General features: G+C 37.3%; 3 protein-coding genes across 4 annotated transcripts; 2 read left to right on the top strand and 1 right to left on the bottom strand.

The window, feature by feature from the left end:
- The first annotated feature begins 10,852 nt into the window (after window positions 1-10,852).
- On the top strand, window positions 10,853-11,395 carry LOC139871142 (uncharacterized). The gene is made up of 2 exons (XM_071858878.1): window positions 10,853-11,117; window positions 11,223-11,395. Exons 1-2 carry the CDS (start codon window positions 10,853-10,855, stop codon window positions 11,393-11,395), a joined length of 438 nt encoding a protein of 145 aa, XP_071714979.1.
- Window positions 11,396-39,194: 27,799 nt separating this feature from the next.
- Window positions 39,195-41,282, top strand: LOC139873033 (ergosterol biosynthetic protein 28). Of its 2 annotated transcripts, XM_071860966.1 has the most exons (4): window positions 39,195-39,496; window positions 40,007-40,213; window positions 40,703-40,788; window positions 41,224-41,282. In XM_071860966.1, exons 1-3 carry the CDS (start codon window positions 39,382-39,384, stop codon window positions 40,771-40,773), a joined length of 393 nt encoding a protein of 130 aa, XP_071717067.1. In that variant the 5' UTR covers window positions 39,195-39,381; the 3' UTR covers window positions 40,774-40,788; window positions 41,224-41,282. The 2 variants fall into 2 exon arrangements, with proteins under 2 accessions (XP_071717067.1, XP_071717066.1); XM_071860965.1 differs by lacking the exon at window positions 41,224-41,282 and having other exon boundaries at window positions 40,703-40,913.
- LOC139873032 (pathogenesis-related protein 1B-like) lies at window positions 41,258-48,901 on the bottom strand. The gene is made up of 2 exons (XM_071860964.1): window positions 48,624-48,901; window positions 41,258-41,480 (listed from the first exon to the last, which is right to left on the bottom strand). The coding sequence occupies exons 1-2, from the start codon at window positions 48,899-48,901 to the stop codon at window positions 41,258-41,260; spliced, it is 501 nt and encodes a 166-aa protein (XP_071717065.1).
- Between the last annotated feature and the right edge of the window lie 23,188 nt (window positions 48,902-72,089).

Here is a 72,089-nt window from a genome sequence, read left to right as displayed (position 1 = left end):
TATTGAGTATCTGGTTTTATGAGCTTCTCTAAGTACCATTTCTCTCATATCTCCAAATTTTGGTACCCAAATCCTTTCAGCCCTATACCGGGTTCCGTCTTCCCGAATATTAAGATGTTTCTCCGATCCTTTGGGTATTTCATCCTTTAAATTTCCCTCTTTTAAAACTCCTTGTTGCGCCTCCTTTATTTGAGTAGTAATGTTATTATGAATCATTATATTCATAGATTTTACTCGAATGGGTTCTCTATCCTTCCTGCTCAAGGCATCGGCTACCACATTTGCCTTCCCCGGGTGGTAACGAATCTCAAAATCGTAATCATTCAATAATTCAATCCACCTACGCTGCCTCATATTCAGTTGTTTCTGATTAAATATGTGTTGAAGACTTTTGTGGTCGGTATATATAATACTTTTGACCCCATATAAGTAGTGCCTCCAAGTCTTTAATGCAAAAACAACCGCGCCTAATTCCAAATCATGCGTCGTATAATTTTGTTCGTGAATCTTCAATTGTCTAGACGCATAAGCAATCACCTTCGTTCGTTGCATTAATACACAACCGAGACCTTGCTTTGATGCGTCACAATAAATCACAAAATCATCATTCCCTTCAGGCAATGACAATATAGGTGCCGTAGTTAGCTTTTTCTTCAATAACTGAAACGCTTTCTCTTGTTCATCATTCCATTCAAATTTCTTCCCTTTATGCGTTAATGCAGTCAAGGGTTTTGCTATTCTGGAAAAGTCTTGGATGAACCTTCTGTAGTAACCAGCTAGTCCTAAAAACTGGCGTATGTGTTTCGGAGTTTTCGGGGTTTCCCACTTTTCAACAGTTTCTATCTTTGCCGGATCCACCTTAATACCTTCTTTGTTCACTATGTGACCGAGGAATTGAACTTCTTCCAACCAAAATGCACACTTTGAAAACTTAGCGTACAATTCTTCCTTCCTCAATACTTCTAACACTTTTCTCAAATGTTCACCGTGTTCTTGGTCATTCTTTGAGTAAATAAGTATGTCATCAATGAAAACAATGACAAACTTGTCAAGGTATGGTCCACACACTCGGTTCATAAGGTCCATGAACACAGCTGGTGCATTAGTTAAACCAAACGGCATGACCATAAACTCGTAATGACCGTAACGTGTTCTGAAAGCAGTCTTTGGAATATCATCTTCTTTCACCCGCATTTGATGATACCCGGAACGTAAGTCAATCTTTGAATAAACAGACGAGCCTTGTAGTTGATCAAATAAGTCGTCGATTCTCGGTAGTGGGTAGCGGTTCTTGATGGTAAGTTTGTTCAACTCTCGGTAGTCGATACACAACCTGAATGTACCATCTTTCTTCTTGACAAACAAAACAGGAGCTCCCCACGGTGATGTGCTTGGTCGAATGAAACCACGCTCTAAAAGTTCTTGTAATTGGCTTTGCAGTTCTTTCATCTCGCTGGGTGCGAGTCTGTAAGGAGCACGAGCTATTGGTGCAGCTCCTGGTACAAGATCTATTTGAAATTCAACGGATTGGTGTGGGGGTAATCCCGGTAATTCTTTCGGAAATACATCGGGAAATTCTTTTGCAATGGGAACATCATTGATGCTCTTTTCTTCAGTTTGTACTTTCTCGACGTGTGCTAGAACAGCATAGCAACCTTTTCTTATTAGTTTTTGTGCCTTCAAATTACTAATAAGATGTAGCTTCGTGTTGCCCTTTTCTCCGTACACCATTAAGGGTTTTCCTTTTTCTCGTATAATGCGAATTGCATTTTTGTAACAAACGATCTCCGCTTTCACTTCTTTCAACCAGTCCATACCGATTATCACATCAAAACTCCCTAACTCTACTGGTATCAAATCAATCTTAAATGTTTCGCTAACCAGTTTAATTTCTCGATTCCGACATATATTATCTGCTGAAATTAATTTACCATTTGCTAATTCGAGTAAAAATTTACTATCCAAAGGCGTCAATGGACAACTTAATTTAGCACAAAAATCTCTACTCATATAGCTTCTATCCGCACCCGAATCAAATAAAACGTAAGCAGATTTATTGTCAATAAGAAACGTACCCGTAACAAGCTCCGGGTCTTCCTGTGCCTCTACCGCATTAATATTGAAAACTCTTCCACGGCCTTGTCCATTCGTGTTCTCCTGGTTCGGGCAATTTCTAATAATGTGGCCTGGTTTTCCACATTTATAACAAACTACATTGGCATAACTTGCTCCGACACTACTTGCTCCGCCATTACTCGTTCCGACACCATTTGTTCCTTTCGTTCTATTAACCCCTGGTCCGTAGACCTCACACTTCGCCGCGCTATGACCATTTCTTTTACACTTGTTGCAAAATTTGGTGCAGAACCCCGAGTGATTCTTTTCACACCTTTGGCATAGTTGCTTCTGATTGTTGTTGTTGTTGTTGTTGTTGTTGGGCCGTTTGTTGTAGTTGCGATTGATGTTGCGATTGTTGGGATAATTGTTGCGATTATTGTTGTAATTGCTGTTGTTGTTGTATTGGTGATTCTTATCACCGTTTTCCTCCCACTTTCTTTTGACTTGCTTCACATTGGCCTCTTCAGCAGTCTGTTCTTTAATTCTTTCTTCAATCTGGTTCACTAGTTTGTGAGACATTCTACATGCCTGTTGTATGGAGGCGGGCTCGTGTGAACTTATATCTTCTTGGATTCTTTCCGGTAATCCTTTCACAAACGCGTCGATCTTCTCTTCCTCATCTTCGAATGCTCCCGGACACAATAGGCACAATTCTGTGAATCGTCTTTCGTACGTGGTAATATCAAATCCTTGGGTTCGTAACCCTCTAAGTTCTGTCTTGAGCTTATTGACCTCGGTTCTGGGACGGTACTTCTCGTTCATCAAGTGCTTGAATGCTGACCACGGTAGTGCGTACGCATCGTCTTGTCCCACTTGCTCTAGATAGGTATTCCACCATGTTAACGCAGAACCTGTGAAGGTATGCGTAGCGTACTTCACTTTGTCCTCTTCAGTACACTTACTTATGGCAAACACCGATTCAACCTTCTCGGTCCACCGTTTCAATCCGATCGGTCCTTCGGTTCCATCAAATTCCAAAGGTTTGCAGGCAGTGAATTCTTTGTAGGTGCATCCTACACGATTTCCTGTACTGCTAGATCCAAGGTTATTGTTGGTATGTAGCGCAGCCTGTACTGCGGCTATGTTTGAAGCTAGAAAAGTACGGAATTCCTCTTCATTCATATTCACGGTGTGTCGAGTAGTCGGTGCCATTTCCTTCAAAATAGTTAAATGGAACAAGTTAATCATACAGAATATTAAGAGTAGTTAATAGTATTTCGTAGCATAATATGAACTCATTTATAAAAGCTTTTTCTTCATATTAGCGTTTTATAAGTTTAAATTCGGGTAGTACCTACCCGTTAAGTTCATACTTAGTAGCTAATATACAATTCAACTACTACAATTCTATATGAAAAAACTGATTATAATAATATTTCGCGTTCAAACTTTTATACAATATTTTACAAACTTACAATACCGCTTATTTTACATAAAGCATGAAATATAACACACAATAACTTTGATACAAGATAGTTGTGAAGACAATTCTAGCTAGTACACAAGTCGTTCAGCAAAGGCAATAAAGACACGTAATTCATACGTCCAGAAACAAGTCATGCATTCTGGTTTTACTAGGACTACTTCCCATCCTTGGTCTTGTGCAACATAACCGTTATGGCCGTTGATAAGACAGCGTGTTGTAACGTCATCAAAGGGACGAGGGTTACGTAATGTCCAACAGTCCCGTAATAATCTAAAAACCTCATTTCTTACCCCAATTACCGACTCCGTCACTTGTGGAAACGTTTTGTTTAATAGTTGTAGCCCGATGTTCTTGTTCTCACTTTGGTGAGAAGCGAACATTACTAATCCGTAAGCATAACATGCTTCTTTATGTTGCATGTTAGCCGCTTTTTCTAAATCACGAAGTCCAATATTCGGATATATTGAGTCAAAATAATTTCTTAACCCGTTGCGTAAAATAGCATTTGGGTTCCCCGCAATATATGCGTCAAAGTAAACACATCGTAACTTATGGGTTTCCCAATGTGATATCCCCCATCTTTCAAACGAAAGTCTCTTATAAACCAAGACATTCTTGGAACGTTCTTCGAATGTCTTACAAACTGATCTCGCCTTAAATAGTTGTGCCGAAGAATTCTGGCCGACTCTAGACAAGATTTCATCAATCATGTCTCCGGGTAGGTCTCTTAAAATATTGGGTTGTCTATCCATTTTGTATTTTTAAACTGTAAAATAGACAAGAGTTAGATTCATAAAAAAAATACTTATTAATACAAGCAATTTTTACATATATCATAAAGCATAAGAACACTATATTCCATATATTACACCACACGAATACAACTATCTTATTCCGACTCGCTCGTTTCTTCTTCTTCGGTTTTGGTTCGTTTTGCCAAGTTTCTAGGGATATATGATGTTCCCCTAATACGAACCGTCGTTGTCCACATTGGTTTAGAAAAACCTGGTGGTTTAGAGGTTCCTGGGTCATTGTTACAACTTAAGGACTTCGGGGGTTGACGATACATATAAAGTTCATCGGGGTTGGAATTAGATTTCTCTATTTTTATGCCCTTTCCCTTATTATTTTCTTTTGCCTTTTTAAATTAAGTTGGGGTAATTTCTATAACATCATCGGAATTCTCGTCGGAATCCGATTCATCGGAGAATTGGTAATCCTCCCAATATTTTGCTTCCTTGGCGGAAACACCATTGACCATAATTAACTTTGGTCGGTTGGTTGAGGATTTTCTTTTACTTAACCGTTTTATTATTTCCCCCACCGGTTCTATTTCTTCATCCGGTTCCGATTCTTCTTCCGGTTCCGATTCTTCTTCCGGTTCCGACTCTTCTTCCGGTTCCTCTTCGGGAACTTGTGAATCAGTCCACAAATTATTCCAATTTACATTTGACTCTTCATTATTATTAGGTGAGTCAATGGGACTTGTTCTAGAGGTAGACATCTATCACATAATATCAAACACGTTAAGAGATTAATATATCACATAATATTCATATGTTAAAAATATATAGTTTCCAACAAAAATGTTAAGCAATCATTTTTAAAGAAAACACGGTCGAAGTCCAGACTCACTAATGCATCCTAACAAACTCGATAAGACACACTAATGCAAATTTTCTGGTTCTCTAAGACCAACGCTCTGATACCAACTGAAATGTCCCGTTCTTATTGATTAAAAACGTTCCATATTAATTGATTTCGTTGCGAGGTTTTGACCTCTATATGAGACGTTTTTCAAAGACTGCATTCATTTTTAAACAAACCATAACCTTTATTTCATCAATAAAGGTTTAAAAAGCTTTACGTAGATTATCAAATAATGATAATCTAATATATCCTGTTTACACACGACCATTACATAATGGTTTACAATACAAATATGTTACAACAAAATAAGTTTCTTGAATGCAGTTTTTACACAATATCATACAAGCATGGACTCCAAATCTTGTCCTTATTTAAGTATGCGACAGCGGAAGCTCTTAATAATCACCTGAGAATAAACATGCTTAAAACGTCAACAAAAATGTTGGTGAGTTATAGGTTTAACCTATATATATCAAATCGTAACAATAGACCACAAGATTTCATATTTCAATACACATCCCATACATAGAGATAAAAATCATTCATATGGTGAACACCTGGTAACCGACAATAACAAGATGCATATATAAGAATATCCCCATCATTCCGGGACACCCTTCGGATATGATATAAATTTCGAAGTACTAAAGCATCCGGTACTTTGGATGGGGTTTGTTAGGCCCAATAGATCTATCTTTAGGATTCGCGTCAATTAGGGTGTCTGTTCCCTAATTCTTAGATTACCAGACTTAATAAAAAGGGGCATATTCGATTTCGATAATTCAACCATAGAATGTAGTTTCACGTACTTGTGTCTACTTTGTAAATCATTTATAAAACCTGCATGTATTCTCATCCCAAAAATATTAGATTTTAAAAGTGGGACTATAACTCACTTTCACAGATTTTTACTTCGTCGGGAAGTAAGACTTGGCCACTGGTTGATTCACGAACCTATAACAATATATACATATATATCAAAGTATGTTCAAAATATATTTACAACACTTTTAATATATTTTGATGTTTTAAGTTTATTAAATCAGCTGTCCTCGTTAGTAACCTACAACTAGTTGTCCACAGTTAGATGTACAGAAATAAATCGATAAATATTATCTTGAATCAATCCACGACCCAGTGTATACGTATCTCAGTATTGATCACAACTCAAACTATATATATTTTGGAATCAACCTCAACCCTGTATAGCTAACTCCAACATTCACATATAGAGTGTCTATGGTTGTTCCGAAATATATATAGATGTGTCGACATGATAGGTCGAAACATTGTATACGTGTCTATGGTATCTCAAGATTACATAATATATAATACAAGTTGATTAAGTTATGGTTGGAATAGATTTGTTACCAATTTTCACGTAGCTAAAATGAGAAAAATTATCCAATCTTGTTTTACCCATAACTTCTTCATTTTAAATCCGTTTTGAGTGAATCAAATTGCTATGGTTTCATATTGAACTCTATTTTATGAATCTAAACAAAAAAAGTATAGGTTTCTAGTCGGAAAAATAAGTTACAAGTCGTTTTTGTAAAGGTAGTCATTTCAGTCGAAAGAACGACGTCTAGATGACCGTTTTAGAAAACATACTTCCACTTTGAGTTTAACCATAATTTTTGGATATAGTTTCATGTTCATAATAAAAATCATTTTCTCAGAATAACAACTTTTAAATCAAAGTTTATCATAGTTTTTAATTAACTAACCCAAAACAGCCCGCGGTGTTACTACGACGGCGTAAATCCGGTTTTACGGTGTTTTTCGTGTTTCCAGGTTTTAAATCATTAAGTTAGCATATCATATAGATATAGAACATGTGTTTAGTTGATTTTAAAAGTCAAGTTAGAAGGATTAACTTTTGTTTGCGAACAAGTTTAGAATTAACTAAACTATGTTCTAGTGATTACAAGTTTAAACCTTCGAATAAGATAGCTTTATATGTATGAATCGAATGATGTTATGAACATCATTACTACCTTAAGTTCCTTGGATGAACCTACTGGAAAAGAGAAAAATGGATCTAGCTTCAATGGATCCTTGGATGGCTCAAAGTTCTTGAAGCAAAATCATGACACGAAAACAAGTTCAAGTAAGATCATCACTTGAAATAAGATTGTTATAGTTATAGAAATTGAACCAAAGTTTGAATATGATTATTACCTTGTATTAGAATGATAACCTACTGTAAGAAACAAAGATTTCTTGAGGTTGGATGATCACCTTACAAGATTGGAAGTGAGCTAGCAAACTTGAAAGTATTCTTGATTTTATGAAACTAGAACTTTTGGAATTTATGAAGAACACTTAGAACTTGAAGATAGAACTTGAGAGAGTTCAATTAGATGAAGAAAATTGAAGAATGAAAGTGTTTGTAGGTGTTTTTGGTCGTTGGTGTATGGATTAGATATAAAGGATATGTAATTTTGTTTTCATGTAAATAAGTCATGAATGATTACTCATATTTTTGTAATCTTATGAGATATTTCATGCTAGTTGCCAAATGATGGTTCCCACATGTGTTAGGTGACTCACATGGGCTGCTAAGAGCTGATCATTGGAGTGTATATACCAATAGTACATACATCTAAAAGCTGTGTATTGTACGAGTACGAATACGGGTGCATACGAGTAGAATTGTTGATGAAACTGAACGAGAATGTAATTGTAAGAATTTTTGTTAAGTAGAAGTATTTTGATAAGTGTATTGAAGTCTTTCAAAAGTGTATAAATACATATTAAAACACTACATGTATATACATTTTAACTGAGTCGTTAAGTCATCGTTAGTCGTTACATGTAAGTGTTGTTTTGAAACCTTTAGGTTAACGATCTTGTTAAATGTTGTTAACCCAATGTTTATAATATCAAATGAGATTTTAAATTATTATATTATCATGATATTATCATGTATGAATATCTCTTAATATGATATATATACATTAAATGTCTTTACAATGATAATCGTTACATATATGTCTCGTTTAAAAAAATCATTAAGTTAGTAGTCTTGTTTTTACATATGTAGTTCATTGTTAATATACTTTATGATATGTTTTCTTATCATAGTATCATGTTAACTATATATATATATCCATATATATGTCATCATATAGTTTTTACAAGTTTTAACGTTCGTGAATCACCGATCAACTTGGGTGGTCAATTGTCTATATGAAACATATTTCAATTAATCAAGTCTTAACAAGTTTGATTGCTTAACATGTTGGAAACATTTAATCATGTAAATATCAATCTCAATTAATATATATAAACATGGAAAAGTTCGGGTCACTACAGATATAATAGACTTGTGTGTTGAGCATGATTTGTAGGAACTATTGGAGGTTGATACAACAGGTTTTGTTCCTATGGATGAAAGCGATGATTTTGTTTTAGATGCTGAATTTGAAAGCTTTATGAAAGTGGATACGGATGATGAATTAAGTGATGAAGAAGATCCCAAAGAAGAGGAACTGGTTGAAGAGATCAAGGAGGAGGATAAGTTCCGTATTAAAACTTCTTTGGAAGAACCACCCGTTCTTGAACTTAAGAAGCTTCCGAAACATTTGGAGTATGCCTATCTTCAGGGAACTTCAGAATTACCGGTAATTATATCTTCTACACTTTCTAGTGATCACAAGGGTTGGTTAATTAATTTGTTAAAGGCTCACAAAAGGCAATAGCTTGGAAAAAGACCGACATACTGGGAATAAATCCCTCCTTTTGCACTCATAAAATCCTCTTAGAGGATGAGTATAAACCTGTTGTCCAGAGGCAAAGAAGGCTAAACCCGAATATGAAGGATGTTGTGAAAAAGGAGGTAGTCAAGTTACTTGATGCCGGGTTAATTTACCCAATCTCCGACAGCCCATGGGTGAGCCCTGTCCAAGTTGTACTGAAAAAGGGGGTACAACCGTTGTGCTTAATTAAAAGAACGAACTTGTTCCTACGCGCACGGTTACGGGTTGGATAGTTTGTATAGACTATCGTCGTTTAAACGACGCCACTAGGAAGGATCACTTTCCGCTACCATTTATCGACCAAATGCTTGAACGATTAGCGGGTAAGGAGTTCTACTGCTTCCTAGAAGGATTCTCCGGATATTTCCAAATTCCCATAGATCTCGTAGACCAGGATAAGACCACATTCACTTGTCCATTCGGTACTTTTGCTTATCGTCGCATGCCTTTCGGGTTATGCAATGCACCTGGAACCTTTCAAAGGTGTATGATGACAATCTTCCACGACATGATCGAGGAGTGTATGGAGGTCTTTATGGATGACTTCTCCATCTTTGGAGACTCCTTTGACTCATGTCTTTCAAATCTTGAACGTATGCTAATTCATTACGAGAAAGCAAATCTTGTTTTGAATTGGGAAAAATGCCACTTCATGGTAAAAGAAGGCATCGTTCTAGGCCATAAAATATCTCATGCGGGTATTGAGGTAGATCAAGCCAAACTTGAGGTCATATCTAAACTATCCGAACCTTCGAATGTTAAGGCCATTCGCAGTTTCCTTGGTCTTGCGGGTTTCTATAGGCGATTCATAAAAGATTTCTCAAAAATCGCCCGCCCTATGACTAGACTTCTTAAGAAGGACGTTCCTTTCGAGTTCAATGATGATTGTAAGAAAGCCTTCTCCATTCTGAAAACCAAGCTCACACAAGCTCCTATAATTGTATCACCTGATTTCAGCTTACCTTTCGAGCTAATGTGTGATGCTAGCGATTATGCATTGGGAGCCGTCTTAGGGCAATGCCATGATAATCATTTCCATCCGATTTATTATGCGAGTAGGACACTAACGGGAGCTCAGGTTAATTATACCACAACTGAGAAAGAGCTCTTCGCGGTTGTCTTTGCATTCGATAAATTCCGTCCTTAATTGGTGTTATCTAAGACCATTGTCTATACCGACCACTCGGGCCTTAAGTACCTTTTTGCTAAGTAAGACGCTAAGCAACGTCTCATTCGTTGGTTTCTTCTCTTACAAGAATTCGATATTGAGATTCGCGATAAAAAAGGAGGCAGAGAACCTTGTCGCTGACCATCATTCTCGACTTGAGAATCCTAATTTGGAAAAAATTAATGAGTCGGACATTAAAGACACGTTCCCTGATGAGTTTTTGATGCGGGTCGTCAAGGACCCGGAAGTCCCTTGGTTTGCAGATTTCGCAAATTATCTAGCCTCGGGTGTTCTTCAAAAGGGGTTTTCTTATCAGCAAAAGAAGAAATTCTTTGCGGATTTGAAATATTACTTTTAGGATCACCCCCATCTTTTTTGAATTTGTGCGGATCAATTGATTCGCCGGTGTGTGTATGAGAAAGAAGCTCAACAAATTCTTGATCATTGTCATCAAGGTCCCACCAGTGGTCATTATGGACCAAGCCATACTGCCAAGAAAGTGTTTGACTCGGGCTTTTATTGACCCTCAATATTTAAAGACGTTCATGCGTTTGTTCGTACTTGTGATGCATGCCAAAGAACGGGCACAATCACCAAAAGGGATGAGATGCCCCAAACCGGCATCCAAGTGTGTGAAGTTATTGATGTATGGGGAATTGATTTTATGGGTCCCTTCCAAAGTTCCCACAACTGCAAATATATCTTAGTAGCCGTCGATTATGTGTCTAAATGGGCGAAAGCCAAAGCTTTACCCACGAACGATGCACGGGTCGTGGTGAACTTCTTGAAAAACCTCTTTTCGCGTTTTGGAATTCCAAAGGTGGCACCCACTTTGCTAATCACCTTCTCGAAAAGGTGTTAAAGAAGTATGGCATCATTCACAAATTCTCCACCGCTTATCACCCACAAACGAGTGGGCAAGTGGAGAATACTAATCGTGCTTTGAAGCGTATCCTTGAGAAAACGGTTAATGATAATCCGAAGATATGGCAACGCAAATTAGATGACGCGTTGTGGGCTTTCCGAACCGTATTTAAAACACCTCTCGGAACCACACCGTTTTAATTCATTTATGGGAAAGCGTGCCATCTTCCTGTAGAGGTAGAGCATAGAGCTTATTGGGCGTTGAAAAATGTTAATATGGATCTTGAGAAGGCTGGTGAAAACAGGCTTGTGCAACTAAATGAGTTAGATGAGTTAAGGTTAGATGCATATGAGAACTCCTTTTCATATAAGGAGAAAACTAAATGTTGGCACGATGCCCGTTTATGAGAAAGAAAGGAGTTTGATCCTGGTAAAAAAGTTTTACTTTATAATTTACGGTTCAAATTTTTGTCGGGAAAACTTAGGTCACGATGGTCCGGTCCATTCGTAGTCAAACAGGCTTTTTCGGCAGGTCATGTTGAGTTAATTGGAAGAGATGGAGAACATTTCAAGGTGAATGGTCATCGGTTGAAGCTATACTTTGAGGGATTCAATGAAACCGAGAAGGAAGACCTCACCTTTTAAGCGGAGGAAACGTGATTACATTATGGAGTCGAGTAAATGACTCGTTAAAAAATCAACCTTGTACATATTTGTAAGTTTTTCTTTCTCTTATTTGTTGTCTTGCATTTTTAAAACATAAAATCCAAAAACATTATAAAACCAATATAAAATCTAAAAATTCTGGGTTTATTTTTCTTTTTCCCTTTTCACTATTGTCCTCTCGAATTTATCTTTGTTATCTGATTTCATGTAAATGAGGGCATTACATGATCTTTTTGAATAATTTTTGTTAAAAATAAGGAAGCAAAGTCTTCCAGGATTTTAAAATCCAAATTGTAGGATGATTCAAGTCCATCCATAAAGGAAGTCAAGTCTTCCAAATGCCAATCTTACTTGGTGTGGGAGACTTCCTAATCCACATCATTTCATACTGACATTGGTTAATACTTCATTTCACGATGTTTTACACCGATGTATCGTACTGTGGGAAGAGGACCCTTGAGCTTCAACCGTGGTGTCTTTTTATGTAAGAGCAATGGCTTCGTGCTAGCATTTTCTTAGACAACGCAAGCCATGGTCAAAAGCCATGGTAACTTTTAAAATACGGGAATGTAGTATCTGCTTCCTACATTTTCTTAAAACTAGCATAAAAGCTAGATGTGTGGGAAGTGGGGTCCAAGGACCTTAAATAAATCAAACAAGTGTTTAAACACTTCCGGGAGAATCGAGTCCTCCTATGTTGTTATTAGGAAGTAAAGTCTTTCGAACTTGTAAGTAAAGTCTTACAAGTTATGCTTATTTCAAAAGACCATTGCTTGAAAGTAAAATCTTTCATGTTTCGTGCAATAGACCCTTCGAAAATTTACACCCAAAGTAGTTCGCTTTAGTGCAACTACCTATGCGGTTGTCCCATAATCGGGAAGGCTTGTATACACACCGGCTTTTGAGCCAAATTATGGAATTAATGGACCTCTTAATTAGCCACGTGGGGCACTAATTCCATGAACCTCCTTCAATGCTTTCACCCTACTATGAGAGAAACCATCGAGTTATGATAGAAAGCTTGATGAGTGCCAGTCATCATATGCCCGGATTGACCATAAAGATAGGGGTAACCAGTCCCCTACGCTTTGGCACACCCACCTTTACCCAATTTTGGAATTGACGTTTATATTTAGAATTGACAATTATTGGTGTTCTGGGGGCATGGAGGTAAAAGAGGGATAGCCAATACGGGTTGATTTGAGGAGCATATTTTTGGAGGCGTACAATTGGTGAATGGTAATTTTTATGTTGATTCAAGTTTTGCTCATTTCGGTTATATTTTATGATTTTCAAGGTGACTACTGAATATAATTCATGATACATATTGATTGATACCTTGAGTCTATTTTGGTGAAATTGAGTAAATTGTTAACGATATTAAGGATGATTTTGATTGGTGTTTTGTTGAGTCAATGGCTATCCTGTTAATCCTACGTAATTGGTCAAGGTTAAGGGGTCAACTTTTGAAATATGAAAGGTATTTACTTGATGACTGATGTTTTGATGACCTTTCAGAAGATGTAGTTGACTTTGACCGGGAATGATTGTTTCGGGTAAACTTAGGCTTGAATGGGTGTTGAATGTTGATGGTGTCGATTGAAGACTTAAGCCTTGTACTAACTTTGTTGAAGACTACACGATATGGAGTTAATGATTTTTGAAGATGATATCGGTATGTTCTTGATTCTATTACTTTTGAAGAGTTGTTTAAGTTTGTATATCTTTGTTCGAGTTAATATTATTTGAAGATAGACTTGCTTGAGGACAAGCAAGGTTCAAGTATGGGGGATTTTGATATTGCTCTATTTATACATATTTTTACTCGCAATATCATTTAGTTTTTATTGAGAGTGTGGTTATAAATGAGGAAATGGTGAAGGAAATGTTAATGTTTGAGTTGAAACATTCCTATGAAATGGTTTGAAGAGTTATATGGTTTTGGTAGATATTTGGTCGAAAGTTCTTCTATTTTGAAGAAGAAATCATGAGCTGAAACGAAATGCCAAGTGAAGAATTAAAACAGAAAAAATATTGGTTGAATTGGTGTATCTCGCAGCCGCGATTCCTTAAATGCGGTCGCGAGTTTGGGCTTGCTCGTGATAAAAATTTCGCATTCGCTATTTATTAACAGAACTTCAGAAGTCAGGAACAACACAAGCTCGCAGTCGCGATTTGATGTGATGCGGCCGTGATTTGGGTGAAGGCTCGCGACCGCGATTCACCTAATGTGGTCGCGAGATTTGGCAGCCGACTCGGATTTTTGGATTAGTATAAATACGCGTTTTAACCCTTTTTAGGGTATGCGGTTTATTATTTACGAATTTCTAAGGTTTTTATTCAGTTTCTCATTATCTTTGCAACATAACAACAATTGTGGTTAGTTTTGCTATTACTTTTATTCTTATTTATGTTAATGGATTCAATGGTTTATTTTGCATGTTCTTGTGTTCTTTACTTTATCATGAGTAGCTAAATTAGTTGTATTCACTTAGATGATTGAACTAAGGTGAAGGATTGCTATCCTTATGATTTGAACAATTGGATCTTATTATTTCATGTATTGTTTGGCTAAGAACGACTGTTATAGTGATTTATCAATAGTTGAAGTTACGGGGATTATTAACTAGTCAACGAGAGTTGAATAAGTGGTGATCTTTACTAGGTTATTGAACGTGAATAACTTAGGCCTTTGGTTGATTATATACGGGAGACCGGTATAATTGATTAATTAGTAATTAAACTGTGATAGAACTTAGTAATTGTGGAATTGTTAGGGAGACTTATGCAATTCAAGTCAGATAAATATATTGATTAATTCATTGGTAACTAGATTAGAGAATTAGGATTAACGAGGGTTGGGCTATTAATTTAGTCTATAATCTGTGAGAATCGAGAGACAATCATAGTGTTACCACCAATATAATTGTTTGAAATGAACTTAACAGCAATCCTGATCCGAGAGAATTGAATCTAAGTGGATACCTTTGTCTTTATCGATTTTAATTCAATTTATTACGCGTTTAAACTCTAAACAAAGCAACCTTAATTTTACTAGAATAATTACAAGTTAAAGTTTCTGATAAAACTGCTCTCTGTGGATGAACTGATCAATTTTACTTATAAATTGCTGCACGATCGGGACTAGTTGCCTGTATTGTGTGATAATTATTGGGTGATATTTACTAGTTATTTTTAGAGTATAAACCACACATCAATTATCAAATAGTCAGTATAAAGAAGAATAAAAGTAGTAGACAATTAGACATGGATGCATTCTTACTTGTACAATTTGTTGTTAAATATGTACTCAATTTTGATGTACACAAACTAAAAGTCAATGAGTTGTACATTATGTTGTACAAGATGTAAACTCGCACATTAAAAGAATAATATTAATTAAATTTACATTTATCCCTCCTATCTTTTTACCTTTTCTTTTCCTTTGTCTTTTCACCTTTTCTCTTCCTTTGTCTTTTCTCCTCCTTCATCTTGCTTATTTGCTTCCTCTATAACTTAGTATTACATCTAAAAAGATGACTAAGTATTACATCTAAAAACATGTGAATACAATCTATTAATGACTAAGTTTTTTTTGAACAACGATTGGGATCACCCGAGGGGGACTAAACCACCCGTTGCGATCATCTCTCGTTTCGAATATGCCGATGCAGCGATAATAACCTCGCCCCGTCGCTGCCCGGGAGGAAACCTTGAAACCGATCCAAGGGCACGGCTAAATAAAACCCCTCTCCAATTTAAACCCCCCCCCCAACCGATATGGGAAAGGTGCTATGGGTGGATACTTAATGACAGAGATGAAATTGTGGTTTTAATATATAGCCAACGGGGGTCGAACTCCTAACCCCCATAAAGGAGGCATGCCACCAACCGCTATACCACATCACAACTTCTGATTAATGACTAAGTATTACATCTACAAAGATGACCTAAATAATGAGTTAAATCACACACTATTTTACCGTAACGACCCAACCCATTATCCGACAAAAAAAGCGGCTTAAAAAAAATTTTTGGTTCAGCACATCTGGACGGCGTCCAGTTCTGAAGGGTGGGACGGCGTCCTAAGCCTTTTGGACGGCGTCCAAATGAACTAAAATATTCTGATCAGTTTTACAATTTTACGCGAGCGAAAAACCCGCTTCCGACACCTTCACACGAAAACACTTTCACAATATGTTATAATAATTAAAACTAAGAGTTTTCCACAATAAAATCGAGTTTTACGACACCGGGCCCACATCGGCCGTTTTACGACTTTCGTACAAAATTACGAGTTTTCGACCACGTGAGTTTTAACATAAACTAAATACCGAGCATGGTGATTGGGGATACGCTACCCAATCCTAATCAAATCCAAAAGCAAGATCTTCTAATCCCCATGCTTACCTGAGCCGCCAACACACGAACCTATAAAAATATCAACAACGAGAGGGTAAGCTAATGCTTAGTGAATGTAAAGATACTATACACATACATATGCATAAAATGACTACGCATCACCAAGCACAAAGAGTAAACACATACCACCACCGCATAGCAAGCAAGCTATAAATAGGCACATACACAAAGTAGCTACACGCTACGAAAACTCCAAGCTAACGCCACAAGATTAGCTACAACACAACAATAAGTATATACGTGCATACACAAATAATATACTCAACAACATCAACAAGGTTAACCGCTTAACCTAAACCACATGAAGGTTGGCCGAACATCACGCGCCTGAGTGAATCCGAACATCACGCGACTCACTACCTTCAAACAATTTGACTATTATAGATGGCCGAACTTCACGCGCCTTTATGAATCCGAACTTCACGCGATTCATACCTTAGTCATACATAACAATAGGGTTGGCCGAACTTCACGCTCCTTAGTGAATCCGAACATCACGCGATTCACTACCCGAATCATCACCACGACAAAAGCTAGCAAAACCCATCGCCAAAGGGTTTATCCAATACACTAGCCAATCACAACATCAAGGGTGGTAACCTAAAACGCATAAGCGTATCATATGGACCCGAAGAACAAGAGGAGTCCATTCGCCCACACATACATAGAGCAAACCCGAGCAAGGGTCACTCCACACACACGCACCCATCCTATGCATACATACATGTATAGTAAATTTACACTCACCTTAAATGCCTCGATGAAGTGCAATTCAATCCCGCAACTCGCCAATGGAACGTACCTATTCCATTTAACACATATCAACCAACACAATTAGGGTGGATTTACAAACCAACCCAATTAACACTTAGTGCAATTTCGACCCAAATGCACTTCCAAGCACAAACCGCGCCCAAACTAACCAATAATCACTAACACAAGTGAAAATGGTCCTAAAATACCAATCAAACCCAACCATAAGTGTCAAACACTTATCTTTCCCAAATTGACACCAAAACCCTAATTTTGACCCATTTCAAAATTAGTCAAATAAATGCGCCCAAATGGGTTTCAACACTTCCATAATCGCTAACACTAGTGATTATACCCAATTTACAAACCCTAACCATGGCCAAGTCGGTTTCCAACCCAAAACCCACCAAAAACAACAATAAACCCGATTACTAGCATCAATGAACTCACTTCAAAAGTTTAAATGGGTTTCTCAACATTTTAAGTTCAAACCCTAACTTGAATATCAAATCAAAAAATGAAATTCGGAGTTAGAACTTACCACAACAACCACAACGTAGCCAAGAACGAGATGAACCACTTTAATACGCGAGCTTTTGATCGATTCAAGCTTCTTCTTCCTTTTCTCAAGCTTTCTCACTCTTCTCTCTCTCTCTAAAACTTGAGGTTGAAGATGAGAGGATAGGTTGGGTGAGGATAAGGTTGAATGAGCTCAACCTTGATCATTTGTGGCTTAAAATTGGCCACCAAGTGAAAAGACCAACATACCCCTTTTAAAATCTTAAAATTACCCAACTGGCCCGTCAGACCACTTGGACGTCATCCAAACAATCTGGACGGTGTCCAGTCCTTCTTTACTGGACGGCGTCCCACTTCTTGGACGGCGTCCCACTTAACTGATCAAGGCTGAACTGAAACAGGGTCTTACAACTCTCCCCCACTTAAATTAGATCACGTCCCCGTGATCTCCATCACTTAACCAACCGGAACCACACTCTATGGTCCTTAACCATGCGTTCCAATTCGACTTCCACCACGTTTATCGTCAATCTCGGAGATTATTCCACTTACCAAGTTCATACGCGTACGCATTTCGAGACATGCAATGCACACAACATCCAAAAATTACAACAATCACTTAGCACACGCGGAATCATCATGTTTTCATCACACTTCTCTAGGCAATTCTTCTCAATGAATCGTCCTTGACACTAAATTGTCACCCGCGATTGATCAAATTCACAAATTCGAGCACTAAAACATGCTCAATCTCTCCCATCGGGAAAAACTCAACCAATCTCTTATCGAGATATCAATCCCTTAGCGTACCCTTACCAAGTACATTGCTAATAGCAACCATGTCTCCACCTAAGGTCAACAACCCGAACGATGAAGACCGAACAAAAACGAATCCTTACGGATAACACTTATCACTAAACATCCCTTGTAGTGCGCAATACGACCAATACGCAGCTATCGTAACATCATAAGCAAACGGCTAAAACCGATAGTGCCCAAAACGACTATGGCAACGCTAAACCCAAGGTGTACAAAATCGACTATTGTCACACCCGTAACAATATGTGAGCGAAACACGGCTATCGCATCACTAATCACACAACATGGTCCTCACGATCCCACCATTGGTGTATAAGACAACTAATAGTTCACAACACAACCACATGAATGGTACTCCTATTCCGATAACGTTTTACCATACCGATATAACACTACTCCCATGGTGAAGTTAGCGGACCGAGTCACGGCCATAACCCACCGATCACATACGCTCTTTTGGCCTCAATAAACAAGTAGTGTAACATCGCGCACTGCTACACCATAGTGAATCCTAACGGAATACACTAACCATCCATCCCAAATAACAAGTATAGACACATACTTAGAAACATTCCACTCACATCAAAAATCTTTGCACACGCATCACACGTACGTGTACACAACGCCACCACAAAAAAGCAAGAAACACCTATATCACACATAGGCACATAACAATAATTCTATAGAAGAGAATCCGACACGCACATCCCTTAACCGAGGGATCTCATCTTGCTCGTCAAATACGTCCATTATCTCTCAAAGAGATTCACCACATTACCACCTTGGCGGTAATTTAAATCCAAAACCTTAAGTAAAATTTATTCCAAACCGTACTTTTACCACAATCGACCAACGTAGGTCTCAACGCTAGCTCCGAACCCATATGAGCATCATCTAATATCAACACACTAGAACATCTTCGTGCGAGAGTACAAACTCCCCCACTTAAACTTCGTTCCATAACCACATCTTTTTTGACTCAGTCGACCGTCGAGTCCATCTCCGTCTCATTGAGACTCATACAACCCACATGTTAAAGAAAGACAAGATCCTTCCGCCTCATATTCCATAATGTACCCATCACGATACCTTGCTCCAACCTTGAGCACACGAAGAATTTTAACCTATCCTTAATTACTTCGAACGTAGAGTTCACCACAAATTACACAAACTTAAATCTTGCAATTCTCCGATTCCTCTAGCTTGTCAAATTTCCACCTAGTAACACATGTACCTAAGGGTTTCTCTCTGGTACCCTAAGTACAATGTAACCGATACACCATTGGAGTCGAATACCACGCTAGTAGGTATGAAAGAGGCACCTAACATCGCATCACGTAGACTCCGTTACCAACACACATCGAGATCAAACACTCGATCCTTAGAGTTTTATCCACCCGTCGAACCTCATGGTTCACCATCCTCAACGCAAAAGCGAACACGCTCTTAATAACCGAACACCAAAGCCTACTCCCATGGCTTGGTAGAAACATTTCCCACCACTAAGGAATGCTTGGTTGCACCAAGGTTTACACCCTTCGTCCATTTATCAAAACGTCATCATATGGTATTTCCATTAGGAATGTCACTCATATCAATAATACACACAACACAATCGGAACCTTAAGGGTCTCACTCGAACGAGCTTAACGACCCGATATCAACCGAATGCCTGAGCACCTGAAGACTCGCACAATAGAGTCAAGGCGCAACACACCACTCATACACTCTACTGATGAAATGTCCCGTTCATATTGATTATAAACGTTCCATATTAATTGATTTCGTTGCGAGGTTTTGACCTCTATATGAGACGTTTTTCAAAGACAGCATTCATTTTTAAAACAACCATAACCTTTATTTTATCAATAAAGGTTTTAAAAACATTACGTAGATTATCAAATAATGATAATCTAAAATATACTGTTTACACACGACCATTACATAATGGTTTACAATAGAAATATATTACATCGACATATATTTCTTGAATGCAGTTTTTATACAATATCATACAAACATGGACTCCAAATCTTGTCCTTATTTTAGTATGCAACAGCGGAAGCTCTTAGTATTCACCTGAGAATAAACATACTTTAAACGTCAACAAAAATGTTGGTGAGTTATAGGTTTAACCTATATATATCAAATCGTAACAATAGACCACAAGATTTCATATTTCAATACACATCCCATACATAGAGATAAAAATCATTCATATGGTGAACACCTGGTAACCGACATTAACAAGATGCATATATAAGAATATCCCCATCATTCCGGGACACCCTTCGGATATGATATAAATTTCGAAGTACTAAAGCATCCGGTACTTTGGATGGGGTTTGTTAGGCCCAATAGATCTATCTTTAGGATTCGCGTCAATTAGGGTGTCTGTTCCCTAATTCTTAGATTACCAGACTTAATAAAAAGGGGCATATTCGATTTCGATAATTCAACCATAGAATGTAGTTTCACGTACTTGTGTCTATTTTGTAAATCAATTATAAAACCTGCATGTATTCTCATCCCAAAAATATTAGATTTTAAAAGTGGGACTATAACTCACTTTCACAGATATTTCCTTCCTCGGAAATAAGACTTGGCCACGGATCGATTCAAGAACCTATACAAATATGTAAATATATATCAAAGTATGATCAAAATATAATTACAACCATTTTTATTATGTTTTAAAGATTTGAGTGTATTAAGTCAGCTGTCCTCGTTAGTAACCTACAACTAGTTGTCCACAGTTAGATGTACAGAAATAAATCGATATATATTATCTTGAATCAATCCACGACCCAGTGTATACACGTCTCAGGCTAGATCACAACTCAAAGTATATATATTTTTGGAATCAACCTCAACCCTGTATAGCTAACTCCAACATTACTGCATATAGAGTGTCTATGGTTGTTCCAAATAATATATATACATGGGTCGATATGATATGTCAAAACATTTGCATACGTGTCTATGGTATCCCAAGATTACATAATATATTAGAATACATGTATAATACAATATAAGTTAGCTAGGATATGATTTCCATAGATTTGTTAAATATTTCCCGTAGCTAAAAAGATCAAAAATATTCAATCTTGTTTTACCCATAACTTCTTCATTTTAAATCCGTTTTGAGTGAATTAAATTGCTATGGTTTCATATTGAACTCTATTTTATGAATCTAAATAGAAAAAGTATAGGTTTATAGTCGGAAATATAAGTTACAAGTTATTTTTGTAAAGGTATTCATTCCAGTCGAAAGAACGACGTCTAGATGACCATTTTAGAAAACATACTTCCACTTTGAGTTTAACCTTGATTTTTGGATATAGTTTCATGTTCATATGAAAAAATTATTTTTCCAGAAGAACAACTTTTAAATCAAAGTTTATCATAGTTTTTAATTATCCAAACCAAAACAGCCCCCGGTTTCACTACGACTGCGTATATCCGATTTTATGGTGTTCATCGTGTTTCCAGGTTTTAAATCATTAAGTTAGCATATCATATAGATATAGAACATGTGTTTAGTTGATTTTAAAAGTCAAGTTAGAAGGATTAACTTTTGTTTGCGAACAAGTTTAGAATTAACTAAACTATGTTCTAGTGATTACAAGTTTAAACCTTCGAATAAGATAGCTTTATATGTATGAATCGAATGATGTTATGAACATCATTACTACCTCAAGTTTTCTGGATAAAACTACTGGAAATGAGAAAAATGGATCTAGCTTCAAAGGAACCTTGGATGGCTTGAAAGTTCTTGAAACAGAATCATGACACGATAACAGTTCAAGTAAGATTTTCACTCGAAATAAGATTGTTATAGTTGTAGAAATTGAATCAAAGTTTGAATATGAATATTACCTTGAATTAGAAAGATAACCTACTGTAAATAACAAAGGTTCCTTAATCTTAGATGATTACTTGGAATGGATTAGAAAGCTTGGAAGTAGACTTGCAAACTTGGAAGTATTCTTGATTTTTATGAAACTATACTTATGGAATTTATGAAGAACACTTAGAACTTGAAGATGGAACTTGAGAGAGATCAATTAGATGAAGAAAATTGAAGAATGAAAGTGTTTGTAGGTGTTTTTGGTCGTTGGTATATGGATTAGATATAAAGGATATGTAATTTTGTTTTCATGTAAATAAGTCATGAATGATTACTCATATTTTTGTAATTTTATGAGATATTTCATGCTAGTTGTCAAATGATGGTTCCCACATGTGTTAGGTGACTCATATGGGCTGCTAAGAGCTGATCATTGGAGTGTATATACCAATAGTATATACATCTAAAAGCTGTGTATTGTACGAGTACGAATACGGGTGCATACGAGTAGAATTGTTGATGAAACTGAACGAGGATTTAATTGTAAGCATTTTTGTTAAGTAGAAGTATTTTGATAAGTGTCTTGAAGTCTTTCAAAAGTGTATAAATACATATTAAAACACTACATGTATATACATTTTAACTGAGTCGTTAAGTCATCGTTAGTCGTTACATGTAAATGTTGTTTTGAAACCTTTAGGTTAACGATCTTGTTAAATGTTGTTAACCCATTGTTTATTATATCAAATGAGATGTTAAATTGTTACATTATCATGATATTATGATATATAATATATCTTAGTATGATATATATACAGTTAAATGTCGTTACAACGATAATCGTTACATATATGTCTCGTTTCGAAATCATTAAGTTAGTAGTCTTATTTTTACATATGTAGTTCATTGTTAATACACTTAATGATATATTTACTTATCATTTAACATAATTAACCAAGTGTATCAATATCTTAATATGATTCATATGTACCTAGTAAGACGTTGTTATAACGATAATCGTTATATATATCGTTTTCGAGTTTCTTAATTTAATAGTCTCATTTTTATGTATATAACTCATTTTTAAAATACCTAATTAGATACTTACTTATAATAAAATCATGTTAACTATATATATAACCATATATATGTCATCGTATAGTTTTTACAAGTTTTAACGTTCGTGAATCACCGGTCAACTTGGGTGGTCAATTGTCTATATGAAACCTATTTCAATTAATCAAGTCTCAACAAGTTTGATTGCTTAACACGTTGGAAACATTTAGTCATGTAAATATCAATCTCAATTAATATATATAAACATGGAAAAGTTTGGGTCACTACAGTACCTACCCGTTAAATAAATTTCGTCCCGAAATTTTAAGCTGTTGAAGGTGTTGACGAATCTTCTGGAAATAGATGCGGGTATTTCTTCTTCATCTGATCTTCACGCTCCTAGGTGAACTCGGGTCCTCTACAAGTATTCCATCGAACCTTAACAATCGGTATCTTGTTTTGCTTAAGTCTCTTAACCTCACGATCAATTATTTCGACGGGTTCTTCAATGAACTGAAGTTTTTCATTGATTTGGATTTCGTCCATCGGAATAGTGAGATCTTCTTTAGCAAAACATTTCTTCAAATTCGAGACGTGGAAAGTGTTATGTACAGCCGCGAGTTGTTGAGGTAGCTCCAGTTGGTAAGCTACTGGTCCGACACGATCTATAATCTTGAATGGTCCAATGTACCTTGGATTTAGTTTCCCCCGTTTACCAAATCGAACAATGCCTTTCCAAGGTGAAACCTTAAGCATTACCATTTCTCCAATTTCAAACTCTATATCTTTTCTTTTACTGTCCGCGTAGCTCTTTTGTCGACTCTGGGCGATTTTCAATCGTTGTTGAATTTGGATGATTTTCTCGGTAGTTTCTTGTATTATCTCTGGACCCGTAATCTGTCTATCCCCTACTTCATTCCAACAAATCAGAGACCTGCACTTTCTACCATAAAGTGCCTCAAATGGCGCAATCTCAATACTAGAATGATAACTGTTGTTGTAGGAAAATTCTGCTAATGGTAGGTGTCGATCCCAACTGTTTCCGAAATCAATAACACATGCTTGTAGCATGTCTTCAAGCGTTTGTATCGTCCTTTCGCTCTGCCCATCAGTTTGTGTATGATAGGCAGTACTCATGTCTAGACGAGTCCCCAATGCTTGTTGCAATGTCTGCCAGAACCTTGAAATAAATCTACCATCCCTATCAGAGATAATAGAGACGGGTATTCCATGTCTGGAGATAACCTCCTTCAAATACAATCGCGCTAACTTCTTCATTTTGTCATCTTCTCTCATTGACAGGAAGTGTGCTGACTTGGTAAGACGATCAACTATTACCCAAATAGTATCATAACCACTTGTAGTCCTTGGCAATTTAGTAATGAAATCCATGGTAATGTTTTCCCATTTCCATTCCGAGATTTCAGGTTGTTGTAGTAGACCTGATGGTTTCTGATGTTCAGCTTTGACCTTAGAATACATCAAACATTCTCCTACATATTTAGCAATATCGGCTTTCATACCCGGTCACCAAAAGTGTTTCTTGATATCTTTATACATCTTCCCCGCTCCGGAATGTATTGAATATCTAGTTTTATGTGCTTCTTTAAGTACCATTTCTCTCACATCTCCAAACCTTGGTACCCAAATTCTATCAGCCCTATATCGGGTTCTGTCTTCCCGAATATTAATATGTTTCTCTGATCCTTTGGGTATCTCATTCTTCAACTTTCCTTCTTTTACAACCCCCTGTTGTGCCTCCTTTATTTAAGTAGTAAGGTTAGTACGAATAATTATATTCATAGCTTTTACCCGTATAGGTTCTCTGTCCTTTCTACTCAAAGCGTCGGCTACCACATTCACCTTCCTCGGGTGGTATCGAATCTCAAAATCATAATCATTCAACAGTTCAATCCACCTGCATTGTCTCATATTCAGTAGCTTCTGATTAAATATATGTTGGAGACTTTTGTGGTCGGTATATATAATACTTTTGACCCATATAAATAATGCCTCCAAGTCTTTAATGCAAAAACAACAGCACCCAATTCCAAATCGTGAGTCGTATAATTTTGCTCGTGAATCTTCAATTGTCTAGACGCATAAGCAATCACCTTCGTTCGTTGCATTAATACACAACCGAGACCTTGTTTTGATGCGTCACAATAAATCACAAAATCATCATTCCCTTCAGGCAATGACAATATAGGTGCCGTAGTTAGCTTTTTCTTCAATAACTGAAACGCCTTCTCTTGTTCATCCTTCCATTCAAATTTCTTCCCTTTATGCGTTAATGCAGTCAAGGGTTTTGCTATTTTGGAGAAATCTTGGATGAATCTTCTGTAGTAACCAGCCAATCCTAAAAATTGACGTATATGCTTCGGAGTTTTTGGGGTTTTCCACTTTTCAACGGTTTCGATCTTTGTCGGGTCCACCTAGATACCTTCTTTGTTCACTATGTGACCGAGGAATTGAACTTCTTCCAACCAAAATGCACACTTTGAAAACTTAGCGTACAGTTTTTCTTTCCTTAATACTTCTAGCACTTTTCTCAAATGTTCTTAGTGCTCTTGATCATTCTTTGAGTAAATAAGTATGTCATCGATGAAAACAATGACAAACTTGTCAAGATATGGCCCACACACTCGGTTCATAAGGTCCATGAATACAGCTGGTGCGTTAGTCAATCCAAACGGAATAACCATAAACTCGCAATGACCATAACGCGTCCTAAAAGCAGTTTTTGGAATATCATCCTCCTTTACTCGTATTTGATGATATCCAGAACGTAAATCGATTTTCGAATAAACTGACGAGCCTTGTAGTTGATCAAATAAGTCATCAATTCTCGGCAGTAGATAACGGTTTTTGATGGTAAGTTTATTCAACTCTCTGTAGTCAATACACAACCTAAATGTACCATCCTTCTTCTTTACAAACAAAACAGGAGCTCCCCATGGTGATGTGCTTGGTCGAATGAAACCACGTTCTAATACTTCGTGCAGTTGGCTTTGCAGTTCTTTCATCTCGCTGGGTGCGAGTCTGTAAGGAGCACGAGCTATTGGTGCAGCTCCTGGTACAAGATCTATTTGAAATTCAACAGATCGATGTGGAGGTAGTCCCATTAATTCTTTCGGAAATACATCGAGAAATTATTTTGCGACGGGAACATCATTGATGCTCTTTTCTTCAGTTTTTACTTTCTCGACGTGTGCTAGAACAGCATAGAACCTTTTCTTATTAGTTTTTGTGCCTTCAAATTACTAATAAGATGTAGCTTCGTGTTGCCCTTTTCTCCGTACACCATTAAGGGTTCTCCTTCTTCTCGTACAATGCGAATTGCATTTTGTAACATACGATCTCTGCTTTCATCTCCTTCAGCCAGTCCATGCCAACTATTACATCAAAACTCCCTAACTCTATTGGTATCAAATCAATCTTAAATATTTCGCTACCCAGTTTAATTTCTCGATTCCGGCATATATAATCTGCTGAAATTAATTTACCGTTTTCTAATTCGAGTAAAAATTTACTATCCAACGGCGTCAATGGACAACTTAATTTAGCACAAAAATCTCTACTCATATAGCTTCTATCCGCACCCGAATCAAATAAAACGTAAGCAGATTTATTGTCAATAAGAAACGTACCCGTAACAAGCTCTGGGTCTTCCTGTGCCTCTGCCGCATTAATATTGAAAACTCTTCCGCGGCCTTGTCCATTCGTGTTCTCCTGGTTCGGGCAATTTCTAATAATGTTGCCCGATTTTCCACATTTATAACAAACTACATTGGCATAACTTGCTCCGACACTACTTGCTCCGCCATTACTCGTTCCGACACCATTTGTTCCTTTCGTTCTATTAACCCCTGGTCCGTAGACCTCACACTTCACCACGCTATGACCATTTCTTTTACACTTGTTGCAAAATTTGGTGCAGAACCCCGAGTGATACTTTTCACACCTTTAGCATAGCTGCTTCTGATTGCGGTTGTTATTTTTGTTGGGATGATTGTTGTAGTAGTTGTTGTTGTTGTTGTTTTGCCATTTGTTGTAGTTGCGATTGATGTTGCGATTGTTGGGATAGTTGTTGTTGTTTTGGTGACTCTTATCACCGTTTTCCTCCCACTTTCTTTTGACTAACTTCACGTTGGCCTCTTCGGCCGCCTGTTCTTTAATTCTTCCCTCAATCTGGTTCACTAGTTTGTGAGCCATTCTACATGCCTTTTGTATGGAGGCAGGCTCGTGTGAACTTATATCTTCTTGGATTCTCTCCGGTAACCCTTTCACAAACGCGTCGATCTTCTCTTCCTCATCTTCGAACGCTCTCGGACACAATAGGCACAATTCTGTGAATTGTCTTTTGTACGAAGTAATATCGAATCCCTGTATTCGTAACCCTTTAAGTTCTGACTTGAGCTTATTGACCTCGGTTCTGGGACGATACTTCTCGTTCATCAAGTGATTGAATGCTGACCACGGTAGCGCGTAAGCAGCATCTTGTCCCACTTGCTCTAGATAGGTATTTCACCATGTTAACTCAATACCTGTGAAGGTATGCGTAGCGTACTTCACTTTGTCTCCTTCAGCACACTTACTTATGGCAAACACCGATTCAACTTTCTCGGTCCACCGTTTCAATCCGATTGGTCCTTCGGTCCCATCAAATTCTGAAAGTTTGCAGGCAGTGAATTCCTTGTAGGAGCATCCTACACGATTTCTTACGCCGTTAGCTGTATTGCTAGAATCAGAGTTATTGTTAGTATGTAGCGCGGCCTGTACTGCGGCTATGTTTGAAGCAAGAAAGGCACGAAATTCCTCTTCGCTCATATTCAAGGTGTGTCGAGTAGTCGGTGTCATTTCCTTTAAAATAGTCAAATGAAACAATTTAATCATACAGAATATTAAGAGTAGTCAATAGTATCTCGTAGCATAATATGAACTCATTTATAAAAGCTTTTTCTTCATATTAGCGTTTTATAAGTTTAAATTCGGGTACTACCTACCCGTTAAGTTCATACTTAGTAGCTAATATACAATTCAACTACTACAATTCCATATGAAAAACTGATTATAATAATATATCACATACAAATATTCTTCAAACTTACAACTTCGCTATATTACATATAACATGAAATATAGTACACTATGATACAGGACAGTTTTGAAGATAAATCAAGTTAATACGCAAGTTGTTCAGCAAAGGAAATAAAGACACGTAATTCATAAGTCCAGAAACAAGTCATGCATTCTGGTTTTACTAAGACGACTTCCCATCCTTGGTCTTGTGGAAAATAACCGTTATGACCATTAGCTAGGCAGCATGTTGTAATGTCATCAAAAGGACGAGGGTTTCTTAATGTCCAACAGCCCCGTAATAATCTAAAAACCTTGTTTCTCACCCCAACTACTGAATCCGTCACTTGTGGGAAAGTTTTATTTAAAAGCTGCAATCCGATGTTCTTTTTCTCACTTTGGTAAGAAGCGAACATCACTAACCCGTAAGCATAACATGCTTCTTTATGTTGCATGTTAGAAGCTCTTTCTAATTCACGAAATCCTATGTTGGGATATGTTGAGTCAAAATAGGTTCTTAACCCGTAGCGTAAAATTACATTTGAGTTCCTCGCATTTAACGCTTTAAAGAAAACACGGCGTAACTTAAAGTCTCCCCAATGTGATATACCCCACCTATCAAAGGAAAGCCTTTTATAAACTAAGGCATTTCTGGAAAGTCTTTCAAATGTTTGACAAGTTAATTTCGCCATAACTAAATGTGCTGATGAATTCTGACCGACTCTAGACAAGATTTCCTCAATCATATCCTCTGGTAGGTCTTCTAAAATATTCGGTTGTCTACCCTTAACGTCCATTTTGTTTTTATACTGTAAAATAGACAAGGATTAGATTCGTAATAACAAACAATACAAGCAATTTTTACATAGAACATAAAAGTACAAGTACACTACAATACATTTATTACACAACATGCTCACACCCCTCAAATCTGAATCACTGGTTTCTTCTTCTTCGAACTTGGTTCTTTTTCCTAATCTTCTAGGGATATATGATGTTCCTCTAATACGAGTTGTCATTTTCCACATTGGTTTAGAAAAACCTGGTGGTTTAGAGGTTCCCGGGTTATTGTCACGATATTGAAAATACGGGTGTTGACGGTACATATAAAGTTCATCGAGGTCGGAATCAGATTTCTCTATTTTGATGCCTTTTCCCTTATTATTTTCTTTTGCCTCATTAAATTAGGTCGGGGTAATTTCTATAACATCATCAGAATCCTCATCAGGATCCGATTCTTCGGAAAATTGTTAATTTTCCCAATATTTTGCTTCCTTTGCGGAAACACCATTGACCATTATTAACTTTGGTCCATTGGTTGAGGATTTTCTTTTATTTGACCGGTTTTCTGTGGTTCCTACTATTCCCCCCTCCAGAACCTCTTCTTCTTCCGGTTCCTCTTCTTCTGATTCCTCTTCTTCCGGTTCCGTTTTCTCTTCTTCCGGTTCTTCAGGAACTTGTGAATCTTGCCAATATATATTCGACTCTTCGTTATTATTAGGTAAGTCAATGGGATTTGTGCTAGAGGTAGACATCTATCACACAATATCAAACATGTTAAGAGATTAATATATCACATAATATTTACATGTTAATAATATATAGTTTCCAATAAAAATGTTAAGCAATCATTTTTAAAGAAAACACGGTCGAAGTTCAGACTCACTAATGCATCCTAACAAACTTGATAAGACACACTAATGCAAATTTTCTGGTTCTCTAAGACCAACGCTCGGATACCAACTGAAATGTCCCGTTCATATTGATTATAAACGTTCCATATTAATTGATTTCGTTGCGAGGTTTTGATCTCTATATGAGACGTTTTTCAAAGACTGCATTCATTTTTAAAACAACCATAACCTTTATTTTATCAATAAAGGTTTTAAAAACATTACGTAGATTATCAAATAATGATAATCTAAAATATACTGTTTACACACGACCATTACATAATGGTTTACAACAGAATTATATTACATCGACATATGTTTCTTGAATGCAGTTTTTACACAATATCATACAAACATGAACTCCAAATCTTGTCCTTATTTTAGTATGTAACAGCGGAAACTCTTAGTATTCACCTGAGAATAAACATGCTTTAAACGTCAACAAAAATATTGGTGAGTTATAGGTTTAACCTATATATATCAAATCGTAACAATAGACCACAAGATTTCATATTTCAATACACATCCCATACATAGAGATAAAAATCATTCATATGGTGAACACTGGTAACCGACATTAACAAGATGCATATATAAGAATATCCCCATCATTCCGGGTCACCCTTTGGATATGATATAAATTTTGAAGTACTAAAGCATCCGGTACTTTGGATGGAGTTTGTTAGGCCCAATAGATCTATCTTTAGGATTCGCGTCAATTAGGGTGTCTGTTCCCTAATTCTTAGATTACCAGACTTAATAAAAAGGGGCATATTCGATTTCGATAATTCAACCATAGAATGTAGTTTCACGTACTTGTGTCTATTTTGTAAATCATTTATAAAACCTGCATGTATTCTCATCCCAAAGATATTAGATTTTAAAAGTGGGACTATAACTCACTTTCACAGATATTTCCTTCCTCGGAAATAAGACTTGGCCACGGATCGATTCAAGAACCTATACAAATATGTAAATATATATCAAAGTAAGATCAAAATATAATTACAACCATTTTTATTATGTTTTAAAGATTTGAGTGTATTAAATCAGCTGTCCTCGTTAGTAACCTACAACTAGTTGTCCACAGTTAGATGTACAGAAATAAATTGATATATATTATCTTGAATCAATCCACGACCCAGTGTATACACGTCTCAGGCTAGATCACAACTCAAAGTATATATATTTTTGGAATCAACCTCAACCCTGTATAGCTAACTCCAACATTACTACATATAGAGTGTTTATGGTTGTTCCAAATAATATATATACATGGGTCGATATGATATGTCAAAACATTTTCATACGTGTCTATGGTATCCCAAGATTACATAATATATTAGAATACATGTATAATACAATATAAGTTAGCTAGGATATTATTTCCATAGATTTGTTAAATATTTCCCGTAGCTAAAAAGATCAAAAATATCCAATCTTGTTTTACCCATAACTTCATCATTTTAAATCCGTTTTGAGTGAATCAAATTGCTATGGTTTTATATTGAACTCTATTTTATGAATTTAAACAGAAAAAGTATAGGTTTATAGTCAGAAATATAAGTTACAAGTTGTTTTTGTAAAGGTAGTCATTTCAGTCGAAAGAACGACGTCTAGATGACCATTTTAGAAAACATACTTACACTTTGAGTTTAACCTTGATTTTTGAATATAGTTTCATGTTCATATGAAAAATCATTTTCCCAGAAGAACAACTTTTAAATCAAAGTTTATCATAGTTTTTAATTATCCAAACCAAAACAGCCCCCAGTTTCACTACGACGGCGTATATCCGATTTTATGGTGTTCATCGTGTTTCCAGGTTTTAAATCATTAAGTTAGCATATCATATAGATATAGAACATGTGTTTAGTTGATTTTAAAAGTCAAGTTAGAAGGATTAACTTTTGTTTGTGAACAAGTTTAGAATTAACTAAACTATGTTCTAGTGATTACAAGTTTAAACCTTCGAATAAGATAGCTTTATATGTATGAATCGAATGATGTTATGAACATCATTACTACCTCAAGTTTTCTGGATAAAACTATTGGAAATGAGAAAAATAGATCTAGCTTCAAAGGATCCTTGGATGGCTTGAAAGTTCTTGAAACAGAATCATGACACGAAAACAGTTCAAGTAAGATTTTCACTCGAAATAAGATTGTTATAGTTGTAGAAATTGAATCAAAGTTTGAATATGAATATTACCTTGAATTAGAAAGATAACCTACTGTAAATAACAAAGGTTCCTTAATCTTAGATGATTACTTGGAATGGATTAGAATGCTTGGAAGTAGACTTGCAAACTTGGAAGTATTCTTGATTTTTATGAAACTATACTTATGGAATTTATGAAGAACACTTAGAACTTGAAGATGGAACTTGAGAGAGATCAATTAGATGAAGAAAATTGAAGAATGAAAGTGTTTGTAGGTGTTTTTGGTCGTTGGTATATGGATTAGATATAAAGGATATGTAATTTTGTTTTCATGTAAATAAGTCATGAATGATTACTCATATTTTTGTAATTTTATGAGATATTTCATGCTAGTTGTCAAATGATGGTTCCCACATGTGTTAGGTGACTCATATGGGCTGCTAAGAGCTGATCATTGGAGTGTATATACCAATAGTACATACATCTAAAAGCTGTGTATTGTACGAGTACGAATACGGGTGCATACGAGTAGAATTGTTGATGAAACTGAACGAGGATTTAATTGTAAGCATTTTTGTTAAGTAGAAGTATTTTGATAAGTGTCTTGAAGTCTTTCAAAAGTGTATAAATACATATTAAAACACTACATGTATATACATTTTAACTGAGTCGTTAAGTCATCGTTAGTCGTTACATGTAAATGTTGTTTTGAAACCTTTAGGTTAACGATCTTGTTAAATGTTGTTAACCCATTGTTTATTATATCAAATGAGATGTTAAATTGTTACATTATCATGATATTATGATATATAATATATCTTAGTATGATATATATACAGTTAAATGTCGTTACAACGATAATCGTTACATATATGTCTCGTTTCGAAATCATTAAGTTAGTAGTCTTATTTTTACATATGTAGTTCATTGTTAATACACTTAATGATATATTTACTTATCATTTAACATAATTAACCACGTGTATCAATATCTTAATATGATTCATATGTACCTAGTAAGACGTTGTTATAACGATAATCGTTATATATATCGTTTTCGAGTTTCTTAATTTAATAGTCTCATTTTTATGTATATAACTCATTGTTAAAATACCTAATCAGATACTTACTTATAATAAAATCATGTTAACTACATATATAACCATATATATGTCATCGTATAGTTTTTACAAGTTTTAACGTTCGTGAATCACCGGTCAACTTGGGTGGTCAATTGTCTATATGAAACCTATTTCAATTAATCAAGTCTCAACAAGTTTGATTGCTTAACACGTTGGAAACATTTAGTCATGTAAATATCAATCTCAATTAATATATATAAACATGGAAAAGTTCGGGTCACTACAACTGAGTGCCTAACAATATCACAATCGTAGGCCGACCACCCGCTACTATTATCTCCAACGGAGAATAAAATTTAGCCAAGGCCTACACTCACACTGCATTTAACACAAAAGTACTTTATGCAAAAACAACATAATTGTACCTCATCGTCTCCTCGTGACGTTCGCCGTCCCTAGCGCGGGACACTCCGCTTTGCGATGCCCTCTTCCACGACAATTAAAACACACAACATCACCATCACCCGATGCCGGGCACTCCCAAAACTTGTGGCCTCTTTCGCCACATTTGAAACATCTAGACTCACTAGAACTCGATGTTCCTTTCCCCACATCACTCGTACCTTCAGTTGCGCTTTTGATTCTCTTACTCGGAGCGCCATACGAGTCAACTGTTCTCTTACTCGGAGCATTATCGATTATCTCCCAAGGATATGGCTCAAAACCCTTAGCCACAAAAAATAGCTCGGCAAACGAGTTCACTTGCCCAAGGCTTATCTTCCCACGTAACTCATCATTTAAAGCCTTACGGAAGTCTTGCATCAACAACCTTTCGTTATTCACGTACTCGGGGAAATATCGCGCCTTAGACATAAAGGTAGCCCGTAAAGTATTTAGGTCCATAGACCCTTGTCTCAACACGCGTATTTGCTCACGCATTCTTATCAAGTCGGCTTGCGTTCGTAATTCTTCAAAGAATTCTTTCTTAAAATCACCCCATGACAAACTCATGAACGGTTCTTCGCCGACCGTATCAATTTTACCATCCAACCAATCTTTCGCACCATCTCGCAACAAACTAGTAGCGATTCTCGTTTTCTTGTCCGGAGGACACTCACTTGTACGAAAACATCCTTCGATGCCGAGATCCAACGAGTACTCACTAACGGATCCGGTTCTCCATGATACATAGGAGGTTTAGTCGCTCGAAACTCCTTGTAACTAAACTCCTTCTTACCATTACCCCGATGCTCGATAAGCCTTCTTTCAAACTCTTCTCGAATTGTTTTCACTTGTTTTGCAAACTCGGCCTCAACCCTCGCCGCAAACTCATCGTTGTTATTTCGTCCGCTTGATGTACCATTTCCCGTCGCCATTCTAAAGAATGCAAAAAACGATTAAACACGGGAAAAGAAATAAAACCACGTGCACCAAACCGCCCCATCTTGCTCAACACTCGTCGTACATCACTTATTAGACACGATTTGCACCCGTAATAAGGTTTGCAAGTCCTTATCACGCACACACGCCGTATCAACTTGTTAGTACAACGACTATCTTGCTTGATGATATTCGCAACGCAAACAATAACAAAACACAACGCAATAGTATATTAATAATATCCGCATATTAATATAAACGTTAGCCCACCTACAATTAAGGCACTAACCATATTCCCATTCCGACCCGTAATCCCTACAAGTCCCGTAACAAATAAGCACACACAAAAGTCTAAGTCTAGGCACCTATCTCAAGTCACCAAAATCCCTTAGACCATGCTCTGATACCACTTGTAACGACCCAACCCATTATCCGACCAAAAACACGCCTTAAAAAAAAAATTTCTGGTTCAGCACATCTGGACGGCGTCCAGTTCTGAAGGGTGGGACGGCCTCCAAATGAACTAAAATATTCTGATCAGTTTCACAATTTTACGAGAGCGGAAAACCCGCTTCCCGACACCTTCACACGAAAACACTTTCACAATATGTTATAATAATTAAAACTAAGAGTTTTCCACAATAAAACCGAGTTTTACGACATCAGGCCCACATCGGCCGTTTTACGACTTTCGTACAAAATTACGAGTTTTCGACCACTTGAGTTTTAACATAAACTAAAGACCGAGCACAGTGATTGGGGATACGCTACCCAATCTTAATCAAATTCAAAAGCAAGATCTTCTAATCCCCACGCTTACCTGAGCCGCCAACACGCGAACCTATAAAAATATCAACAACGAGAGGGTAAGCTAATGTTTAGTGAATGTAAAGATACTATACACATACATATGCATAAAACGACTACGCATCACCAAGCACAAAGAGTAAACACATACCACCACCGCATAGCAAGCAAGCTATAAATAGGCACATACACAAAGTAGCTACACGCTACGAAAACTCCAAGCTAACGCCACAAGATTAGCTACAACACAACAATAAGTATATACGTGCATACACAAATAATATACTCAACAACATCAAGAAGGTTAACCGCTTAACCTAAACCACATGAAGGTTGGCCGAACATCACGCGCCTGAGTGAATCCGAACATCACGCGACTCACCACCTTCAAACAATTTGACTATTATGGATGGCCGAACTTCACGCGCCTTTATGAATCCGAACTTCACACGATTCATACCTTAGTCATACATAACAATAGGGTTGGCCGAACTTTACGCGCCTTAGTGAATCCGAACATAACGTTATTCACTACCCGAATCATCACTACGACAAAAGCTAGCAAAGCCCATCGCCAAAGGGTTTATCCAATACACTAGCCAATCACAACATTAAGGGTGGTAACCTAAAACGCATAAGCGTATCATATCGACCCGAAGCACAAGATGAGTCCATTCGCCCACACATACATAGAGCAAACCCGAGCAAGGGTCACTCCACACACACGCACCCATCCTATGCATACATACATGTATAGTAAATTTACACTCACCTTAAACGCCTCGATGAAGTGCAATCCAATCCCGCAATTCGCCAATGGAACGTACCTATTCTATCTAACACATATTAACCAACACAATTAGGGTGGATTTACAAACCAACCCAATTAACACTTAGTGCAATTTCGACCCAAATGCACTTCCAAGTACAAACCGCGCCCAAACTAACCAATAATCACTAACACAAGTGAAAATGGTCCTAAAACACCAATTAAACCCAACCATAAGTGTCAAACACTTATCTTCCCCAAATTGACACCAAAACCCTAATTTTGACCCATTTCAAAATTAGTCAACCAAATGCGCCCAAATGGGTTCCAACACTTCCATAATCACTAACACTAGTGATTATACCCAATTTACAAACCCTAACCATGCCCAAGTCGGTTTCCAACCCAAAACCCACCAACAACAACAATAAACCCGATTACTAGCATCAATGAACTCACTTCAAGAGTTTAAATGGGTTTCTCAACATTTTAAGTTTAAACCCTAACTTGAATATCAAATCAAAAAATGAAATTCAGAGTTAGAACTTACCACAATAACCACGACGTAGCCAAGAACGAGATGAACAACTTTAATACTCGAGCTTTTGATCGATTCAAGCTTCTTCTTCCTTTTCTCAAGCTTTCTCACTCTTCTCTCTCTCTCTAAAACTTGAGATTGAAGATGAGAGGATAAGTTGGGTGAGGATAAGGTTGAATGAGCTCAACCTTGCCCATTTGTGACTTAAAACCGACTACCAAGTGAAAAGACCAACATACCCCTTTTAAAATCTAAAAATTACACAGCTGACCCGTCAGACCATTTGGACGGCGTCCAAACAATCTGGACGGCGTCCAGTCCTTCTTTACTGGACGGCGTCCCACTTCTCGGACGGCGTCCCACTTAACTGATCAAGGCTGAACTGAAACAGGGTCTTACATTTAATATATTTTTTTTTTCAAACATGATTGATTTTTCGCCCAAATGACATTAGAAAAAGATCGAGCTTTTAAATGTAATGCATCATTTAACCTTCATATGCCATAAATTTCACTTATAATCAGGTTAAGTTTATATATCAATTAGAACATTAATTGTTGATAAAATATTATACAATGTATGATAAAAATTTGCAAAAAAAAAAAAAAAGTAAATTAAAATACACTTGGATTTTTAAACAAAGAAATTAATTTAAATATAAGTAGAACAACAAAACTAAAACGAATAACCTTAAATTAATGCGCTATTATAATCAGTGGCTAGATAAACCTGAAATGAGCATAACTAACAGGAAAATCAATATTGAAAACTCAAATCTTCATAAAAATAGATGAAGCGTAAGCAAAAAGAAAAGAGATTGCTAACCTATCATTTTATTCATCAATGAAGAAGACCTCGTGAAGTATGGTGAGAAACGAAGAAGATGAATCCGCTGCATACGTAATATCTTCATTTAAAGAACATGTTAAACAATTTAAATCACGTTAAAATAAAATAAAAACGGAAACAAATTTCAATTGAAGATCATATTTGCAATCTCATGTTACTTTTAAAGAGAGAGAAAAGTAGAAAAACAGATAAATTATACTCCGTATGAGAATAGTGTGGTGAGTATTGTAATAAGAAGATAAGAATGAATGAATGGATAAACATTTGAGTTTCATATATTTACGAAGAGAAAAACAGGAATCTTTCATTTTAAATTTCAAATTTTAAAAACATACACACATACATTGAAATTTATTGGTAGATGCGTGTACTTAAGCGATTTTTTGTATAAAAAGATTGAAAAGACTTTGGTAAATGTGTTAAGTATAAAAGATGTTTTTGGTCACATGGTGATAGACATATCCTTTAAAAAGTAAGTCTTGACATCTTCCCATGCACTTAGACAATTTAAATAATTTAAGAAAAAATAAAAGTTATGTGGATGACTGATGTGGTGTATCTATCATATGTATAGGTCTGGTGTGGTAAAAAAACAGTAACAAAAATTGTATATGTATAGGTTTTTTGTGAGACAAAATTCTCTCCTATATGGCCCTTAATTCACAGGCTGATTGACAAATCGGATGAATCAAAATCGTTATATATATATATATATATATATATATATATATATATATATATATATATATATATATATATATATATATATATATATATATATATATATATATAATCCAATAGATAATTTTATCGTATATAATTGGGTTCTTAATTACTTTGTATGCATTTTTTATATGTACTTTTCTAATGACAACCCTTAAAGTTGTCATTAAGAATAAATTCATGCACAAAGTGATTGTAAATTAAGGTAGTTAAGAGAGGTTATTTTTATAAAAAAGTTGACTAGTGTTAATGTACAAACAACTTAAGCATATTTTTATTTCTTAAAGACAACCCTAGGGTTGTCATTAGAAATTTTCTTTATGATTCCAATAATTAATTGATAATACCGAGTAATTAATTTTGACGAATCAACTTGTACGAGTAATTAATTATGCCCAAAGCACTTGTCGATGTAGTAGGATTAAAAAAAACTCTAGATACATTATTTATAGACATATAATCTTTCATCGTGACATATAACATATTCACGAATGTCATTTTCTTTTAAAATTGTTTTCAATCTTTATATTAACCAATCGTTTTCTTTTAAAGTTAATTTTATCCATTTACTAATGTTAACTAGCAAATGAAGATAGCCCGCATTGCTGCGAAAATAGCTTCATTTCAGATCTTTGTAATAATTACAACCCGTACATCGACGATTTATAAAAACCTTATCAATTGAAAAGCGAAAAATACATATAAAGTTCACTACAAATGAAAAAAAATAAGTTAGAAACAAATTGTGCGTAAGAAAGAAAACATTTTTAAAAAGGCTATGGTAAATGGTTACGTTTAATATCACATCGGTGTTTGGTTAATAATAATAATTGTTATTATTTATTTATTATTATTATTATTATTATTATTATTATTATTAAAAAAAAAAGCAGAAAATAGTAAAGGTTGTGTCGTTGATTATGGGTGTAATGGTGGCGGGTCGTTTCTTGAGGTCAGACGACAAATACTTTAGTGCAATTTTAGTATACAAAGTAAAGTAACTTTTAGTGTATATAAGGTACAATATGTTATTTTAACTTAACAAAAACACTTCAATCAACTCCGTATTTTTTGTGTGCTGGTTCTGCCACTGCGCTCAATCCACTAGTTGAATATTAAATTCGGTTGATTCGTCCGACGGACGGAGTCTAACAAGATCAAAGTGAGTGCACTGGCAGCTAGATTGCATCTCACACACACATACATACAAACAGTTACCAAATTAGATATCAGAAATTGAAATTGAAGATGAAAGGTTTGGGAATATGGTTGATGTTAGTTGGTTCACTCCGTTTAGCCTCCGTTTGGTTCGGTTTCGTTGACATTTGGGCTCTCCGTCGCGCCGTCTTCTCTCAGACCACCAGTCAGTCACTCTTTTTATCTATGTTTTAATTTCCATTAATTAATTAATAATAATAAACTTTTTATTTGATTCTCAATTGAGTTCCTTCAGTTTATTCACCAATCTAGGGTTTCCTTGATATAATTACATAATCAACTCATCCAATTTGATTTCACTTGTTCACGTTTCCATAGGTCTCAATTAAGTTTAATACCGTAACAATTCCATTTTACTTTTGAATATTTGAATATATTGGTAATAATAATGTCTACTATAACCTAGAAGTTGAATGTAACTACTTATACTGTTAAGCTTAAGCTCCATTTTGCTCACGGAATCCAATGTAATTTTGGCGGAATTGGAATTGAATTTAGACACGAAATTCAATTCCAATCTCATTGGATTCCGTGAGCCAAACGGGGCCTTAGAGTCTGTTGGTAATTTGGTATCATGAAATATGAATCTAATTGTGTTATTGTTCTGTGTAAGCGGAAAAAAAAAATGCCTAAACTTTATTATATATGTATGCAGTGACTGAAATTCATGGGAGGACGTTTGGCGTTTGGACGCTTCTCACTTGCACTCTCTGTTTCCTTTGTGCGTTTAACCTTGACAACAAACCGCTTTACCTTGCGACATTTTTATCATTCATCTACGCGCTTGGTCACTTTGCAACTGAATACTTTATTTATCACACAATGGCCATACAAAATCTTGCAACAGTTGGTTTCTTTGCAGGTATTTTATTTTATCATGTTATTATTCCGTTTGTTTCGTTGTAGTTTTTCTTGTTTGTAAGTTCGCTGGGTGTTTTGAAACAAAGTGGCTTATGTATAATGCTCCGAAGGTTGAATACTGTTTGTTTATATTCGTTAGTATAATAAATTGCTGAAACATTTAGGATGTTTGTAGAAAATAATAATTTGTTTTCAAAGTTGATTTAAGAAAACTCGTAAAACAGAAAACGTGTTCAATTTGGGATACAAGTATATGACTACACTTTAGAAAATCCACTCTTATATTTTTCAACTACTTGAGATATAGAAAACCTCCAATATCTTTAAGCTGTAAATTGAGAACAAATGAACATCATTTCAAAATTATAAGTTAATATCCTAGCTATAAAATGCACATTAAGACTGGATTACATGACTATTTACATCCCTATAAGTGTTCAGAGCGTTCAACCCCTTTTTAGTTATTTTACTGACAACATTTACCAAACAGGTACATCGATAATATGGATGCTCTTACAATGGAATGCGCATAAGCCTCAAATTCCATTGAAGAAGGAATGAAAATGTAGTAGATTGGTATAACATCTTCTTCATCTGATATGTTTTTTGCTTGATCCCAATATTCATTCTTAACTTTACTGCTTGTATCTTAATGAGTTGTAACATGAGATTCTGCTTCAATTTATGATCGAGAAATCATTTTTATCTTGTTATAGAAATGAGTTCTGTACCGAGTAGGGATTTTTTGTATCAGGTTTAATTTTTTGTGAGTATGATCCTAATAAACATAACAACGAATTCGGATAAAACTATATTAATAAACAAACAAAAGTAATGACTAAAGACATGCTGCATTTCACTTCTGTTTTCTTCTATTTTTTCGTAACTTTTCTTCATTTACATAGCTGAATGGAAACTTTTTATTACTCGCATACTTCGAATCTTAGAAGCATAACTCACACAACTTTGTTAACACTGATCGCCTTAAGCTACGAAATTATTTTGCTGCAGATTAAATAAATGACAGATAAAATAAAACCGAAAACTAGTAAGGAACCTCGCCAACAACGTTACCAGGAGGATCATAATTGCAAACAACGACGAAACAGGTACCATCGCTACATGGGCTCCTAGCACATCCAACTTTTTGTGTGTTTTTCCAAACAATTTGAGTATAATGACCACACATCTTTTTACATTTGTTTTCTTTGCAATCGTAGTCCCTTCTTTCATCAAGCCACATTTGCACTGCGTACGTAATATTGAGGCTTGGTGTAGCGACCCGACCAAAACCGTTATTGACGGCGCCGCTACTTAGGTCCCGTTGCGTGGTTATAGTCCCTATATGAGACTCGTTTGACCAAAATTATGTCGCATTCATTTGAAAGGTACAAGACTTGCAAGTTTAGTTTACAAAACCGTTCGACAACAAGTCTAAGTTTACAAAAGTCATAAAGTATAAATGAAATAACTTGCGACATAATATAAGTTGAAAAACACAGTTGCTATAAATAGCGTAAGTATGTAAACAAAAGTTTGAATCCAAAGGTGCTATCACTAGCGTATGTATGTATCTTGACTCCAAGCAAATAATCAGAGTGTATGCATGTATGCATGACCCCAAGCAAGTATGAGTGTACGCGGAAGCATGTATCAAATAGCCAAGTATGAACCTGAGAAAACATATAGAAAACTGTCAACGAAAAACGTTGGTGAGATCATAAATGTATTTGTAAAAGTATACTTTGAACCACAATAGTTTGTATAGATGATTATCCAAATCGTATTTATTCCGAAGAATGTAGTTTGTATTACGAGCACCCAATTACCAAAGCTTAACTGAATCTTCCCTCTGAATTTTGAATATAGTGTTAGAACATACACTATGCACGTTGAAATTATATTTCATCCACTAACGGTAGCGAACCGTCTGAATGAGGGTTCGTTAAACCCGTATGGCCACACAACATAATCACTCGCTTACACTTACACCCTGCAAGTGGAACTAATGATAATTGGATTGAGGACTTTTGTTCTAACTCGTCTGTATCTTTGCTCTTGTATTCGCATTTGTATCCAAAGTATGAAAGTATAAACCGTATAAATGTATATAAAGTATATGTTTCTCAGCCCACGATTTAAAAGTATAAAAGTATTTGCAAAGGTGGGACTATGATCTCACCTCGAGTGCACGAGTATGAATGTACTTCACAAAGTAAACGTGTGCATGAATGTTGCTTAGCCTTGACCTAAACAAGTAAATTGTATCAATTAACCGGTTACGACACAAGGTCGGGTGAAATGTGTTCAATTAGTCCTATGGCTCGTTACGACTCGAATAGTATAGCATGTGAATCACGTTGTCAAGTTTCATGCAAGAATCAAGTATAAAAACATGTTAGAACGATTGTAATAAAGTTTGAGTTGACATTTCAAAACCTTACCATTAGAAAGGAAATCTTATTACGTTTCCAACGATATTTGATTCATCGAAAACGGAGTTACGGTCAAAAAGTTATGGCCAAAACAAGTTTGCTGAAGTTCGGATGAAACAGGCAATTGTCGCGGCGCGACAAATTGCTCCGCGGCGCGACAAATGCCTATTTTTAAGGTCAGAAAGCCTGAAAAACATGTTCTAAAATCACCCTTTGGGCCACGGCGCGACAAATTGCTCCGCGGCGCGACAAATAACGTGGTCTGGTGCCTGGTCAGTTTCAAAAGTTCAAGTCTTGATCCAAAATTCAATTTAGCACAAAACGCAAACCGTAAACACTTAGAAGACGTATCTTATACCGTTGGAAAGCTCTTTTGACAAGGAACACAACTAAGCACTTATCATCAAACAAAAACAACATTTTCCATAACCGATTTCTCGTCAAGTGATCGTTTAAAAGTCCATTTTCAAAGTTTCAAGTTCATCAATTGCATTTTAAGTTTCGGGAATCCAATTCACACATATGATATGCCGTTTTGAAGGTAATGAAGCATACATTACTACTAAACACTAACAATTAACATTCCATGGCATTTAAACATCCAAATGTTCATGTCAAGAACTATCAAACCCTAGTCAAACATCACAAAATCATTAATCGGGTTTTTGAAGTTTTCTTAATCAACCTACACATCCAAACGAAGCTAGTGATACTAGTAACACAATTAAAACATGCACTTTAACAATCTAACAACATTAACTCATCCAAAATCAAGGATTAAGCAAACCCATTTCAAATGTTCAAACTAGTTACTCAAAACAACGAATCGAGCAAACAAAACATATATTCATGTTATACACGAGCCATAGACACTAACTAACACCATTTCAAGTCAAAAACACGAATTTATAGAAATCTAGAGTTTTTAGAAAGTTACCCAAACGAGATGAAGTTGGTATCAAATTGTAGAGGATGAAGAGAGGATTCCAAATATGTAATTTGTTTTGAAGTTTGCTTCCCGATCCGAATTTAGATGATGAATCTATGAAGTTGGGGTTTGTGTGTGTTCTTGCTAGAGAGAAAGAGAGAGAGAGGGAGATGATGGAAATGGTGGAAAAATGGGTTGACTAGTTGACCTAGTCAACTAGTTTGCCCATTTGGCAACTCCGGTCCCTCGAGTTTCAAAGCGGGTGCGGGATTTAACCGATCGAATATTTTTAAAACGCTCGAGTAAACGGGTGATGTCAAAATTAAATAGCGGGAATATAATGAACGTTACTCACGGAAACTATTAATTTAAATACGAAAGATATTATTTTAAAAAAAAAAGACGGTGTTAAAAATAAATTTAACGGAAAAACGCGGGATGTTACATTATCCACACCTCAAAAGAAATTTCGTCCCGAAATTTAGTTGGAAGTAGTAGTTGTTGAATCTTCCTCGAGATTTTGTGTTGCCAATTCTACGAATGAGGGAGAAGTACGTTCTAGGGTATTTCAACGAATTTTGACTGTCGGGATCATATGTTGTTTTAAGGTTTGGCTTCACGATTTATGGTTTCAACCGGTCCTCCTAGGAAGTGAGGGTTATCGTCGATAGTGAGTTCATCAAAGGAGATAACAAGTTCTCGTTTCGCAAAACACGTCTTTAAGTTGATACATCGAATGTAGGATAAACGGAGACCCAAAATGAGTCGGAAAAGTCTAAACGGCTAGCGACGGGTCCAAAACACCCCAAGAATTTAAAGGATCAAAATATCGCGGATTTAGCTTCCTACGTTTCCCGAAATGGATTGCACCTTTCCAGGGTGCGACTCTTAACGTGACGCGGTTTCCCACGTGGAATTTGAAATGTTTACGTCTAACATCGGCGTAGCTCTTGGTGATTACGAGTCGCGTAGGGTTTTACCTGAATATGAATAAATTTTCTCGGTTGCTCATGAATAACCTCGGCCCCGGTGAATTGATCATCGTTTACTTTGTTCGACAAAAGAGAATGACGTTTCCGGTCACATGTGGTTTCAAAAGGAGTGACGTTAAAACTCGAATGAAAATCATTGTAGTACGAGGATTCGGTTTAAGGAAAATACTTTTCTCAAGTAAATTTGAAGTTGGTAATACAAACTTGTATTATGGTTTCCAAGGTTTAAATCGCATGTTTGTTCGGTCCGTCGGGTTGTGGATGGTACGCGGTACTCATGTTTAAACGCGGTCCCGAGGCTTTTTGTAAGGTACTCCAAAATCTAGAAATGAAACGAGGATCTCGATCCGAAACGGGGTATATTTCCCTAAGGCATATTGAACAAGTTTGCTAGGAATTGAAAACGTTAGCTAGGACAAGTTTCTCAAGAAAATTCGCGTCGCGGAAGATTTATCGGTTTCCAAAAATGTTCATCGGGACTATTCACCCTCGAGGCGAATACTAGTATAACGTGGAGAGTCTCTCTCTCCATTGAGAGTTTAGAATAAAAGATTTCCTGAACCGGAATTTTTGAGGGTGATGCAAGAGAAGTTTCCGCCCCGATGTAAGCATAACGAGTAAATTGTAGTTAGTCAATAAGACTGCGCGAGGACGAGCTAGTATACACGTGTAACATACGGTTGAAGTCGAGAAGAATCGGTAATTCATTCGGAAGCATAAGTATAGTTCGACAAAAGTCGAAGGGGTGTCCCCGGTATGGTTGTTATCAATATTCTCGGAGTTTTCGGATGTCCAAACATGAAAAGATGAAGTCATGTACATGGCACATGGTGGTGTTTAGGTTGATCGAGTCTAACCACCATCACGCGTCACTAGAACTTTGGTATGTCTTACCGTAATATAACCACGTTGATCGAGTGTCGTTATATTACGCCAAATCATACTTCCATTCCCACATCACTCCATGAGTTCAAGTTCGTGTCATCGTGAAAATCTAAAATGAACAAAATGTAACGACGTCTCAAACATGATTCGTATTGAATCGGAAGAATTAGTGCAACTCTAAAGATGCGTTCCCCGAGGGAAGTGTATAAGTGATTGTTCACGTCAATGCGGTTCGAATCAGACAATAAAGTAGTTAGGTATGAAAAGAGTAACGAGTCATGATAGCGAGTAGTACGCAACCGTAGCGATAAATAGTGATGACGATACTCACCTAGAGTAGTGACAGTGACTTTACAATACTCATGGATAGTAAGCTAAGACGGGGTGGATAACAACCAAAAAGTCAGAGTTCCCGAATTAAAGTGGCAGGATACGAGTTCGTATAATGAAGGTTGGGTACCATTAAAAAGTTTTCCTAAGAATGATTCAAGTATAATGCACAAGTAGTCAAGTAAGTGCTATCTATAGCAAATGTATGTCAGAATGCAATGGCTAACTATCCGGTTGTAGTCTAGACTCACTAATGCGTCCTAACGACTCTGTTAGACACACTAATGCACGTCCTAGTTCCCTACAACCAACGCTCTGATACCATCTGTAGCGACCCGACCAAAACCGTTATTGACGGCGCCGCTACTTAGGTCCCGTTGCGTGGTTATAGTCCCTATATGAGACTCGTTTGACCAAAATTATGTCGCATTCATTTGAAAGGTACAAGACTTGCAAGTTTAGTTTACAAAACCGTTCGACAACAAGTCTAAGTTTACAAAAGTCATAAAGTATAAATGAAATAACTTGCGACATAATATAAGTTGAAAAACACAGTTGCTATAAATAGCGTAAGTATGTAAACAAAAGTTTGAATCCAAAGGTGCTATCACTAGCGTATGTATGTATCTTGACTCCAAGCAAATAATCAGAGTGTATGCATGTATGCATGACCCCAAGCAAGTATGAGTGTACGCGGAAGCATGTATCAAATAGCCAAGTATGAACCTGAGAAAACATATAGAAAACTGTCAACGAAAAACGTTGGTGAGATCATAAATGTATTTGTAAAAGTATACTTTGAACCACAATAGTTTGTATAGATGATTATCCAAATCGTATTTATTCCGAAGAATGTAGTTTGTATTACGAGCACCCAATTACCAAAGCTTAACTGAATCTTCCCTCTGAATTTTGAATATAGTGTTAGAACATACACTATGCACGTTGAAATTATATTTCATCCACTAACGGTAGCGAACCGTCTGAATGAGGGTTCGTTAAACCCGTATGGCCACACAACATAATCACTCGCTTACACTTACACCCTGCAAGTGGAACTAATGATAATTGGATTGAGGACTTTTGTTCTAACTCGTCTGTATCTTTGCTCTTGTATTCGCATTTGTATCCAAAGTATGAAAGTATAAACCGTATAAATGTATATAAAGTATATGTTTCTCAGCCCACGATTTAAAAGTATAAAAGTATTTGCAAAGGTGGGACTATGATCTCACCTCGAGTGCACGAGTATGAATGTACTTCACAAAGTAAACGTGTGCATGAATGTTGCTTAGCCTTGACCTAAACAAGTAAATTGTATCAATTAACCGGTTACGACACAAGGTCGGGTGAAATGTGTTCAATTAGTCCTATGGCTCGTTACGACTCGAATAGTATAGCATGTGAATCACGTTGTCAAGTTTCATGCAAGAATCAAGTATAAAAACATGTTAGAACGATTGTAATAAAGTTTGAGTTGACATTTCAAAACCTTACCATTAGAAAGGAAATCTTATTACGTTTCCAACGATATTTGATTCATCGAAAACGGAGTTACGGTCAAAAAGTTATGGCCAAAACAAGTTTGCTGAAGTTCGGATGAAACAGGCAATTGTCGCGGCGCGACAAATTGCTCCGCGGCGCGACAAATGCCTATTTTTAAGGTCAGAAAGCCTGAAAAACATGTTCTAAAATCACCCTTTGGGCCACGGCGCGACAAATTGCTCCGCGGCGCGACAAATAACGTGGTCTGGTGCCTGGTCAGTTTCAAAAGTTCAAGTCTTGATCCAAAATTCAATTTAGCACAAAACGCAAACCGTAAACACTTAGAAGACGTATCTTATACCGTTGGAAAGCTCTTTTGACAAGGAACACAACTAAGCACTTATCATCAAACAAAAACAACATTTTCCATAACCGATTTCTCGTCAAGTGATCGTTTAAAAGTCCATTTTCAAAGTTTCAAGTTCATCAATTGCATTTTAAGTTTCGGGAATCCAATTCACACATATGATATGCCGTTTTGAAGGTAATGAAGCATACATTACTACTAAACACTAACAATTAACATTCCATGGCATTTAAACATCCAAATGTTCATGTCAAGAACTATCAAACCCTAGTCAAACATCACAAAATCATTAATCGGGTTTTTGAAGTTTTCTTAATCAACCTACACATCCAAACGAAGCTAGTGATACTAGTAACACAATTAAAACATGCACTTTAACAATCTAACAACATTAACTCATCCAAAATCAAGGATTAAGCAAACCCATTTCAAATGTTCAAACTAGTTACTCAAAACAACGAATCGAGCAAACAAAACATATATTCATGTTATACACGAGCCATAGACACTAACTAACACCATTTCAAGTCAAAAACACGAATTTATAGAAATCTAGAGTTTTTAGAAAGTTACCCAAACGAGATGAAGTTGGTATCAAATTGTAGAGGATGAAGAGAGGATTCCAAATATGTAATTTGTTTTGAAGTTTGCTTCCCGATCCGAATTTAGATGATGAATCTATGAAGTTGGGGTTTGTGTGTGTTCTTGCTAGAGAGAAAGAGAGAGAGAGGGAGATGATGGAAATGGTGGAAAAATGGGTTGACTAGTTGACCTAGTCAACTAGTTTGCCCATTTGGCAACTCCGGTCCCTCGAGTTTCAAAGCGGGTGCGGGATTTAACCGATCGAATATTTTTAAAACGCTCGAGTAAACGGGTGATGTCAAAATTAAATAGCGGGAATATAATGAACGTTACTCACGGAAACTATTAATTTAAATACGAAAGATATTATTTTAAAAAAAAAAGACGGTGTTAAAAATAAATTTAACGGAAAAACGCGGGATGTTACACTTGGTCCAAACGCCATGTTTTCACCGCACCTATCAGAATGTATCAACTTACAATCCTTCCTTTGATCGGCCCACGCTTGTGCAGCTTGTTCTAATGCGGGGTCGTATTGCAAAGGGGGAATATTCAGTACTTTCCGGATACAATTATGGACCGAAACGTAGTCTTCTTGTGAGTTGCCTGCGTCGTGTGCATGACATGAACTTAGTAATGCAATGGATAAAACAAGAAAAAATGAGATACAATACCAATGACCCATGTTGTGATGCTAGGTGATTATTGGGTTGTTGAGTATGGTTTGAATGATATGAATGGGGTATTTATAGGGTTGTAAATATGAAAGTGAAATGCAAAAAGTGAGCAAGAATAATAGGAAACTAAAGAGGAAACTCTAATGGAGCAAAATGTTTCGAATTATTCCACTGAACCGAAAACTTTGGTAAAAGCACCACCACTGTTAAATGCAAAACATTCGGCACTTATTAATAGTCTAAATGTAGGATGACACATTTTAATTTTGATTATTCGATTGGAAAATTGATAAAAATAAGTCGTGTATTTTCATATATTATTCCATCAAATACATCTACTGTACTCCGTATTACTCGTAGGTTTTAGAGTCATGGGTTAAACATACCAAAATAGCCCATTAAAATATCTCATTCACCATCCATATTATTTTACTCTAACACCTTTACTTGTAATCATGTGCTAACATACATACGAATGTCACTGGAATATTTAAAACTCGGACAAGCTTAAATGTCAAGTGTCGAATATAAAAGATTGTAAAAGCGCAACATAGTCGCAAAATATCGGTAACCAAAATAGAAGATTGGTTGTTTTGTTATGAATTTCAAGCTGGAAATAATTGTGCCGTTGGTCCCTCTATTTTACCCTAAAAAGCTAACAGCGTCCCTCAAGTTTTTTTTTGGCTATCAGAGTCCCTCTATTATCACTTTGTTAGATTACGCGTCCCTCCGTCAACCTACCGTTAAAAATGTCCGTTAACCCTTGAAATGTGTCTTGCATGTGAGGGTAAATTCGTCTTTTTACTCCACTCTATTCATTATACTACTTTAATTTAAAACATTATACTACTTTAATTTATTTTAAAGTAAATCAAAATATATTATAAAAAAATATTTATTTTTTATTTAAATTATAAAATGAAGAGTTAAAACCAGTGTTGTAAAAGTCGGTCGACTTGGCCGACGCGTCGGCCGATGTGTCGTTTTTTTGGGTTCTCCGTCCCGTTTTTTCTGAAAACGACTCAAAAGAAGGTCAGAGCTAAAAGTTCGGTCAAAGTCTGTCAAAGACGGTCAAAGTTAGTCAAAAATGGTCAAAGTCAGTCAAATTTTCGTCAAGATCTGATATATTTTAAAATTAGGGTTTGTTTTCATTTTTTGGGCTGCTCTTTTCTCTGTGTCCTTTCTAATTATGTATTCGGTAACATTAATTGAGTTTAAAGTTTGATTGTTTTTAAATTCAAGTTCTTATTTAAGAAATTTATGGTACATAATCAACTATTATATATATATAAATATATATTTAAGAAATTATTAATAAAGTCAACGTTGGTCAACGACCGATGCGTCCCCGACGCGTCCCCCGACTCGGCCGACGCGTCCTTTTTAGGTCTCGACCGATGCGTCCCCGACTCGCGACTTTAACAACCTTGGTTAAAACAGAGCAAAATATATTTTTTCATTTCAATTTCGTTGCAATATACGTACTTCGAATTACCATAAGAATAAGAATCCAACATCCTTCTTTCTCTCTCTGCTACATGAACCTCAATTAACCTCCTCAGATCCATCAAACCCTCATTTCTCTGCAAGTAATTGTGTATTATCTAATTTAATAATGAGTGAAGAAGTATTTCCATGGTTAAAATCACTACCAGTAGCAAAGAGAGAAATTGAAAAGGAAGCTTCAAGATCCAATTTCATATATTAATAAAATTGAAAAAGAAGCTTCAAAATATGAAATCTGTAAAATCATTCCCCCTGTTTCATCATCACCAAAGAAAACTGTACTTGCTAACTTAAACCGCTCGCTCGAACCCCTAATTCATCACCTACATTTACCACTAGACAACAACAGATCGGCTTTTGTCCACGTAAGCATCACCGCCCGGTTCAGAAGCCGGGTTCGGCATTTGCTTGAACAGGTGTTGCTCGGAACGATTATGAATGATATAGCGAAAAGTGAAAATGCATATGTGTTAGCAATGATTTGGTGAACGATTCTGCAAATTTTCAGGTTGTAATTCCTTCTCTTGATATTTAATTTGTGAGTCAAAGTTGAAAACCGAAAAGTCAATCTGATTTCTATCAATCGAATTAGAATTTATTTTGATTGTTTTGGATCCAAATTCTTATATTTGAGTGTTGTTAACCTGATGATTGAGTTTTTGATTTAAGCTTCGAGCATTTTTAGTTTTGATTCTAAAGAAAAGTTCCTAGTTGGTTAAATCAATTAAAAACATTTATAAATTGATTTCATGAGTTGTTTCAACTTACACGATCTGCTACTATTCTTTATGTTGCTAATATGATGTTGTTTAATTTGTGAGTTAAGTGATTGAAACAGGTCTCTCCATGGTAAGCGAATCTATTGAACGAATAATTTCATGTTAATTCGATACGTTTATACTGGTTTGTGACAGAATAAAATAAAATAGGGAAGAACAAAAAATATATAAATTATAAGATTTTCATTTTTTGCGCCGGTGGTCCCTCGATTTTAGTGAAGAAAAGAGTAAAAAGACGAATTTACCCTCACATGCAAGGCACATGACATGACTTAACGGATTTTTTTAACAGAAAGTTGACGGAGGGACGCGTAATCAAAAAATGTGATAATAGAGGGACGCTGAAAGCCAAAAAAAAAACTTGAGGGACGCTGTTAGCTTTTTGGGGTAAAATGGAAGGACCAACGGCACAATTATTTCTTCAAGCTGTAATATCACATATTTTGACATTTAAATATGATCAAGCAAGTAATATTACTTGAGCGTAGTGGTGATTCTGGGATGAAAATTTAGTCGTGTCCTATACATCTTAAAAGAAAAACTATAAATTCAAATAATATATGGGGTCCTACAGCTAAATTTAGTGGTGTCCTATATAATTTAAAGAATATATTCTACAAAAAAATTAAATTAATGATGTCCCGTGACCCCACGGGTCATAACATAGACTCGCAAATGCTTGAGCGTAAAAGGTTAGGGTTTATGGGTGATTGTTAACTGTGCAAACTCATTTTGAGATTGGCGTCTTAGAGGGTGTGTGATGTAGGACATTGAATATGGCTCGAAATTTTGAAAGGGCCTGAAATTTTAGAAAACCCTTTATGTATACATGTTTTGTTGTCGGTACAAGTAGGGCAAAAAAATCTTACGGTCAAGAAAAAAAGTTTTTGACAAATATTACCTGCCATAAGTCATTTGTGATTGAAAGATCTCGGAACAATGATATATGTATTATTTAGAATGTTAACTTATTAGTAGTACTATATATTTAGTTTAACGTTTATAAGGGCTTATTTTTATATTTCGAAGAGGGACTTGTAACTTTATAAGACTGCCTTGTTGAGATTCAATGTATTGAGAGTGGTTAAGACTTAAGACGGTCAATTGCGCCAAAGTGCTTCGGGACCAACAGTACCAACGTGTCTCATTAACTCTAATATTATGAGTTTGAGGTCCGTCGTGAATAAAATATGTGTGTGTGTGTGTGTATTTTCCGTTCTAAAAAAAAGGATCGATTGCTAGTTATATGAACTGTATGGGTGTTTGTGAATTGTGAAAGATTAGGAATTGTCATAATCGTTACAATGCAAACACTATGGTTATATTTATAAAGAAACCCTTCCCGCTATAAGGTTCTCGAAGGATGATGCTAGAGTTTCAATCGTCGGGCCTATTAGTGATTTGGGCCTATTAGTAAATGGGCTTGTGCCATTAGCTCACGTGTTAGGTATTACAACGAAAAATGTGATCCTCTATCCATATTGTATTGAATGTAACTTCAATACGAGAGTGTATGTAACACCCCCAGACTTTTATAAGGTTTATTTTGTTGTGTGTTAGAATCCTTTAGTTGTTAGTTCACATGTAATGGGTCATACATAATTTTTAGAGGTTAGAAGTTCGATTATTTGGGATGACAACATTGCACACAAGGATATCCCTTCGATCTTGAATTCCACTAAAGGTCGTCTTTCGCACATCGCTTTGCAAAGGCAGCGAAGATGGGGTTTTTACTGGCCATGCTTTCGGATTGATCCGAGTTTCCTTCAAGACAACAGTTTTAGGCGGGTATGCAATCGCAAGAGATGATTGTGTGAGTGGTTAAGTCTCCATGGGTGACCCCAAACTGCTATTTGAAAAAAAAAAGTTACTCCGTATGTATTAATATTTTTTTGTTAGTTAAATTGATGGAAAATTAAGAAAAGGATTAGGGTTGCAAGAAAAGGACCTTATGTTAAAGTATTAAGTGAGGTAGGGTAGAAAGTATTGTGATCATATACATAGCATTGTATATGTATATTTTATTTGCCAAAAGCCAAGAGCAGAGTTATGCGGATTATAATGCAAAGTCATGAAGTATCCGCTGAAAATAAGCATAGCAGTTGTGTTTCCGCACTAATCAGGACTGCGGTTCAATCCGCTGAGTTTTCGCGGAAGGATAAGTAATCCGCGGATCGCGGTTATCTCGAACACTATAAATAGAGAGCTTGGCCTCTCATTTATAGGTTGTTGATTCTCTGCCATTTTGCCTAAGCCTTTATAATTTTCACTTGTGATCTTGCCCAAGGGATTTTTACACCGCGTAAAGGTGAATCAAGTTAATTAACAATCAAGACCGGGTCGGGGTGGTTGATCACTTGATAGTTAAAGTGAAAGACGATCATCGGGGCCCAAAATAATCATCAAACATTCCATCCTCCATTATAATCTTATTGCACTCAATCCGTAATTAAGTAACATCGCTAATTAAGGATTGATCAATTGGCGCCATCCGTGGGACACGTTTTACAAATTAACCTGGAAATTTTTTGTTTCGTGCCGTTAAACAATTAATTCGACGGTTTAATTGCAATCGTGTTTTTGTTGTGATGATTTGCAGGTGCTTTTACAATACGCAATCAGTCGATCTGCTCGACAATCATGATGACAAATGCAAAGCAAACTGGTGGTTCTGCGAATGCTGATGCACTGCCTGGTGATTCGCAGAACGTTGTGATATTTCCATTACAAACAAATGCTAGTATAACCGCGGGAAAATCGGTTCAAGAACCGATCGCTAAAACATCTGCTGAAAACAATGCTAGTGACTCGCAGCCAGAAGTTGTTGCTGAAAAAATGATTGCGCGAAGAAATTTGCTGCAAAATCGCAGTGAAATAACCGCTGATGGGAAGCGACCAAAAGCTTTGGCTGGAAAATCTAGTCTGAAGACTGACAAAATTGTTGGTACTGCAATCGAGCAAGCCAAGCGAGATGCTAAGCGTAATTGCGAATCTCGCATACCGCGCACTTACTTATGGCCATTAAATGATTCAGGATCACAAGTTGATCGTCTAGTTATTGAACATAATGATAGCGATAGTGATAATGCAGAAGATCGCAATCATTTGAACTCTGCGTATAATCAAAAATGGCAAAAACGCCAAGAGAAGAGAGCGAATTTTCTGATGATGCGGACAGCGTGGAAGAGTTTGTTAAAAATCCACAAATTAAGCGAAAACGACCACCAACACCTTTCCCTCGCTATGGGGAAGAGGGCGACGCATCTGATGCTGCTCGCAGAGAAAATGCCCAGAATTTTTTGGCGGATGCTTTCAGAAGCATTGCGCCAAAGTCAATGCAACATAAGTTTGATCAGCCAAACTTTTTGCAAGACATGCTTGCCAAGTTTTGTGCGGAGAATGCAGATACTCGCACAAAGAAGGCAACATAAATCACTACTGCTGCGGACAAGTTTGCCTAGCATATTTCAGACTATCCAATTGTTTCTCCGCCGATCGTGCCGGCAACTCTGGGAGTTTATTCGGGCCTAACTGATCCTTTGGATTTTCTGCAACGCTTCGAAGGCTTAGTAAGCACTTATAACTGGGATGAACCAGTCGCGTGTAGGGTATTCCCCATGGCCTTGCAAGGGTCAGCAAGGGAATGGTTTCATAGTTTGCAATCTCGCAGTATCATTGGCTTTGTAGATTTGCGCGAAAATTTTTTGCTGCAGTTTCAAAATCTATTACCGCAGAAAAAGACGCACATAGAATGTCACGATATTAAGCAAGGCAACAAGGAGACTTTGAACGCATTACTCACGCGGTACATTTATGAGTGCCAAAAAATCCCACAATTGAATGAAGATCAGAAAATTTCTGGTTTTTTGCATGCTATTAACCCACAGCGACATCCTACTCTTGTGCGGAGATTGCGAAGAGACGTTCCGCCGACTTTTGCAAAAGTACAACCGGAAACATATGATTATCTCCGCGGTGGAGAGGATAGCAATATAACCCCTGCGTGTGGATGGGGTAGAGACAAAAGTTGGCGAGATGACAATGACTCTTTTCGCGATGGTAACAGTGATAATTACCGCGGATCAGGTTTTCCGAGAAGAAATGGCGGCGGTGGATACCCGCGAAATGACAGGTTTCAAGGCCAAAATGATAACCATGGATATGGCCGCCGTGATCGCTATTCTACGCGAAAGTGGAGCAATGAATCATTCAACATCATTCAGACGCTAACAAAAACGCCCAAGGGAATTTTGTTGCAAGAAAGAGTTGCTAAGTCTTTTCCTGATCCGCAGCCTTCGGGAGAAAATAGCAGGCGCGATAGATCAAAATTTTGTGTTTTCCATGACGATTACGGTCATGACACCAATCGTTGCAGAGATTTGGCGGAATTCATCGCAGAAGCATACGAGCAAGGCAAACTGGACCATTTAATCGCACAAAACACCGCGAATGCGATTATAATGCCTACAGAAGCTAACACCTCGAGTGCGTCAAACGCGGTTGAGCGAAAGGCTCCCGCAGTAAAAAATCTGGGAGTAAAAATGGTGAGCGAAAAAGAAAATCAGCGCGGAATACAGGTAATCAATGTGGTAGAAGTGCAGGGCGAAACGTCGGTAATGCAAATTTCAGAGCAGATTGTTAGTTGGAAATGTCCTTCTATTGCGTTTCCTCCTGCAAGTTTGACCGCGGATGATGATAAACCTGTAGTGGTTTCATGTCGCGTTGCAAATACTGGAATAATGATAATGAAGGTACATGTAGACACTGGTAGCAGTGTCGATGTCATGTACGAACAATGCTTTAGCAAGTTGTCCGCGAACATTCAAGCTTTGATGAAACCTACTGCGGTTTCACTTGCCGGGTTCTCAGGAGAGTCATCCTGGCCTGTTGGTCAGTTGGAGTTGCAAATGGAGTTAGTTGATGACAATGATGAGTCGCTAAGGCGCCAAGCTTTATTGAATCTGTATATAATGCGAAATCAATCGCGGTTCAATATGATACTTGGGCGCACAGCTTTGCGCATGTTTGGCGCTATACCATCTACCATACATGGTATGCTAAAATTTTCTGCCAACAAGGGCATTGGTACGCTGATTTCTGCGGAAGTGGAGCCATTCTGCGCTATGATTATGGCAAATGCGAATTTGGGTATTGAAGGACGATCAGTTAATCCAGAATAGTGCGAAAATTTAAAAAGTTGTAATAAGATGCTAAGGCAAAATTCATAAATGCATGATATTAAGATGCGAATTTGATAGTTGTGTTTATGTCTCGAATGCGAAATAATAATGAATAAAGCAAAGTTAATTTCAGTGTTAGTAATTGTTTCTTTACAAAGCGAAAACACTGCGTGTGGCCACGCGTAGTGCTTATTTCGCAGAATGCAATTATTTGTCTTTTACAACACTAAGTTAATGTTTGTTCTGCGGATATTTTAAGTAAGGTGGCATGATTTTCGCTAAGCGTGGCCTACTTAAATGTTATAATAATGCAAGAATGCATTGTGACATAATCTGTTAAAAACAAAGTGATGAAATTGCCCACTTGTGTTAATTTAAAAATAATTGCGAAAGAATAACACTTCCTAAGTATTTGATCTTGCCAATACTTAGATGCTTCGCAATGCTAAATTTGCCTAAGGATCGTTATGGCGGACTTAGAAGATTCATAACGTATAAGTATATACGCATACAGATTGTTTCGCAAAAGTACACATTTATTATGTGCACAATAATAAAAGTTGAAAATTGCAAAGGACAAGTCCGTGTTATGAATATTGATAATAAAGCGCTATATAAATAAAAGAAGTTGCAACTGCGAACTGTGAAAAAAGTGATTAATATTAAGCGCGTACGCAACGCGGATTCTTACAACAAATGCAATTTGTAATTGCGAAAATACATTCAAAAACAAATTAGTTAAGGCAAAACTAAAGTTTTAATGCTTTAATATCTGCAAATGAAACGCCTTCCCGCTGACTGAGCTCCTCAAGAACAGATATGCTAATCTTCTCGACCTCCTTCTTCGCCCTCTCGAGTATTTCGCGAGCATCATCGGTTGCGCATATTTCTTTCGCCATGTCAGAAGGAAGAGGTTGCGAAAGATCGCCAAGTTTGCATAATAAATCATACCACTCGTAGCGAGTGGCAAGCTTTGCTGCTTGAGCATATGTTTGAAATTTTTCAGTGACTGGCTCGGAGTCCATCACTTTATCCGCGAATGTTGGGAGATACTTGACTAGCTGTGCGAACTCATGTTCCGCGACTTCTGCCTTTCTTTTAAGTTTGGCTTTCTCTTCCATCACCTTTTCAAGATGCGTCTCAGCCTTTCGCGCCCTTCTCTCTTGTGCATTGGCAGCTTTCACTGCTTTATCATACTCGTCTGACATCTCGGTGAAGCACTCCATGCTGTCGACTGTCAGATAAATTGCATTGTAGCAATTATGTAGTCGTTGTCTGGCAGCCTCGGGATAAGACAATTTGCGATATTGCTCCCTTGTTTCTTCAGGAACGAATTTATAAAGCCTTTGGTATAGTCTAAAGGCCCGATTTGCTGCGGCAGTTTCTTCCGCATCGGCTTCTCCTTCCTCTTCCTGGTTGGATGAGATAAATCTTCATTCCCGGGTTCATTAAGAACATTTGTAGGGATTCTCCCTCTAATGTTGTAAAGCGGTGTAGCTTCAGCGGATGACTCTGGAAGAATAGCTATAAACAGATAAGCAAATATAGCAAGTTTATGCTAAAACAAACAATGCGTAATCAAATAAATACTGCGAAATAGCATTTGCTTACTTGCTTCTTGTTCAGAATGAGAGCGTAGACGTTTCTTGCGTGGAGTGGGGGTAGTTTCTGCAACCTTACGCTTGCCGCGGTCCTCGCCTCCATCAATATAACATGTGTTGATGATCGGTTCATCAATAAGAATAATGTCGCCGTCGCCATTCTTTAGGCGACGGGCAGGGCTAATCCTGCTTATATCAGCGGACCTCATGATAAGGTCAAGTGCAACCGCTGAAAAAATAAAAGCGCATAGTGTTATGCAAAACAAAAATATTGCGAAAAATGTAAGTGTATTATGTTAATATACTGCGATAAATTTCAGCGGCATACCATTTTTTGATTGGTCAACCAAAAGCACATCATGGTCGCTCCATGGCCATTGGATTGACACTCTGCCAATGTACAGTGGTACATTCGAATAAGCTCGTAGAAATATGCCTGCGTTTTTTAGTGTCTTGAGAGTGTCATTCTCAAGATCATCGAGTAAGGCCTCTCATTGAGCTCGGGATTAAGCTCTGTACACCAAGCTTTAGGAATAGCACTGTCCAAATAGGCGGTGTCGTTAATATAAAAGAAGGAACTGCGCCAATTGCCAATTGAATCTTTTGGCGAAGTCATTATGCCAAGTTTACTACGGAAAGAAAACCACCCCACATCGTATAGCACCAGGCTATTGCACATACGAAACACATTCAGCAGCAGTGGTTGGCCGGTGTCATTGCAGTACATCTCGAACAGCACAATTTTGTTAATCGCGTTAGGATGCAACTGTGCCATAGCGATATTATAGTATTTGTGATGCCCCGTACAAAACCATCGTGTACGAATCATCAACAACAGGATCATTACCAGGTTAAGTACTATATGCTGTAATTAAAGAAGTTGCATTCACGATAAAAAAGGTGATGTCATAACCGACATCAAATGTTTTACATTTCAAAAGCATGCTTCACTAAGTAGAAGCAAATAAATAAGTGTACGTGACCCCAAAGGTCGTTACATAACATAGTTTCAAAAGTAAATAAGTTTGAATGCAAGATAAGTAGTCATGCGATAACAACTCTAAGCAGCGGGTTCTACAGCACGACAAGTAAGACAGCGGAAGCAACCTCAAGCACCTGAGAAATACATGCTTAAAAACGTCAACACAACGGTTGGTGAGCTATAGTTTAAGTATAACAGTATGTAAGGTAGGCCACGAGATTTCAGTGCTACAAAGAGCGTTTCAAAATAGTATGATAAAGTATATGTTAACCGTGGGCACTTGGTAACTAACTTAACGTTTATACCCCCTGAAAGTACACTTGGCGAGTGCGTATGTTCACGAAGTATTAAACACTCGTTAAATGCTAGCGCGACTAGCCCGAGTGGGGATGTCAAACCCTATGGATCCATATCTAAGATTCGCGTTCATGGTTCAAAAACCAATGATTAAACGTTACCGAGCTAAAGGGAATGTTTATGCCGTTGTATAACCCACACATATATAAGTTTAAGTACTCGTGCCTAGTATGTAAAACATAAAATCCGCATGTATTCTCAGTTCCCAAAATAAGTTAAAGTAAAAAGGGAATGCTATAACTCACAATGATATGTAGCGGTAAAGTAGTAGTCGGGAAAGGTGTGCAAGTAAATGGTCCGAAGTCCTCAACCTAAGTCAAATAATACTAAGTCAGTAAATTGTCTTAATAGGTTTAAAAGTATGTATTTAAGGTCATAAAGGTCATCATCATTCATCATCAAACAAAAGACGTAAAGTAGGTTTCGTTTATGAAAGTAGTTTAAAACAAAGTCTGACTTCAGTCAGTCACCACGGCCTCTACCCTTACTGAATTAAGGTGAGACCAGTGGCCATGGCTCCGTTTATGAGTCCCTTAAGTGTGGTAAAATTTACAGAAGCAAACTCGTCTTGGTTTGACCGTGGTGACGGTCTAAGTGCGAGTAGGTCAGAAATTTCTGCACAACGTTAAAGGACATAGTGACGATCGGAGGGCCATAAATCCTAAACCGTAACTCGGATTAAGACGAGTCCTATATGAAAAGTTATCTACTCGAAAAGTTCTATCTAAAAATCAAGGTTAGAACAGCCCAGGTCTACTGGTATGTTCCAGAAGCATCAGGTCAGTAGGTTTTGGACAGAACAGTGAGTTTAAAAGGGTTCCGGTGGTCTTGGTGCTTGATGTTCATCATGGTTCTCATCCTTGTTGCATATAGCTTCAAGTGTACAACTCATTGATGTATCTACATCATCTTAACCAAGTCTTGACCATCATAACCCTAGTGCAAGTCTAAGACATGAAGCACAACTCACTTAAGAGTTGTATGAAGTTTGATGAACCAAAGTTACATCAAAGTCTTAGATCTAACACATACATGAACTATAAGACAAATAATAAGTTACAAACTTGAAAGTAAACAGAACATAGTTCTTAGTTTGATCTTGAAGATCCAAGACTCAAAAGTCTAGATTCAAAGTTATATTTAAAGAAACTAGTTTGTGTGTTCTTGAACTTTCAAAGTTAACTTAATTTGTTCAAGAGATATGAGATCAAGACTAACTTGTAGTACTTGACCATATAAACTAACTACATGAAATTAAAGTGTATAAAGTAAAGAGACAAGTAATTAGTTCAAGGGTTGCTCATACTTTAAAGATTCAACCAAAGTTGATCTTTAAGTAAAGTGAACTTTAAGTTTACTTCCATGACTTACAAGTATGATTTCAACAACAATGAACTTATATCTTTTGAAACAATATATGTAGAACATAAACTAGTAAGTTTAGTTCTTGGATGTTCTTGAAATTACAAGATAAATGAAGAATTCAAACTAGTAAGTTTGATTCTTGAAAGCTAGTAATTAAGTAACAAGAAACTACAAAGTAAGTAACAACAACATGATTTAAATCAAAGACAAGTAACATTTAAATAAAAGAATGATGATGATGAAGATGTAGAATTTAGTTTTTAGAAGTAAAAAGGAGAGAAAAGTTATCTTGCTACTTACTAGATTTGAGAGAAAAGCAAGAGAGAAAAGAGAGAAAGAAGTTGCAAGTATGAATGTGTGTTTGAATGAGAGAAAATACAAGTGGTGAAGTAATACAAAATGTGTAACGACCCTGGTTTTACCAACGTTATTTATTAATAATTATTATTATTAATACGCTTGATTAAACGAATGTATGTTATTACATTTACATGTTGCTTTGATTGCCCGTACTTGAACTTTAAATGCCCGAAACGTCTTTGTGACACCCGGAACTTGCACGAATAATATTTTAAGATATTATTTACATCCATGATTAATTTTATTAATCATTTTAATTAACTAAGGCTTTTAGTTAATTACTTGGGCTTAAGTTGGACTTATTTGGATTATTTGCAACTTGGGCTTTAATTAGTGTAATGGACTCTTGAATAAGACTCACAAGCCCACCCTACTTCTTTTAATGGACATTAAGCCCACTCTTGCATACTTGTAAGTATCATTTAAACATAAACTAACTAGTTACTTGCTTAAGGAATCTAGTTGCCTTATAATCCCCATGAGACTAACCCTTTTATCCATCTTTTGTAAGCTTTAACACCAAGTAACCACAAAACAAACCCATTCCCCCTTGCTTATGCTGCTGGCCGAAATGTTTGAGGCCTTTAGAGAGGTCATTTGCTTTCATTTATTCATTACTTCATTCCTTGTATCTCTCATTCACACACACACACACTTTACTTGCAATTTTCTTCTCTCTTTTTCTCTCAAGTTCTTCTTTCTTTCTTGTAAGTAACAACTTCTTTTCTTCTTTTCTTTGTTGATAAAAACTGATTTCTACATGAACATAATCATCATCAATCTTTGTTGTTAAAACTTTTGTTACTTGTTCTTGTTTAAAGTTAATTACTTGTAGGTTACTAAGTTGTTTACTTACTTACTTTCATGTTACAAGATCAAACTTCTTAGTTTGATTCTTCATTTATATCTTGTATTTAACAAGAACATCAAGAACATAATCTCTCTAGTTATGTTCTACATATTTTGTTTCAAAGAATTGAAGTTCATAGTTGTATAAACTCTTTACTTGTAGTTCTTGAAGTAACTTTGAAGTTACTTCACTTAAAGATCAACTTGGGTTGAATCTTTAAAAGTAAGAGCAACTATGAATCATCTTCTTGTTTAGTTAGCTTTCTACTCTATTTGTTTCAAAGATTTAAAGTTTATAATCTTTATAATTGTTACTTGTGTTCTTGTTTGTTGTATGTTACTAGAATACCACCTTCATGGTTGGTTTAGGCTTATCATTCATTTTTATTTATTTCTTATTGTTAGTTGCTTACTACACATTTGAACAAGGACATGAAACCAACAAGAGCTTACACTTTGGTACAAGTATCATGGATCCAACACTTGGTTGTGATCTTTCTTAGTGTTCATGAACTTGTTCATAAACTTACATGTAACCTTGGTTCATCAAACACTTACAACACTTGCACTTGAGTTATGATGGACAAACCTTGGTATAAATGATGTTAATACATCAACGAGTTGTACACTTGAAGCTATACGCATCAAGGATGAGAACCGTGATGAACATCAAGCACCGAGACAACCGGAACTCTCCAAAACCCACTGTTCTGTCCAAGACCTACTGACCTGATGCTTCTGGAACAGACCAGTAGACCTGGGCTGTTCTAACCTTGATTTTTAGATAGAACTTTTCGAGTAGATAACTTTTCATATAGGACTCGTCTTAATCCGAGTTACGGTTTAGGATTTATGGCCCTCCGATCGTTACCATGTCCTTAAACGTTGTGCAGAAATTTCTGACCTACTCGCACTTAGACCGTCGCCACGGTCAAACCAAGACGAGTTTGCTTCTGTAAATTTTACCACGCTTAAGGGACTCATAGACGGAGCCATGACCACTGGTCTCACCTTAATTCAGTAAGGGTAGAGGCCGTGGTGACTGACCGAAGTCAGCCTTTGTTTTAAACGACTTTCATAAACGAGTCTTACTTGTTACCTTTTGTTTAATGATGATTGATGATGACCCTTATGACCTTAATTACATACTTGTAAACCTTTTGAGACGACTTATTGACTTAGTGCTATTTGACTTAGGTTGAGGACGTTTGGACCGTTACTTGCGCACCACTTTCCGACTACTACCTTACCATTACTACTAATCATTGTGAGTTATAGCATTCCCTTTTTACTTTAACTTATTTTGGGAACTGAGAATACATGCGGATTTTATGTTTTACATACTAGGCACGAGTACTTAAACTATATATATGTGTGGGTTATATAACGGCAGAAACATTCCCTTTAGCTCGGTAACGTTTAATCATTGGTTTTTGAACCGTGAACGCGAATCTTAGATATGGATCCATAGGGTTTGACATCCCCACTCGGGCTAGTAGCGCTAGCATTTAACGAGTGTTTAATACTTCGAGGTTATACGCACTTGCCAAGTGCACTTTAAGGGGGTACATTAAACGTTAAGTTAGTTACCGGGTGCCCACGGTTAAGCATATACTTTTACATACTTTTGAAACGCTCGTTGTAGCACTGAAATCTCGTGGCCTACTTACATTACTGTTATACTTAAACTATAACTCACCAACCTTTGTGTTGACCTTTTTAAGCATGTATTTTCTCAGGTGCTTGAAGTCGCTTCCGCTATCTTACTAGTCGTGCTGTAGAACCCGCTGCCTAGAGTTGTTATTGCATGACTACTTATGTTGCATTCAAACTTTTTACTTATGAACTTATGTTATGTAACGACCATTATGGTCACGTACACTTATTTAATGCTTCTACTTAGTGAAGCATACTTTGATTTGTAAAACAATTGACGTATATTATGACGTCACTTTTATTAATGAATGCAAACTCTGTTTTGAAAACGCATATAGTACTTAACCTTGTAATGATCCTGTTGATGATGGTCCGTACATGATGGTTTTGTACGGGGCATCACATTTGGTATCAGAGCATTGGTTGTAGGGAATTAGGATGCATTAGTGAGTCTAAGACCGACCCGAGTAGGATTCACTAATAGGACTAATCTACAACTTGTTAGTTTACTTGTTTTCGCTGAACTTACTGCATGCTGCTGCTTACTGTTACTGCTATATGCCGTATGCTACTACGTGATTTCACTACTGCATGCTATTACTTGCTTTCGATTGCATGCTAGTTTCGTACGATTACTGATATTGCCATGCTACTTATTGTTATACATGATGATTTAAACTGTTGGCCTATTATTTGCTTGCTTTATGACATACTGACATGGAAAATTTATTTTTCCTTGTTCAGATGTCGGACGTTCCACCTACTGACATCCCGAGCGGCTCAGGCCCCGTTGTTCCTCCCACTGCTGCACCTGTTGCTGCTGCTGCTGCTGCTGACATTCCGGCCCCGACACCCACTGGCGACCCCGGCGCCTCTAGTTCTGGAGCTAGCTCTAGTGTGCCTATCCCGGCGTCTTCTTCTAGACCCCTGAGGCAACTGGCTCGCATTGGTGGCATGGAGATCCCCGCGGAATTCGGGGAAGGTCCCTTCCGTAACCACTGGCGCACACCTTGCCGACGCACTGCCGACGGCCGCTTAGCCGTGATTACGCCAGGCCGACACCGACAGATGTTGGCCGCTTTCGGATACGTTGAGCCACCCGCGCCACCACCGCATGATTCAGACGACGGTTCTTCCACCGATGCTTCTTCAGACGACACCTCATCTGACGACTCCAGTGATGAGGAGGATCCCGCTGACCGACCGATTCAGGCACCTTCTACCCCGCCGAAGAAGCGGTATCGCTTCGCTGGCATAATTCCTGGTCGTACTGTCACTGACGCTTATGGTCGGCGTCGTAGGATCACTGCTCGTAAACGGCTGGTGCCGTACCCCGCCGACCCACTGATATTACCGTCTCCACCCAGAGCTGGACCATCCACTTCAGCACCACCGGCTCCACCTGCACCGCCAGCACCACCTGCCCCACCATCTTCCTCTAATGAGGAAATGAGGCGGGAGATTGAGATTCTCCAGACTCGAGTTACTGAGCTCGAGGAGCAGATGACTCATGTTTTGGACATCTTGTACCCACCATCGCCGTAGGACTTTGTACTAGATTCTGTATTGTAATCTCTTTTTGTAATTTCATATTTCACTTATGTAATGTACGAACTTGTTGTAATGTATGAACTTATTATCATTAATGAATGGAATTTGTGTTGTTACTTTGTGCGCAAGTGTTCTATTTACGTTATCATATCATGGTTTTGTGGTACTTATATCTGCTTGCGTTATTTAATCAACATGTGTTGTGCTGTTTTCATGTTGGTTGTTATATAATGTACTATTATTATTTGCATAATGGATTTTGACTTGAGTCAAAATGTTTGTATAGAACATCATGGCCAACGGGAGATCTATCCCCACCGCGGCACAAATTGAGGAAATGATTAACGAGCGAGTCGCTGCTGCACTAGCTGAAAGACAACCCCAAGTTCCACCACCACCGCCTGTCAATCCACCTGTCGTCCGAGATGGGTGTACTTACAAGGAATTCCAAAACTGCAAGCCACACTACTTCAGTGGCACTGAGGGACCCGTCGGTCTCACCAGATGGTTCGAAAAGTTGGAATCGGTATTCAGGGTTAGCAATTGTTCTGAGGCTAACAAAACGAAATTTGCATCTTGCACGCTGTCTGATGGCGCGCTCACATGGTGGAATACCATGGCCCAAGCGAAAGGAATTGATGAGGCGTATGCTACGCCTTGGGAAGAATTTAAATGTGCTATGATCGAGGAATACTGTCCGAGAACCGAGATTCAAAAGATGGAAATCGAATTTATGCAATTGAAAACCGTAGGGAACGACCTTAACAGCTACAACCGTAGGTTTTTGGAATTGGCTCTTATGTGTCCAACCATGGTCACCCCCGAATTTAAGCGTTTGGAGAAATACTTCTCGGGACTTCCTAAGTCCATCAAGGGTAATGTTACCTCATCCAAGCCACCAAGTGTTCCCGAAGCAATGCGCATGGCGCATACTCTCTTGAATCAAATCATCCTGGACGAGCCGGAGAAGGCTAAGTTTGAAACTGTTAGTGGTGAAAAGAGGAAATGGGACAACAACCACAACAACAACAGGGGTAAGAACTATGATCAAAACCCGGCAAAACGACATGAAGGGTTCAGGCAAAACAACAACATGCACAACAACAACACCAACCCCAACAACAACAACCGCACCAATCCGAACTACAAAGGAACCCTACCACAATGCAATAGGTGCTACAAGCACCACACTGGGTATTGCAATGTTATCTGTGAGAAGTGCCAACGATCTGGACATGTTGGCAAGGATTGCAAGGTTACCACTTTGAACGTGAAGCCAAACCACAACAACAATGGGCCTAAGAAGTGTTATGAATGTGGAAAGACGGGCCATTTCAGAAACGAGTGTCCTAACAAGCGTAAGGATGGCGGACCACCGCGTGCTAGAGCCTTCAATGTTAATGCAAGGGACGCTCGCGACAACCCCGACTTGGTGACAGGTATATTCAAGATCAACAATCTTTTAGCTTCTGTCCTATTTGATACTGGTGCCGATAGGAGCTATGTGTGTAGACATTTTTGTGATAAGTTAGATTGGTCATTAGTTCCTTTGAAGGAAAGTATGCTTGTCGAGGTCGCCAATGGAAAACTTGAAAAGGTTGACCATATTAGTCGTGGAGCTATTATCAACATAGCTGGTGCAGATTTCGAAATTGATTTGATACCTATCAAACTGGGAAGTTTTGACGCGATCGTCGGTATGGATTGGTTGAGCAAGATAAAGGCCGATGTTATCTGTGGAGATAAAGCACTTCGCATACCACAAGGAGATGGCGAACCACTGGTTATCTATGGAGAGAGATGTACCTCGAAGTTGAACCTCATTAGTTGCGTGAAAGCGCAAAAGATTATGAAGAAGGGACGCTTTGCTGTCCTAGCACATGTGAAAGCAGTAGAAACTGAGGTGAAGAACGTGAACGATGTGCGTATTGTGAACGAGTTTTCCGATGTCTTTCCCGAAGAACTGCCTGGATTACCGCCACCGAGGGCAGTAGAGTTTCAGATTGACTTAGTGCCAGGAGCTGCACCTGTAGCTCGCGCACCTTATAGACTCGCACCTTCCGAGATGCAAGAATTACAGAGTCAACTACAAGAGCTATTAGATCGAGGGTTTATCCAACCAAGCTTTTCGCCTTGGGGCGCACCTGTGTTGTTTGTAAAGAAGAAGGATGGATCCTTCCGTATGTGTATCGACTACCGTGAACTCAACAAATTGACTATCAAGAATCGATATCCTCTTCCACGAATTGATGATCTTTTTGATCAACTACAAGGATCGAGCGTTTATTCAAAGATCGATTTGCGATCCGGATATCACCAGCTGAGGGTGAAGGAAAGTGACGTGATGAAAACTGCATTCAGGACCCGTTATGGTCATTATGAGTTCCTCGTGATGCCATTCGGTTTGACAAATGCACCTGCCGTGTTCATGGATCTCATGAATCGTGTCTGCAAGCCTTACTTGGATAAGTTTGTTATCGTCTTCATAGATGATATCCTCATCTACTCTAAGAGCGAAGAAGAACATGAGCAACACCTCCGATTAGTGCTTGAACTCTTAAGACAAGAGCAACTTTACGCCAAATTCTCCAAGTGTGAATTTTGGTTGAAGGAAGTACAATTTTTGGGTCATGTTGTAAGCGACCAGGGTATCAAAGTTGATCCCGCCAAGATTGAAGCCATCAGCAAGTGGGAGACCCCCACTACTCCGACGCATATTCGCCAATTCCTAGGTCTCGCCGGTTACTATCGAAGATTCATCGAAGGATTTTCTCTGATTGCGCGTCCTTTGACCGCACTGACTCACAAGGGCAAGAAGTTCATTTGGGAACCCGCACACGAATCAGCATTTCAAACTTTGAAGAAAAACTTAACCACCGCACCTATCCTATCACTTCCTGAAGGCAGTGACGACTTTGTTGTTTATTGTGATGCATCGAAGAATGGTTTTGGTTGTGTACTGATGCAACGATCAAAGGTTATTGCCTATGCCTCCCGCCAATTGAAGATTCACGAGCGGAACTACACTACACATGATCTTGAACTTGGAGCCGTTGTCTTTGCACTCAAATTGTGGAGACATTATCTGTATGGAACTAAGAGCACTATCTTCACCGACCACAAGAGTCTCCAGCACATCTTTGATCAGAAGCAACTAAATATGAGACAGCGTCGATGGATCGAGACGCTCAACGACTACGATTGTGAACTCCGTTATCACCCTGGCAAGGCCAATGTTGTAGCTGACGCTTTAAGCCGAAAGGAGAGGACGGCACCTCTCCGTGTTAGGGCTCTGAACATCACCATCCATTCGAACCTCAACAACCAGATCAGAGTAGCCCAAGTTGAGGCTCTCAAGGAGGAGAACATATCTCACGAGCATTTGAACATACTTGTCTCTCGATTCGAGGTTAGAGAGTCTGGACTCCGATGTTATGCTGGAAGAATTTGGGTACCTTACTATGGAGATCTACGAAGCCTGATACTTGATGAAGCACACAAATCGAGATATTCGATTCACCCCGGTGCAGGTAAGATGTACCACGACCTTAAAGAACAGTATTGGTGGCCGAATCTTAAGAAGGACGTTGCGACTTATGTTGGAAAGTGTTTGACTTGCTCGAAGGTTAAAGCCGAACATCAGAGACCTTCTGGGTTACTTCAACAGCCGGAAATCCCACAATGGAAGTGGGAAAGGATCACAATGGATTTCATTACTAAGCTGCCGAAGACGGTGGGCGGATGCGATACTATTTGGGTTATTGTTGACCGCCTCACCAAATCTGCACACTTCCTAGCGATGAAGGAAACTGATACAATGGAAAGACTTGCTCAGCTGTACATCAAAGAGGTTGTATCTCGTCATGGTGTACCTTTATCAATCATCTCCGATCGCGATCCCCGTTTTGCTTCCAGATTTTGGCGTTCTTTGCAAGAAGCCATGGGAACTCGTCTTGACATGAGTACTGCTTATCATCCTCAGACTGACGGGCAAAGTGAACGAACGATTCAGACCTTGGAGGACATGCTGCGTGCATGTGTCATTGATTTTGGAAAGGCCTGGGAAAGGCATTTGCCACTCGCCGAATTCTCGTACAACAACAGTTATCACTCAAGCATTAATGCTGCACCTTTTGAAGCATTGTATGGTCGTAAGTGCCGATCTCCTATTTGTTGGGCCGAAGTAGGAGAAAAGCAAATCACCGGACCCGAGGTAGTTCACGAAACCACGGAGAAGATCGCTCAGATCCAAGCTAGACTTAAGACTGCCCGTGATCGCCAAAAGAGCTATGCCGATCTTAAACGGAAAGACTTTGAATTTAATGTTGGTGATCGTGTAATGTTGAAGGTTGCACCTTGGAAAGGTGTGATCCGTTTTGGAAAACGTGGAAAGTTGAACCCACGATACATTGGTCCTTTCGAGATCTTGGAACGTGTTGGACCAGTTGCATACCGTTTGGATCTACCAGCACAATTGAGCTCAGTTCATCCTACCTTCCATGTGTCAAACTTGAAGAAGTGCCTTGCTGCACCCGAACTCATCATACCATTGGAAGAACTTACTATTGATGACAAACTCCACTTTGTGGAGGAACCTGTTGAGATTATGGATCGTGAGATCAAAACTTTGAAACGCAACAAGATTCCGATTGTACGAGTACGATGGAATGCCAAACGAGGACCTGAGTTTACTTGGGAACGAGAGGATCAAATGATGCGGAAATATCCTCATCTTTTCCCGACTCCTCCATCTACTTCAGCTTAAAATTTCGGGACGAAATTTTCTTTAACAGGTGGGTAATGTAACGACCCTGGTTTTACCAACGTTATTTATTAATAATTATTATTATTAATACGCTTGATTAAACGAATGTATGTTATTACATTTACATGTTGCTTTGATTGCCCGTACTTGAACTTTAAATGCCCGAAACGTCTTTGTGACACCCGGAACTTGCACGAATAATATTTTAAGATATTATTTACATCCATGATTAATTTTATTAATCATTTTAATTAACTAAGGCTTTTAGTTAATTACTTGGGCTTAAGTTGGACTTATTTGGATTATTTGCAACTTGGGCTTTAATTAGTGTAATGGACTCTTGAATAAGACTCACAAGCCCACCCTACTTCTTTTAATGGACATTAAGCCCACTCTTGCATACTTGTAAGTATCATTTAAACATAAACTAACTAGTTACTTGCTTAAGGAATCTAGTTGCCTTATAATCCCCATGAGACTAACCCTTTTATCCATCTTTTGTAAGCTTTAACACCAAGTAACCACAAAACAAACCCATTCCCCCTTGCTTATGCTGCTGGCCGAAATGTTTGAGGCCTTTAGAGAGGTCATTTGCTTTCATTTATTCATTACTTCATTCCTTGTATCTCTCATTCACACACACACACACTTTACTTGCAATTTTCTTCTCTCTTTTTCTCTCAAGTTCTTCTTTCTTTCTTGTAAGTAACAACTTCTTTTCTTCTTTTCTTTGTTGATAAAAACTGATTTCTACATGAACATAATCATCATCAATCTTTGTTGTTAAAACTTTTGTTACTTGTTCTTGTTTAAAGTTAATTACTTGTAGGTTACTAAGTTGTTTACTTACTTACTTTCATGTTACAAGATCAAACTTCTTAGTTTGATTCTTCATTTATATCTTGTATTTAACAAGAACATCAAGAACATAATCTCTCTAGTTATGTTCTACATATTTTGTTTCAAAGAATTGAAGTTCATAGTTGTATAAACTCTTTACTTGTAGTTCTTGAAGTAACTTTGAAGTTACTTCACTTAAAGATCAACTTGGGTTGAATCTTTAAAAGTAAGAGCAACTATGAATCATCTTCTTGTTTAGTTAGCTTTCTACTCTATTTGTTTCAAAGATTTAAAGTTTATAATCTTTATAATTGTTACTTGTGTTCTTGTTTGTTGTATGTTACTAGAATACCACCTTCATGGTTGGTTTAGGCTTATCATTCATTTTTATTTATTTCTTATTGTTAGTTGCTTACTACACATTTGAACAAGGACATGAAACCAACAAGAGCTTACACTTTGGTACAAGTATCATGGATCCAACACTTGGTTGTGATCTTTCTTAGTGTTCATGAACTTGTTCATAAACTTACATGTAACCTTGGTTCATCAAACACTTACAACACTTGCACTTGAGTTATGATGGACAAACCTTGGTATAAATGATGTTAATACATCAACGAGTTGTACACTTGAAGCTATACGCATCAAGGATGAGAACCGTGATGAACATCAAGCACCGAGACAACCGGAACTCTCCAAAACCCACTGTTCTGTCCAAGACCTACTGACCTGATGCTTCTGGAACAGACCAGTAGACCTGGGCTGTTCTAACCTTGATTTTTAGATAGAACTTTTCGAGTAGATAACTTTTCATATAGGACTCGTCTTAATCCGAGTTACGGTTTAGGATTTATGGCCCTCCGATCGTTACCATGTCCTTAAACGTTGTGCAGAAATTTCTGACCTACTCGCACTTAGACCGTCGCCACGGTCAAACCAAGACGAGTTTGCTTCTGTAAATTTTACCACGCTTAAGGGACTCATAGACGGAGCCATGACCACTGGTCTCACCTTAATTCAGTAAGGGTAGAGGCCGTGGTGACTGACCGAAGTCAGCCTTTGTTTTAAACGACTTTCATAAACGAGTCTTACTTGTTACCTTTTGTTTAATGATGATTGATGATGACCCTTATGACCTTAATTACATACTTGTAAACCTTTTGAGACGACTTATTGACTTAGTGCTATTTGACTTAGGTTGAGGACGTTTGGACCGTTACTTGCGCACCACTTTCCGACTACTACCTTACCATTACTACTAATCATTGTGAGTTATAGCATTCCCTTTTTACTTTAACTTATTTTGGGAACTGAGAATACATGCGGATTTTATGTTTTACATACTAGGCACGAGTACTTAAACTATATATATGTGTGGGTTATATAACGGCAGAAACATTCC

The sequence above is a fragment of the Rutidosis leptorrhynchoides genome, chromosome 10 (assembly GCF_046630445.1).
Source record: "Rutidosis leptorrhynchoides isolate AG116_Rl617_1_P2 chromosome 10, CSIRO_AGI_Rlap_v1, whole genome shotgun sequence".
Lineage (NCBI taxonomy): Eukaryota > Viridiplantae > Streptophyta > Magnoliopsida > Asterales > Asteraceae > Rutidosis > Rutidosis leptorrhynchoides.
This window is presented reverse-complemented; position numbering and strand designations above follow the sequence as displayed.

Coding starts and splice junctions, on each gene's coding strand:
- LOC139871142 (XM_071858878.1), top strand. CDS start 10,853: ATGGGCGAAAGCCAAAGCTTTACCCACGAACGATGCACGGGTCGTGGT. Junction 11,118..11,222: donor TAATCCGAAGATATGGCAAC/GCAAATTAGATG, acceptor ATCTTCCTGTAG/AGGTAGAGCATAGAGCTTAT.
- LOC139873033 (XM_071860966.1), top strand. CDS start 39,382: ATGAAAGGTTTGGGAATATGGTTGATGTTAGTTGGTTCACTCCGTTTA. Junction 39,497..40,006: donor CGTCTTCTCTCAGACCACCA/GTCAGTCACTCT, acceptor ATATGTATGCAG/TGACTGAAATTCATGGGAGG. Junction 40,214..40,702: donor AACAGTTGGTTTCTTTGCAG/GTATTTTATTTT, acceptor TTTACCAAACAG/GTACATCGATAATATGGATG.
- LOC139873032 (XM_071860964.1), bottom strand. CDS start 48,901: ATGGGTCATTGGTATTGTATCTCATTTTTTCTTGTTTTATCCATTGCA. Junction 41,481..48,623: donor GTAACATCCCGCGTTTTTCC/GTTAAATTTATT, acceptor CGCTACACCAAG/CCTCAATATTACGTACGCAG.